The sequence below is a fragment of the Capra hircus genome, chromosome 4 (genome assembly GCF_001704415.2).
Source record: "Capra hircus breed San Clemente chromosome 4, ASM170441v1, whole genome shotgun sequence".
NCBI classification, from domain to species: domain Eukaryota; kingdom Metazoa; phylum Chordata; class Mammalia; order Artiodactyla; family Bovidae; genus Capra; species Capra hircus.
This window is the reverse complement of record NC_030811.1, coordinates 6692520-6764608: the sequence shown is the minus strand read 5'-3', so window position 1 is coordinate 6764608 and position 72089 is coordinate 6692520. Positions and strand designations below refer to the sequence as shown.

The 72089-nt window shown below is 42.8% G+C and overlaps 2 protein-coding genes and 1 pseudogene across 7 annotated transcripts in view; 2 read left to right on the top strand and 1 right to left on the bottom strand.

The window, feature by feature from the left end:
* Nucleotides 1–8767, top strand: part of LOC106503901 — a 10246-nt gene extending 1479 nt beyond the window's left edge. The window contains exons 2-3 of the mRNA XM_018046737.1: nucleotides 5758–6672; nucleotides 7299–8767. Coding sequence (XP_017902226.1) covers nucleotides 5798–6672; nucleotides 7299–8217 — 1794 coding nt within the window. The 5' untranslated portion in view covers nucleotides 5758–5797 and the 3' untranslated portion in view covers nucleotides 8218–8767. The remainder of the gene's footprint in view (nucleotides 1–5757; nucleotides 6673–7298) is intronic.
* Nucleotides 40722–42879, bottom strand: LOC108635867 (annotated as a pseudogene).
* On the top strand, nucleotides 45229–51493 carry LOC108635821 (GTPase IMAP family member 4-like). Of its 6 annotated transcripts, XM_018046742.1 has the most exons (6): nucleotides 45244–45299; nucleotides 45454–45714; nucleotides 45873–45953; nucleotides 46530–46625; nucleotides 47919–47972; nucleotides 50569–51493. In XM_018046742.1, exons 5-6 carry the CDS (start codon nucleotides 47933–47935, stop codon nucleotides 51477–51479), a joined length of 951 nt encoding a protein of 316 aa, XP_017902231.1. In that variant the 5' UTR covers nucleotides 45244–45299; nucleotides 45454–45714; nucleotides 45873–45953; nucleotides 46530–46625; nucleotides 47919–47932; the 3' UTR covers nucleotides 51480–51493. The 6 variants fall into 6 exon arrangements, with proteins under 6 accessions (XP_017902235.1, XP_017902230.1, XP_017902234.1 ...); XM_018046746.1 differs by lacking the exons at nucleotides 45454–45714; nucleotides 45873–45953 and adding an exon at nucleotides 50043–50169 and having other exon boundaries at nucleotides 45229–45299; XM_018046744.1 differs by lacking the exon at nucleotides 45873–45953.

Sequence of the window (72089 nt, the reverse complement as noted above, 5' to 3'; positions counted from 1 at the left end):
TCCATCCATGGGATTTTCCAGGCAAGAGTACTGGAGCGGGGTGCCATTGCTTTCTCCGATCAGGTCCCTAATGATAGTCATTTGATAAATGTTTGGTCTTTTGAGGTTTCACACAGTGGTGCAGTTAACAGCCTTCTGCATAATTTTCTTCTCCTTTTTTTTTTGTTTGTCAGTGTATCTTTGGGATAAGTCCTAAAATTGTGATTGATAATCAAAGAGTAAGTGAATATGTACGGTTGCAGGTTCTTGCTAACTTCTTCTCTGGTTCTTTTAGACTGTTTTTCTCTTCCCAGTAGTCATGCAGGAGAGGACCTGTCTTCCCTAAACCTTTTGTTTTTAAATAGTTATCTATCTATTTGCCTGCACTGGGTCTTAGTGGCAGCATGCAGGATCTTTGTTGCCTCATGCGGGATCTTTCCTTGGGACATATGGACTCTCTGGTTGTGGTGGGATTAGTTGCTCCATGGCATATGGGATCTTAGTTCCTCAACCAGGAGTAGAACCTGCATCCCCAGTATTGCAAGGTGGATTCTTAACTACTGGGCCACCAAGGAGTCCCTCCCCTATACTGTTTACCAATAGATTATGCCAACAAACTTGAATTTTGCCAAACCTGTACATGAGAAATAACATCATTGTATCACTTTAATTAATTAATTTTATGGTTTTTTATGTTTTGATATATTTTTCTATGAGCGAATGTTAATATCTTTATATATTCAAAGGATATTTACATTTTTTCATGAACTTGTTCATTCATATCTCTTATAACATTTTCTATTGAGTTATTGGTCTTTTGTTTATCTACTTTTAGATATTGTTTGTTTTCTAAAATATTTTTATTGAAGTATAGTCAATTTATTATAATTGCAGCAAAGAGATTTAGTTTTATATATATGTATACATTTCTGATTCTTTTCCATTATAATTACTACAAGATTTTGAATATAGTTCCTTTTTCAGTTCAGACCAGTCACTCAGTCGTGTCTGACTCTTTGTGACCTCATGAACTGCAGCACACACGCCAGGCCTCCTTGTCCATCACCAACTCCCAGAATTCACTCAAACTCATGTCCATCGAGTTGGTGATGCCATCCAGCCATCTCATCCTCTGTCGTCCCCTTCTCCTCCTGCCCCCAATCCCTCTCAGCATCAGAGTCCTTTCCAACGAGTCAACTCTTCCCACGAGGTGGCCAAAGTATTAGAGTTTCAGCTTTAGCATCAGTCCTTCCAAAGAACACCCAAGACTGATCTCCTTTAGAATGGACTGGTTGGATAGTTCCTTTTTACTATACAGTAAATCCTTGATGCTTATGTATTTTATATACAGTGGTGAGTGAAAGTCAGTCTGTCGTGTTTGACTGTTTGCGACCCCATGAACCGCGCAGCACACCAGGCTTCCCTGTCCATCACCAACTCTCGGAGTCTACCCAAATCCATGTCCATCGAGTCGGTGATGCCATCCAACCATCTCATCCCCTGTCATCCCCTTCTCCTTACGCCCTCAATCTTTCCCAGCATCAGGGTCTTTTCCAATGAGTCAGCTCTTCGCATCAGGTGGCAAAGTATTGGAGTTTCAGCTTTAACATCAGTCCTTCCAGCGAACACCCAGGATTGATCTCCTTTAGGATGGACTGGTTGGATCTCTTTGCAGTCCAAGGGACTCTCAAGAGTCTTCTCCAACACCACAGTTCAAAAGCATCAATTCTTCGGTGCTCAGCTTTCTTTATTGTCCAACTCTCACATCCATACATGACCACTGGAAAAACCATAGCCTTGACTAGATGGACCTTTGTTGGCAAAGTAATGTCTCTGCTTTTTAATATGCTGTCTAGGTTGGTCATAACTTTCCTTCCAAGGAGTAAGTGTCTTTTAATTTCATGCCTGCAATCACCATCTGCAGTGATTTTGGAGCCCAGAAAGATAAATTCAGTCATTCTTTCCACTGTTTCCCCATCTATTTGCCATGAAGTGATGGGACCAGATGCCATGATCTTAGTTTTCTGAATGTTGAGCTTTAAGCCAACTTTTTCACTCTCCTCTTTCACTTTCATCAAGAGGCTTAGTTCTTCATTTTCTGCCATAATGGTGGTGTCATCTGCATATCTGAGGTTCTTGATATTTCTCCCAGCAATCTTGATGCCAGCTTGTGCTTCTTCCAGCCCAGCGTTTCTCATGATGTACTCTGCATAGAAGTTAAATAAGCAAGTTAAATATACAGTCTTGACGTACTCCTTCTCCTATTTGGAACCAGTCTGTTGTTCCATGTCCAGTTCTAACTGTTGCTTCTTGACCAGCATACAGAATTCTCAGGAGACAGGTAAGGTGATCTGGGATTCCTATCTCTTGAAGAATTTTCCATGGTTTGTTGTGATCCACACCGTCAAAGGCTTTGGCATAGTCAATAAAGCAGAAATAGATGTTTTTCTGAAACTCTCTTGCTTTTTCAACGATCCAGCAGATGTTGGCAATTTTATCTCTGGTTCCTCTGCCTTTTCTAAAACCAGCTTGAACATCTGGAAGTTCACGGTTCACGTATTGCTGAAGCCTGGCTTTGAGAATTTTATGCATTACTTTACTAGCATGTGAGATGAGTGCAATTGTGCGGTAGTTTGAGCATTCTTTGGCATTGCCTTTCTTTGGAATTGGAATGAAAACTGACCTTTTCCAGTCCTATGGCCACTGCTGAGTTTTCCAAATTTGCTGGCGTATTGAGTGCAGCACTTTCACAGCATCATCTTTCAGGATTTGAAATAGCTCAACTGGAATTCCATCACCTCCACTAGCTTTGTTCATAGTGATGCTCCCTAAGGCCTACTTGACTTCACATTCCAGGATGTCTGGCTCTAGGTGAGTGATCACACCATCGTGATTATCTGAGTCATGAAGAACTTTTTTGTGCAGTTCTTCTGTAGTCCATGGAATTCTCCAGGCCAGAATACGAGTGGGTAGCCTTTCCCTTCTCCAGGGGATTTTCCTAACCCAGGGATCGAACCCAGGTCTCGCACATTGCAGGTGGATTCTTTATCTGCTGAGCCACAAGGAATATATAGTGGTATGTATCCATAAATCCGATACTCCTAATTTATCCCTTTCCCAGTATTCTTGTCTGGAGGATCCCATGGATGGAGGAGCCTGGTAGGCTTCAGTCCATGGGGTCGCTGAGAGTCGGACATGACTGAGCGACTTCACTTCACTTTTCACTTTCATGCATTGGAGAAGGACATGGAAACCCGCTCCAGTGTTCTTGCCTGGAGGCTCCCAGGGATGGGGGAGCCTGGTGGGCTGCTGTCTATGGGGTCGCACAGAGTCAGACACGACTGAAGCGACTTAGCAGCAGCAGAAGCAGCAGCTGACTTTCCTATTTGGTAATCATAAGTGTGTTTTCTGTGTCAGTGAGTCTGTTCCTGTTTTGTAAATAAGGTCATTTTTTTTTTTTTTTAGATGCCACATATAAATTGTACCATATAATATTTTTTTTTCTATCTGACTTACTTCACTCAGTGTGAAAACTTCTCATTTCATCCATGTTGCTGCAAATGACATTATTTCCTTCTCTTTTACTGCTGAGTAATATCCCATTGTATATGCAAATCACAGTTCTTTACACATTCATCTGTAGATGGACAATTAGGTTGTTTCCACGTCTGGGCTATGGTAAATAGTGCTACTATGAACATAGGGCTGCATGTATCTTTTCAAATTAGAGTTTTATCTGGCTAATATGCCCAGGAGTTGGATTGCTGGATCATATGGCAACTCTATTTCTAGTTTCTTGAGGATCTTCCATTCTGTTCTTCATAGAGGCTATACCAATTTATGTTTCCACCAACAGTGGAGGAGGGTTCCCTTTTCTCCACACTCTCTCCAGCATTATTTGTAGACTTTGTGATGGTGGCAATTCTGACTGCTGTGAGGTGACACATCAAGGTATTTTTGATTGCATTTCTTGAGTAGTTAGTGATGCTGAGCATCTTTTCATGTGCTTATTGACCATTTATAGAGATATTATTTGTATAAAAGGGAAATGGCCCTTCTTTTATATAAGCAGGAAAAATTTTTCCCCTGGTTTGACATTTGTGTTTTAATTTGTATATCCCCACAATATCTGTTTGATTTTTATGTAATCAAATTTAGGAGTCTCTTTCCTTACTCTGGTCTTCCCTGTGGCTCAGGCTGTAAAGAATCCACCCCCAATGCAGGAAACCCGGGTTCAATCCCTGGGTTTGGAGGATAACCTGGAGAAGGGAAAGGCTACCCACTCCAGTATTCTGGCCTGGAGAATACCATGGATGGTATGGTCCGTGGGATCGCAAAGAGTGACTAAGTGATTTTCACACAACCTTACTCTATTCCAAATCTTATAAATATTTTACCTATACCTAGGTTACAAAGATTTACTCATGTTTCTTCTATTCTTTATATGGATTAACTTTTTCTACATTTATATTTCTAATCTGTTTGGAAGTTGACTGGCAAGAAGAAATGGACGCAGTTTTATTTTTTCTATATGGTTATCTCAATGTTCCTTATTAGTCCATCTTTCTTTGCATTGATGTGAGATGCTACCTTACTGAATATAAATGTAGCATAATGTAAATGATTTGAATATAAATGAATATTGTGGATCAACTTGGCCTATATTTGAATTTTCTGTTTTTGTTTCACTGTTCTGTCTACCCATGCACCAATATTATACTGCTTTAATTATAGAAACTTATATTCTACTATCTGGCAAAGCTAGTCTTATCGCATTCTTTTTTTTTTTTTTTTTGCTTGATTGCCCAGGCTAATTTTTTTTCCTTCATCCAAATAAATTTTATAATCAACTGCTTTAGTTGCTGAGTTTCCCAGGTGGCTCAATGGCAAAGAATTCACCTGCCAATGCAGGAGGCTCAGGTTTGATCCTTGGGTCTGTAAGATCCTCTGGAGAAGGAAATAGCAAACCACTCTAGTTTTCTTGCCTGTGTAATGCCATGGACAGAGGAGCCAGGCAGGCTACAATAAATGGGGTCACAAAAGAGTTCGATACAACTTAGTGGCTGAACAACAATTTTAGTTGGATGAAAAAAAAAAAGTGATAAAATTTTTTATTTTATATATACATACAATCATGTTAAAGAAGAATCAATTAATTTAAATTTGATGAACTGCTTTAAACATGAATCAGGATTGAATTTGGCCAAATGACTTTTCTGCACCTAGTTACTTTTCTTCTTAATCTCTTGATGGGATATATTGTAACAATCAAAATCCTCTTGTTGAATCACCCTAGTATATCTGACAGTCGTACTTACTCATGTGATACTGCTTTTTGCATGCAATAACTTACTTAGGACTTTTGTATCAATATTTACACATGAGCCATGTCTATAGCTTTATTTATTGTGAAATCTTTGTTAGCTTTGGAATCAACATTACACTTGCTTCAGAGAAAAAACTGAACATTTTCCTTTATTGCTATGTGATCAGGAATAGTTTGAGTAACACTGAGATTATCAGGTCTTTAAAGGTTTCAGTGAGTTCCCTATGAAACCATCAGGACCTGACATTTTTGTGGAGATACTCTAACTAGTTGGTTATTTCTTCAATAACAATTGAACTGTTTAAATTTTCTGTCTCTAACCGGGGTCAACATGCATAAGCGAATATTAGAACTTTCAGTGAGGAAAAGAAGAAAAAAAAAGAAAGAGAGAGAGAGAGAGAATTGGAAATGGTTCCTACTTGCCTAAATTGATCCTTTCCCCCTCTCCCTAGTGGTGTGGGTGCCTGCGCGCCAGAATCTCGTGATATAAACATGGCTGCCACACCAAACAACACTCTGAGGATCGTGCTGGTCGGGAAGACCGGAAGTGGGAAAAGTGCGACTGCAAACACCATCCTCGGGGACAAAGTATTCGCCTCTAGGATTGCTGCGCAAGCTGTTACCAAAACTTGTCAGAAAGCATCCCGGAAATGGAAGGGGAGAGATCTTCTCGTTGTTGACACCCCAGGGCTCTTTGACACCAAGGAGACTCTGCAAACCACCTGCAGGGAAATCAGCCGATGTGTCCTCACCTCCTGTCCCGGGCCTCACGCCATCGTCTTGGTCATGAGGCTGGGCCGCCACACACAGGAAGAGCAGCAAACCGTGGCGTTGGTCAAGAATCTGTTTGGGAAAGCAGCCATGAAGTATATGATCATCTTATTCACTCGCAGAGATGAACTGGGCGACCAGAGCCTGAGCGACTTTTTGAAGGATGCAGATGTAAACCTACGAAGCCTCCTAGAGGAGTGTGGGGACCGCCGCTGTGCCATCAGTAACAGCAGAAACACAGACCAGGCTGAGAAGGAAGCTCAGGTGCAGGAGCTGGTGGAGCTGATAGACAATATGGTGCAGAACAACCAAGGGGCTTACTTTTCTGACCCCATTTACAAGAACATAGACCAAAAGCTGAGACAGCAGGAGGAACACTTGAAGAAAGTCTATGCTGATGAATTACAAAACAAAATTAAACTAGTAGAAAAGGAATATGCACATAACCCAGAAGAAAAGGAGAAACAAATAAAGTTGCTAATGCAGAAGCATGAGGAACGAATGAAAAACATAAGGGAAGAAGCTGAGATGAATATATTTCAAGTTGCATTCAACATGATTAAAAATCTTCTTTCAGGAATATGGCACATGTTCTGGTAGTATAAACTTTATTTTTACTCCTCATTTTACTATAACTTGTTAATACTGTAGTTTATAGTTTCCAAAGATGGTTAAAACCATATTTTCTGACTTCTTACATTCTGACTTCCTCTTATGATCTCTCTTTCTTGCACTATGGGTCTATGTCCCCTACCTTGAAATTGGAGGGACTTTGTGACTGCTTTTTGCATGCAATAATTTACTTAGGACTTTTGTATCAATATTTACACATGAGCCATGTCTATAGCTTTATTTATTGTGAAATCTTTGTTAGCTTTGGAATCAACATTACACTTGCTTCAGAGAAAAAACTGAACATTTTCCTTTATTGCTATGTGATCAGGAATAGTTTGAGTAACACGGAGATTATCAGGTCTTTAAAGGTTTCAGTGAGTTCCCTATGAAACCATCAGGACCTGACATTTTTGTGGAGATACTCTAACTAGTTGGTTATTTCTTCCATAACAATTGAACTGTTTAAATTTTTTGTCTCTAACCGGGGTCAACATGCATAAGCGAATATTAGAACTTTCAGTGAGGAAAAGAAGAAAAAAAAAGAGAGAGAGAGAGAATTGGAAATGGTTCCTACTTACCTAAATTGATCCTTTCCCCCTCTTCCTAGTGGTGTGGGTGCCTGCGCGCCAGAATCTCGTGATATAAACATGGCTGCCACACCAAACAACACTCTGAGGATCCTGCTGGTCGGGAAGACCGGAAGTGGGAAAAGTGCGACTGCAAACACCATCCTCGGGGACAAAGTATTCGACTCTAGGATTGCTGCGCAAGCTGTTACCAAAACTTGTCAGAAAGCATCCCGGAAATGGAAGGGGAGAGATCTTCTCGTTGTTGACACCCCAGGGCTCTTTGACACCAAGGAGACTCTGAACACCACCTGCAGGGAAATCAGCCGATGTGTCCTCGCCTCCTGTCCCGGGCCTCACGCCATCGTCTTGGTCATGAGGCTGGGCCGCTACACACAGGAAGAGCAGCAAACTGTGGCGTTGGTCAAGAATCTGTTTGGGAAAGCAGCCATGAAGTATATGATCATCTTATTCACTTGCAGAGATGAACTGGGAGACCAGAGCCTGAGCGACTTTTTGAAGGATGCAGATGTAAACCTACGAAGCCTCCTCCAGGAGTGTGGAGACCGCCACTATGCCATCAGTAACAGCAGATACACAGAGCAGGCTGAGAAGGAAGCTCAGGTGCAGGAGCTGGTGGAGCTGATAGACAATATGGTGCAGAACAACCAAGGGGCTTACTTTTCTGACCCCATTTACAAGAACATAGACCAAAAGCTGAGACAGCAGGAGGAACACTTGAAGAAAATCTATGCTGATGAATTACAAAACAAAATTAAACTAGTAGAAAAGGAATATGCCCATAACCCAGAAGAAAAGGAGAAACAAATAAAGTTGCTAATGCAGAAGCATGAGGAACGAATGAAAAACATAAGGGAAGAAGCTGAGATGAATATATTTCAAGTTGCATTCAACATGATTAAAAATCTTCTTTCAAGAATATGGCACATGTTCTGGTAGCATAAACTTTATTTTTACTCCTCATTTTACTATAACTTGTTAATACTGTAGTTTATAGTTTCCAAAGATGGTTAAAACCATATTCTCTGACTTCTTACATTCTGACTTCCTCTTATGATCTCTCTTTCTTGCACTATGGGTCTATGTCCCCTACCTTGAAATTGGAGGGACTTTGTGACTGCTTTGAGAAACAGTGAGTGGTTGAAGCAGCACCATGTGACTTCTAAGATTAGATAGGGAAAATGCCTCCTCCTCTTCCACATTAGTTACCCTTGGAATTTGCCCACCCTTCCTTCCCTTGAGAAAGCCTGAGTAGAAGATCAAGTCGCTCTTATGAAGAGAACCTGAAGTCACTGGTCCACTCCCCTGGCTGATAGTTCATCTGCCATCCAGAATCAGCTTGCTGGCCTTGCAAGTGAGGCAACACAGAGTGAATTCTGCAGCTGCCAACTGATGAAACTGCAAAGAGCAAAGATGAGTCATCCCCATGGGGTCCTGCCCAAATTACAGATTCATGAGAAAAATAAATGATTGCTGTTGTTTTAAACCACTACGTTTTGGGATGATTTGTTATGCAGTGAGGGCTGGGAGGGATTGGAGGCAAGAGGAGAAGGGGACGACGACGGAGGATGAGATGGCTGGATGGCATCACTGACTCAATGGACGTGAGTCTGAGTGAACTCCGGGAGCTGGTGATGGACAGGGAAGCCTGGCGTGCTGTGACTCATGGGGTCGCAAAGAGTCGGACATGACTGAGTGACTGAACTGAACTGAACTGAACTGAACTGACTGAGGGCTGCATGCAAGCAGGCTGTTGTTTCAATCCTGTCCGACTCTTTGCGACCCTATGGACTGTAGCCCACCAGGCTCCTCTGTCCATGGGATTCTCCAGGCAAGAATATTGGAGTGGGTTTCCATGCCACCCTCCAGGGGATCTTCCTGAACCAGGGGTCAACCCACATCACTTACTTCTCATATATTGGTAAGGGGATTCTTTACCACTAGCATCATCTGGGAAATCCATGCAGTGAGAATTAACTAGAATTACATATCTTCCCAGCTCATTCCCCAACACTCCTAGCTCCTACCTGTCCTTCCACACAATGCCAACAAATTTAAGAGTTTATGAAATTGACATAACCAGATAATGATCCACTTTGTAGAGTTCAAAGATTCAATTTGGGAAAATTCAAATAAGAAACTTTGCCTATGTTAAGTGTAGGCCCCACTGATGTAATAACTGGTGTGTTATTTCAATCCACATCCGGAGAACTTTGTTTGTGAAGCATGGGCTTCTCTGGCACCATTATTCTGTGGTTCATGGAGATGTGGAGGTTGGCAAATTCTCTTGTTTTTTTCTCTCCCCTTTTTGCTATTAAAGGTGTCTCTTTTTTTGCTATCAATGCCATTTAAGTATAGTACAGATTAACATGACTGTTATTCTATACAAAACTATTTTGTATGTCATTTTATTTAAATTAATTATGATAACAACCTTATAGAAAAGATGACAGTGAGTCTCAGGACTATAAGTAATTTGACTAGAGCCATCTGAATTCTTGCCTAGTGATCAATAGAGCTGAATTTTAATTCATATCTGCTTGCTTTTAAAGTTAAAGCTCTTTCAAAGGAACTAGTTTGATCTTTTTAGACATCTTAATTTTTTTAATTGGAAGAAATTGCTTTCCAGTATTATGTTGGTTCCTGCCATATATCAACATGAATCAGTGATAGGTATACATATGTCCCCTCCCTCTTGAACCCTCCTTCCACCCCTGTTGGTTGTCACAGGGCACAACCTAGGGATTAGAGATCTCTGCATCAAACAGCACATTTGCTAATGGAATGTTAATTGACAGGAGCTCTCCCAAAGGGCTCCATATAAACACTAAGCCAAAGCCCCACCCAAAGACCCAAAACCTCAGTCCTAGGCACTTCATGCCAAACCATTTGCAAAACAGAAACACAACCCTGATCATTAGCAGAAGGACTGCCCAAAGCCATATCAAGCCCATAGACACCCAAGAAGACACTGCTAGACACAGCACTACCCTTCAGAGAGACAAAAATCCAGTTCTATCCAGAGGCACAAGTCCTCCCAGCTAGGAAACTTTCACAAGACACGGGTCCAACCCCACCAGTGGACTCTATCCCTCTTTTAACATAGTGCCCTAATGTCAAATGCACCTAACTGTAATATAAAAACCTTTTCTCTATCAAATAGTTTTCTTTTGCCCCTGCACATTCAAACTTCACCCCCGTCTCCCCCTCAATCTAACTTGTTGCCTGGGAGACTGATCTGCATGAACTACATCAGTGGGTCTCTTGCTGTCGGTCCTCTGCTTGGTTTCTGCCAAAGGAAATCCAAGCAGGAGATCTCTTGAAGATAGAAAAGCAAGATCAGTATACCTGTTCTCCTGCCTCTCTCCCTGCAGGGTCATCTCTGAGTAGTTGCTACCCCTAAGTTGAAGGTCACAGCTCCTCTCTTTGAGATCTCTCCATCTGAATCTCCTTCTGGATTCCACCTTTTGTTTACCACTTAGGGTACTGATACAATTTCCTCACTGTTACTGGACCTCTCCCTTTTCATTTCCAAACCTTGTATCTGTAGCTCATAGGAAGCCTCTTCACTAGACTCAGCTTCAATATATCACTATAGACCATATTTTTTCTGCTAGAATCCTGATGGATACATCTTATGATGCCTTCTTCTTTTTCTTTTGAAAGCATTCCCTGATTTTTATTGTTTTTTGTTGTTGGTTTGTTTTTGTTGTTTTTTTTTTTTTTTTCAGTCCCCTCATTGCAGGAAAGTCTCACGTGACTGTTGAAATCCTTGGCAAAATTTTACCCACATAGACACTGAGCACATTAAACCTTCTCTCTTGCTAAAATAATTACAAAACTTCAGTGATACAGAGATGAGTTTATACTAAAATAAATATGGCAGGTAACTCAAACTCAAATATCTGGAATTTTTACAGCTGTCCTTTGTTTTGTCTGTGAAAGTGACAGAGTATTTACTGCATCCGTGAAACTTAAGGACAGAGGGACTGGAGATTAAATCTCAAGAAAATAACATCTCAAATACCTGCTCATTCTAAGGTTCATCACAAATACTTTGAATGGAGTAAGACAAAGTGGAAGAAAAGTGTGTTGTGAGAAACATTCATAGTATATATGAAATAACACTGCAGGCCCCAACTGCTATTTGCTATAACAGAATCTTATGTTTCTAGTTAGTTCCCTGTGAGTGATTCATCAGTGCAACATTATCTCTAGAGAGTAAACAATCGTGCACTGCCCAGACATATTTCCTTTATGAACCATTTGGATATTTTCTCTCAGGATTTGCAGAAGTATTATGAAGTAAGTCAGCTTGTGTGTTTCTAGGCTTGTGTTAGGACCTAATGAAGATGCAACTTAGAGAAGTTGATTTCTTATTTTTGAAGGTAAAACATACTCAGAAGAAAAATGAGTAATTCAAGTGAATCATATAGGTATCATCTTTTCCTTGATGTGTGAATTCTTGACCATTAGAGTATCTTCACTTTCATTATATCCCAGTTTTCTCTGAAGGTGGTTCTGAATCCTGAGGTCTCAGGAAGTTCCTGCACTCACTGTGTGTACTATTCCTATGGTTGAAATATGCATAGCCATGATCCATAGTTGGGGAAAGTAGGATTGATAGGAGAAGACTTGAGGAAGAATTCCGGGCTTGAGGTCTACTCTGAAGGATGTATACAATGTGTGCATGTGGATGATGGGATGATAAGCCCCTTACTTTGCAGAAAGAGGAAAGTTAGGGTCTGCAGGTGAGACCATCAGGGTAGACTCAGAAGTGACAGCCTTCAATTAGGTTCGTGACAAGCTGAGTATCCCAAAGGTTATGTGAGAGGCCTAGGGTGAATGTGGCAGGATATTAACAATAAATATTGATTTCGACTGACTCAGTACTGACAACATCCCCACATTCCAGTCTTATGTACTAAAAAACTTGTGTAGAACTTGAAAGGAAGCAGGTGGTGACCAGTTCTGTGAGGTGTAGTTGTTCAAATAATTCAGTAGGTATTTGAAGAGTTTAAGAGGAAAGTGAAAGTGGCTCAGTTGTGTCCAACTCTTTGCGACCTCATGGACTGTAGTCCATGGAATTCTCCAGGCCACAATACTGGAGTGGGTGGCCTTTCCCTTCTCTAGGGGATCTTCCTGACCCAGGAATCGAACAGGGGTCTCCTTGCATAGCAGGCGGATTCTTTACCAATTGAGCTATGAAGAAAGGGCTTTGTAAAAGAGGACAGTTTGATTAGAAGGACAACAACCTTCAGGATTGGCAAATTTGGGGGGTTTATGCCTAGAGTAGAGGCTCCCCTAGTCAAGAGCGTAATCTCTCTGTAACCATGGCATTTCATAAGGGAGGCTCCACGGGGAATCCTCTTGTGATCTACCCAACAGGACAAGAGTTCTCTCATACCTCACACTAATAAGGTGGCTCCCTGGGTCTTGGTGGTGCCTGAGGACATGAGTGCTGCATGGTAAGAGATTCCTGGGGGGACAAGACCAGTGTCTTCTGGAGTGAAACTTTAGAGCCAAATGCTCTTGGGGGAAATATAAAAGATGTTGTCATGTGCCAGAGGATAATAACTGAGGAGCCTTATTTGAAGCAACCATAGCTTTCACTGACTGTGGGACCCAAGTGTGTTCTTCCCACTAATCAGCTATAGGCCACACAGGAGGGAGCCAGCCAAAGTCGGCTTAAAGGGGACTTGACTGGAAGTCTACCATGGATCCCAACTCTGCCAGGAACTGGAGTTGAAAGGACCATCTGGAGGGCAGACAGCAGTCAGCAGTTGGACATGTAATGGTAGATTTCCAGGGGAGGCTATCTGCAGAGTCATTAATGGAGCCCCATGAGAAAAAGAGACACTAAGTGTGTCTCCATTCGGCAAAGACCAGACTGTGCCAGACTTGTCTTCAGTGGTTTCTTCTCTCTTCTCCAACCAAGGAGGAGTCAGAAGCAAGGCCAGCGGCTGGAGGAGGAGAAGGTGAGGGCAGGGGTACAACGATGGAAGCAGCCCTGTACACACTGCTCAACCTTCAGCAGAAGCCAGCACAAGCCATGGGAAGGAGAGGCTTTACCCTTCAATGAAATTCAGCTTGATTATTGGGTTGGATGCTTTAATTACACAAATGGGATGAGCAGTGGTTGGAGAGAGTTTCTGCTTAGGGTAGCAGCTATCCAAGATTTCCTTCATGAGACACAAATGGAGCCAGCATGACGGGTCTGTAGGAGCCAAGAATAAATGTCTTCCTTCTTTGTGGTGTCTTTCTTACTTAATGCAAGCCTTAGATATAGATCACCTTTTTTGCCGTGGAGGAGAGTACTCTACAGAAGAACCCCAAGATCTTCCCTTATTCCTGAAATAGCAGCATTGGATGCTCTGAGTGGTATAGCAGGAGTCCAGAGAAGCACTGTGCTCATTCAGATTATGGGAAGAAGTTTGAGGTGGCCACATCCCTCTCACAGACTTGTATTTATATATAAATCCCACAGTCAGAAGAGTCATAGAGGTGAAGTAGAATGTGCATATGTGAAGTGGTAGAAGTGTCCCTCAGAGCCCTGATCCTTATGTACTCAAGATCAGTCAAAGACCAGCCAGTTAAGCATCTGTGCGGTGGAGTCTCCAGGTCCTTGTGACTGAAGAGAAAGCAGGTGAATGGAGACTCTCACAACAAGTGTAGGGGATAACTCTGGCAAACGCTTTGGCTGGTCTTAGAGATCATGATTTGACCTGATGAGAATGACTTTAGTTTTTGACAGAGTCTCCATCTGGTGAATAAAGTCAATGACCAAGCTTGAATACATGCTTTGGTTGAAAATAAAAAGAAGCTACAAATCACAGACTTGTTTTCTTTCCACTGTGCATTTAAGTTCAAAGATGACTTCACCAGAAGGGTTCCAGAGATGTTGAGTAATGAGTCCTCAAGGTCAAGGAAGCATGTCTGAAATGCAGCAGTCATTTGTAAAATGCTGTGTACAGAACACATGAACAACCAAACGTTTGTCACAATCAATCTGTTGAATGTAGATTCAAAATTACATATTCCTGGAAGATAGCATACATAGAAGCCCCTGATGACTACACTCAGCAAGTCTTGAATGGTGGCCAACAAAGCCTGTCCTTATAAACATTGACATATCTCTAATGAGAAAAGCTGTCCTCAAAATAACCATATCTGTTAGTGCAGACAGAATGAAAACCACAATCACAGAAAACTAATCAAACTGATCACATGGATCCAAGCCTTGTCTAATGCAATGAAACTATGAGCCATGCCGTGTAGGGCCACCCAAGATGAAAGGGTCATGGTGGAGAATTCTGACAAAGTGTGGTCCACTGGAGGGGCTTTCTTGAGAGCTTAGTTGGTAAAGAATCTGCCTGCAATGCAGGAGATCCCTGTTCTATTCCTGGGTCAGGAAGATCCACTGGAGAATACCCACTCCAGTATTCTTGGGCTTCCCTTGTGAATCAGCTAGTTCACTGGAGAAATGAATGGCAAACCATTTCAATATTGCCTTGAGAATCCTATGAACAGTATGAAAAGGCAAAATGATATGACACTGAACGTTAGGTAGAAACCCAATATGCTACTGGAGAAGAGTGGAGAAATACCTCAGAGAAGAATGAAGAAGCTGAACCAAAGCAAAAAGAGCACCCAGGTGATGGAAGTAAAGTCTGATGCTGTGAAGTACAATATGCATAGGAACCTGTAATGTTAGGTTCATGAATCAAGGTAAATTAGAAGTGGTCAAACAGGAGATGGCAAGAGTGAACATCTACATTTTAGGAATTGGTGAACTCATATGGACTGGAATGGGCAGATCTAATTCAGATAGCCTTTGCATCTACTACGTGGGCAACAATGCCTTAGAAGAAATGGACTTGCCCTCATAGTCGACAAAAGAGTCCGAGATGCAGTACACGGGTGCAGTCTCAAAAATGACAATAATCTCTGTTTGTTTCCAAGGCAAACCTTTCAGAATCACAGTAATCCAAGTCTATGCCCAAACCACTAATTCTGAAGAAGCTGAAGTTAAATGGTTCTATGAAGACCTACAAGACCTTCTAGAGCTAACAGCAAAAAAAAAGATGTCCTTTTTGTAGGGGACTGGAATGAAAAAGTAAGAAGTCAAGAGATACCTGGAATAACGGGCAAGTTTGGCCTTAGAATACAAAATGAAGCAGAGCAAAGCCTAGCAGAGTTTTTCCAAGAGAATGCACTGGTCATAGCAACAACCATCTTCCAACAACACAAGAGATGACTCTTCACATGGACAGCACCAGATGGTCAACACCAAAATCAGATTGTTATATTCTTTGCAGCCAAAGATGGAGAAGCTCTATACAATCACCAAAAACAAGACTGGGAGGTGGCTGTGGCTCAGATCATGAACTCCTTATTGCCAAATTCAGATTTAAGTTGAAGAAAGTAGGGAAAACCACTAGACCATTTGAGTAGGAACTAAATCAAATTCCTTATGATTATACAGTGGAAGTGACAAATAGATTCAAGGGATTAGATCTCACAGAGAAAGTGCCTGAAGAACTATGGACGGAGGTTCATAACATTTGTACAGGAGGCTGTGATCAAGACTATCCCAAAGAAAAAGAAAAGCAAAAAGGCAAAATGGTTGTCTGAGGAAGCCTTACAAATAACTAAGAAAATAAGAGAAACTAAAGGCAAAGGAGAAAAGGAAAGATATATCCATCTGAAAGCAGAGTTCCAAAGAATAGCAAGGAGCGATAAGAAAGCCTTTCTAAGCCATCAGTGCAAAGAAAGAGAGGAAGCTAATAGGATAGGCAAGTCTAGAAATCTCCTTAAGAAAACTAGAGATACCAAGGGAATATTTCATACAAAGATGGGCACAATAAAAGACAGGGCTGGTATGGACCTAACAAAAGCAGAAGGTTTTAAGAAGAGGTGGCAATAATACATAGAAGAACTATACAAAAAAAAATCTTCATGACCCAAATAACCACAATGGAGTAATCAATCACCTAAAATCACATCCTGGAATGTGAAGTCAAGTGGGCCTTAGGAAACATCGCTAAGAACAAAGCTAGTGGAGGTGATGAAATTCCAGCTGAGTTATTTTAAATTCTAAAAAATGATTCTGTCAAAGTGCTGCACTCAATATGCCAACAAATTTGGAAAACTCAGCAGTGCCATAGGACCAGAAAAGGTCAGTTTTCATTCAATCCCAAAGAAAGGCAATGCCAAAGATGTTCAAACTACTGCACAATTGCACTCACCTCACATGCTAGCAAAGTAATGCTCAAGATTCTCCAAGCTAGGCTTCAACAGTTCATCAACTGAGAGCTTCTAGATGTTCAAGTTGGATTTAGAGAAGCCAGAGGAACCAGAGATCAAATTGCCAACTTCCATTGGATCATAGAAAATGCAAGAGAATTCCTGAGAAACATCTGCTTCATTGACTACGCTAAAGACTTTGACTGTGTGGATCACAGCAAACCATGGCTAATTCTTCAAGAGATGGGAATACCAGACCACCCTACTTGCCTCCTGAGGAATCTGTTTGCAGATCAAGAACTGGACATGGAACAATGGACTGGTTTCAAATTGGGAAAGGAACATGTCAAGGCTGTATGTTGTCACACTGCTTATTTAACTTCTGTGCAGAATACATCATGCCAAATGCCAGGTTGGATGAATTACAAGCTGGAGTCAAGATTGCAGGGAGAAATATCAATAACCTCAGGTATGCAGAAAACACTACCCGAATGCCAGAAAGAAAAGAACTACGGAGTCTCTTCATGAAAGTGAAAGAGGAGAGTGAGAAAGCTGGGTCAAACCTCAACATTCAAAAAATGAAGCTCATGGCATCCAGTCCCATCACTTCATGGCAAATAGATGTGGAAACAATGGAGACAGTGACAGGCTTTCTTTTCTTGGACTCCAAAGTCAATGCAGATAGTGACAGCAGCCGTGAAATTAAAAGACGCTTGCTCCTTGGAAGAAAAGCTATGACCAACCCAGACAAAATATTGAAAATCAGGGAGACATCACTTGGCCTACAAAAGTCTGTCTAGTCAAAGCTATGGTTTTTCTAGTAGTCCTGTGTGGATGTGAGAGTTGGACCATAAGGAAGGCTGAGCACCAAAGAATGTATGCTTTTGAACTGTGGTGTTGGAAAAGACTCTTGAGAGTCCCTTGGATTGCAAGGAGATCAAACCAGTCAATCCTAAAGGCAATCAATCCTGCATATTCATTGGAAGAATTGATGCTGAAGTTGAAGCTCAAATATTACCACCTGATGAGAAGAACTGGCTGACTAGAAAAGACTGTGATGCTGGGAAAGATTGAGGGCAGGACGAGAAGGGGACAACAGAGGATGAGATGGTTGGAAGGCATCACCGACTTGATGGACATGAGTTTGAGCAAGCTCCAGGAGATAGTGAAGGACAGGGAAGCCTAGCATGCTGCAGTTTGTGGGATCACAAAGAGTCAGAGACGACTGAGTGAGTGAACTGAACTGAGCTGAAAAAGTGGCCTTGGACATGGTCACTTCCTCCCTAGGAAGTATCAGAACCATTATCCAAACAGAATGTAGTGTGTTCCTACTGATGAAACTGTTAATGTGTCCTCTTTATTAAGTCACACGAGGGCACAAGTGAACAACCTGAGGCATCCCACGCCCTACATGGGGGACGTTGTAAATCCAAGATTCAGGTCCTACGATTTTCAGCAGAAAAATTTGTCATTCCGTCGGGAATCACTGTGACTTCACCCTTGTTCTCTCACACGTGATTCTATTGTTACTGTGGCCTCTGCCTGCACTGCAGCCAGGGAGCCACCAGAGCAGCCACCTCCATGCTGGTGAAAGCCCAGGGAGAGGGGAGCCCGTGAGATCGCGAGAGCTGGTCACGGGGTTGAGAGGTAGACCAGCAAACTGCACCCATGCAATCAAGGGCTCCCCAGCCGCTCATTGTCCTAGAAATGTGCCTTCTGCTTGCCTTCCCCACTTCCAGAAGCCCCTCCAAGGATGCAGCCTCGAGTAGAAACTGATACTGTCTGGATGGTATATATGATAGAACCCACTTAAGGCCTCTCTATAAGCGTTTCCGATTCTGACAGACAGGTGTGAAGAACTGATTTTCTTGGGGCTGCCCAAGACAAGCATCTTGAGTCAGTTCCCTGTGTATTAAACCTGCCAGCTTGCAGCCTGGAGTGGTCTGCCTCACCATCAGGTTTCAAGGAACACTGATAGGTCTGGAGAGGCAGGGATCTTTACCTGCTATCATGTGCTAATATAGCCAGTTGCCTAGAACAGCACTTGGCATGAAATAGGCTCTCACTAGACACTGAATGAAAAGCCTATTTCATTAGATATGTTGTTTGTGTTTGTTTAGAATTGTATTGCTGTATTTTGCCTTTACTTCTGCTTTCAATCTATTTCTAGTTTCATGTTTTAGATTCAGATTACTTTTGCAATCCACTTCAAAACACATTTATTTTTGTAACTGAAGTCTGTGCTGTATTTATCATAATTATAATCTGTAATCTATTTGGATGTATTCATAATTTTATTTTCTGCTGACTACGTGACCAACCTGTTTCATAATCTGTGTTTTCTTTCTTCTTTGCATCTTAATTTGGATTATCTGGCTATTTTTTTCACTTTCTAATTTTTTCCTTTACTTGTATGGAAATTTTTAATGTTCCTTCCATTTTTAAAGGTTACATATCTTTTACAGTTATAACAAAATATTGGCTTTATTCCCTATATAACATATATTTTTAATTTGTCAAAGTTTAAAAGGAATTCTATGTTTTCATCTTTCTGTTATACAACAAATACTTCAGAATATTTTAGTTTTTATTCCTACTTGCCACCCCTATATCTACAGTATTGTTGTTGTGTATTTTAATTTTCTTATTTTTTTCCTTTTTAAGCTCTGGTGACTTAGTCTGTAAGTTGAGTCCAACTCTTATGATCCCATGAACTGTAGCCCACCAGGATCCTCTGTCCATAAGGTTTCCCAGGCAAGAATATTGGAATGGATTGTCATTTCCTTCTCCAGGGAATCTACCCGACCCAAGAAATGAAACTTGGACTCCTACATTGTAGGCGGATTCTTTACCAATGGAGCCACCAGGAAAGCCCTAGAAATTATTAATAGTATCTCTTCTTTGTTTCTTTCTTTCTTCTTCTTTTTCATCTGGGATTACTTTTCTCTTGCTCAAGTACACTCTTACAAATCCTAGTTAAGTTTTGCTGGTGGTAAGATGCTCAGTCTGTATTGTCTGAAATGTGTTTCTTTTGCCTTATTTTTGATAGCTATTTTCCCTGGGTGTAGAATTTTAAGTCGACAGTTATTTTCTTTGAGCACACCGAAAGCCTGATCCACTGTTTTGTGGCTTCCTTTGTCATTTGGCAACCCACTCCAGTGTTCTTGCCTGCAGAATCCCAGGACGGCGGAGCCTGGTAGGCTGCAGTCTGTGGGGTCGCACAGAGTCGGACACTACTGAAGCGACTTAGCAGCAGCAGCAGCAGCTTGTCATTACTAAGAAATCAGACCAGTTCCTACTTTCTTTTTTCAAAGGTCATCTGTCTATTCATTCTGGTCCATTTCTTTCCCCACAGTTTCACTACTACACATTACGGTGTGAATTCTTTCCTAATGAATTTCTTTTGTATCAGATTTTGTGAATGTGTTGATTGCTGAATTTGTCAGCTCAGGAAAAAAAGAAAAAATTCTAACCATTATTACTTTAAAGCCTTCCTCTAGCCTATTCTCTCTCTCTCTTTTTCTATAAGCATCTTTTGCTCCTTAAACTTCATTCTGATCTTTTCTTTTTTAAATCTCTCATCCATTTCACTGACTAGAAGTCACTGACCCCTATGTCACTCTTCACTGAGGGAGTGTCCCTTTGGACTTAGAGATACAAGTTCCTCTATTAGATACCCACCCCCTCCCACCTTGAATTCCCCCTGTGCCTTGACTATGATTTTCATGTCAAAGTGGCTTCCAGAAGTAAAGTTTAAATTCTCCAGAGCTGGTAAAGCATCCTCAGAAAGACAGCCTGCTGCTGCACTCCACTTGTCACCCACTTAGTTCTGAGATTACTTATTACTTGCCTACTCATACGTGCTTTTAAGAAAATGTATCTAATACATTTTCAGCGTTTTTAGTTGATTTCAGTGGGAGGATGATTAATCTAGATATCTGAAAGAGAAATTTATTTTCCCTTGGTTAGTTTTTTTCATGGTTTTGTTTGCTGAGTTAATGGCCCCTTTAGGTTATTTTTTCTGTTTATCTTTGTCTCTTGCATCTCTCCATCATATTGCAGTTTGTCCTCAAATGGCAGTTCTCCCTGTTTACCTTTTGGAATTTTGGAATAAATCATTCGAAAAGCTGCAAGTTTCACCTTTGAGCGAGGGTCCTAAGTGCAGGTCTCACCTGAGGTGACTGTGGGACAGGCTGTTATGGAGAAGAAACACAAAATGCCCAAATGTGGAAGATTTTCTCTGGAGATGCTCTAATCAAAGGGCAGAATCCTTCAGTTATGCACTTGGGAAGAGAGACCTTGAAGTGTGAGCCTCTGAACAGGGGGATGTGAAGAGACAGTTAGGCCAGCCATCTCATGGTCACATCCTCAATGAATCTGCAGCCCCATCCCTTCGCAGCTGAAATGTCTGAGGCCAACCTCCCCACGGTGCTTCTGCCTCCTCTGTGGACGCCTCAGCTATAGCCTTTCTGGGCCCATGCTGACTGTGAATGTTTGGCCCCAGTGCTCCTTCCAGAAATTGTTGCATCCTCTTGTATCTCATATGTATGCTCCTAAGTTTGCTGTGACATCCCAGTTTTATTAGGGATTTCAAAAATGAAATGTCTGTGGTCTATAATTGATCTCAATCCATTTTCAGAATGGTTGGCATATGACTAGTTTGCTAAATTGATGCTGAAATCTCTGATCTCCTGTTACATAGAAATAAAGGGCAATAAGAGAGAATGTGCAAACTACTCTTACATATTTATACACAGAATTATTTGTGGTCATCTACAACTTGGAGATAAAGACTTTCTAATACTAATTTCAATTTTTTATTACTTCAAAATAGGCAAAGAGAGAGAAAACTGGCTTCTTAAGTTTTCTATTATGTTCAGGCTTTTAAAACTCCATTGTCAGGAAGGCAGAAGAGCCTGCATCCACTGATTGCACTGGTTCTTTCACTCAGCTCACAACAGAGCTGCGACTGCCCTCAGTCAGGCCTCCTCAGCAAGTCTTATGAACATCACTGCAAGTAGAGGAGGGGAAGGGGACCTTGGTCAGGCCAAAGGTGAAGAAGATGAGGCAGGAAGGAAATGGTTGTGCCTGTGTACATGTGAATTTATAACAGCCACTCTTGTTATTGTGAGAAGATTCTGAGAAATGGGCCAACCGCAAACTTCTTGCAGACTGTGAAAATCATCCTCTGGTCTCTTTATCATAGAATTTCTAGCAAATAGGTACAGATATTTTTACATGCATGAGAAGGTTGTCTGTGGGTTGAAAAAAACAGGAAATGAAAAATAAAAAACCAGCAAATGCTTAAAAGACCAGAAACTATTGAAAGTAAAACTGCAAAGCCTTTGAGTCTTTGAGCTTCAAGAAGTGCAAAAATAGGTCCTAAGTCTGCATTAGAAGAGATCCAAATTAACATCATAAAAGGGCCTGGACACAAGGTAGTTTGACAACTTAGACCAATTTTACCATCAAGCTCTTACATTTGACTATGCTGCTCACATCCAATTGTACCTAAATGACTGCAGTTTTTCAACTTTATTGAATTTCAGTTTGCATGAAATAAAAATTTATGCATTTTCCAGGAGATTCAAACATCAATCAAAAATATTTCTAAGTCTTGGTATTTCCCATTAGCATATATGTGTATACATGTTGCAATGAGTATGCATTTTATTTTATTATTTTTGCCTTTTGATCCCATTCACCCGTTTCTCCCATTTACACTATCAATCCCGACCTCTGGCAACCACCAATATGTTCTCTGCATCTATGAGTTTGGCGTTTGTTTTGTTTAGATTCCACATATCAATTGGTTTGCACAGTATTTGTTTTTCTGTTAGACTTATTTCACTTACCATAATGCCTTCCCGTCTATCCATGTTGTCAAAGGGGTAAGATTTCCTTCTCTGTTATGGCTGAATACTATTCGTGTGTGTATGTGTGTGTATATACCAAAATTCCTTTATCCATTCATCCATCAATGACACGGAAATTGTCTCCATATCTTGACTATTGTAAATAATGCTGCAATGAACGTGGGTGCACAAACATCTTTACTTGTCAGTGTTTTCATCTTCTCTAGATAAATGTGCAGAGCTGAGATTTCTGGATCATATGGAGTTCTATCTTAGATTTTTGAGGAGCTTCCATAGTGTTTTTTGCAGTGGCTGCACTTTTTTGTATTCCTATTGTCAGGTGAGTGTCTGTTCCTCGGTTCTGTCTCGTCACAACAAAGATTTGAAGTGACGGACATTAAAGCCCTCTGCAACAGCTCTCGGGTCTTGGACAGACCTTGTTATAGCTCTCAGGTCTCGAACAGACTGTGTTGTAGCTCTTAGACAAATCAGTGTTACAGATCCGTGTTACACCTCTATTTTATTTAGAAAATAGCAAGAGAATCCATCCTCCAGGCGTGAGGGCATGTCAACGCAAAGATGCAAACGAGTGCACGGGAGAAAGAGAGAGAGAGAGTGAGAGAGAGCCCTTTGGCGTCTCCTTTGTCTCCTCTTTTTATACGTTTTTTCCTCCCTCTGGGCCTGCCCTATGCATATTGCGCTAGCCAGGAGTGCTGTTTGTTCTACCTGAGGTCTTCACTCAGGTCCTCAGACCTTCCTTTGACCTTCCTTTTTTCTACTTTCATGGGCTTTCCCCTTCCTTGTCTTTTAGCCACCGCCATTTTGGACTCCTGTTTCCTATCCTAACTACCTAACATTCCCCCCCTCAAGAAAGGGAAGGCCCAATTCTTTCAGAACAGGGATGCCGAGGTCTTTCTGGCTACTTACCCCTGAATTGGGTTGACGAGGGGCATTGGGCCTCCCCCTCTTGCTAGTTTCAGGCCTCAGACTCCTTAAAGCAGTGTCCACCTAAGGGTGAGTAATATATTCTGTTGGTCAGCTTTAGTTTTATATCTTTGTTGAACTGGCACTGCATGTTGTAGCTTGACCTGGTCAGAAGCAAAACGGTTCAGTTCAGTTCAGTTCAGTCACTCAGTCATGTCCAACTCTTTGCGACCCCATGAATCTCAGCACACCAGGCTTCCCTGTCCATCACCATCTCCCGGAGTTCACTCAGACTCATCCATTGAGTCCGTGATGCCATCCAGCCATCTCATCCTCCTCTCAAGAGTCTTCTCCAACACCACAGTTCAAAAGCATCAATTCTTCAGGGTGAAGTGAAGACAAACTAAAAAGCCTCTTGAGGAAAGTGAAAGAGGAGAGTGAAAAAGTTGGCGTAAAGCTCAACATTCAGAAAACGAAGATCATGGCATCCGGTCCATCACTTCATGGGAAATAGATGGGGAAACAGTGGAAACAGTGTCAGACTTTATTTTTTTGGGCTCCAAAATCACTGCAGATGGTGACTGCAGCCATGAAATTAAAAGACGCTTGGTCCTTGGAAGAAAAGTTATGACCAACCTAGATAGTATATTCAAAAGCAGAGACATTACTTTGCCGACTAAGGTCCGTTTAGTCAAGGCTATGGTTTTTCCTGTGGTAATATATGGATGTGAGAGTTGTACTGTGAAGAAGGCTGAGCACCGAAGAATTGATGCCTTTGAACTGTGGTGTTGGAGAAGACTCTTGAGAGTCCCTTGGACTGCAAGGAGATCCAACCAGTCCATTCTGAAGGAGATCAGCCTTGGGATTTCTTTGGAAGGAATGATGCTAAAGCTGAAACTCCAGTACTTTGGCCACCTCATGAGAATAGTTGACTCATTAGAAAAGACTCTGATGCTGGGAGGGATTGGGGGCAGGAGGAGAAGGGGACGACAGAGGATGAGATGGCTGGATGGCATCACGGACTCAATGGACATGAGTCTGAGTGAACTCCGGGAGATGGTGATGGACAGGGAGGCCTGGCGTGCTGAGATTCATGGGGTCACAAAGAGTCGGACACGACTGAGTGACTGAACTGAACTGAAGGACTAAGACCAACCTGTTCCTTAGAGGCAATATGGGTGCAGAGGAGACCTATTGGTAAAGCCTCTTTCCATCCCAGGGAGGTCTCCTGGGTTATCATTTTTATCACTGATTTGAAAAATTGCTTGGCTCTTTCTACTTTTCCTGAAGACTGAGGCCTCCAGGCACAATGGAGATAATAAGTAATGCCCAATGCTTTAGAGACCCCTAAGGTGACCTTAGAAGTAAATGATGTCCCATTGTCACTTTGTAATGACCTGGGCAGACCAAATCTAGGAATGATTTTATGAGCAGTTTTTTTTTTGTTTGTTTGTTTGCTTGTTTGTTTTTTACCATCTCCTCAGCCTTTTCAGTCTGGGTGGGAAAGCCTCAATCCATCCTGTGAATGTATCTATCATGACTAATAGGTATTTATATCCTTGAGAAACAGGCATCTGGGTGAATTCTATCTGTCAGTTCTCTCCTGGGTAGGTCCCACGTCGTTGGATGGGCTGAGCCAGCTGGGTTCTTTGAGTTCCTTGGGGGTTGTTTAATTGGCAAGTGGGACAAGAGGAGACCACTCGCCTTATAGTTGTTTAGAGGCCTGTTCCTCTGAAAGACCTTTTTAGTAATTTTTGGAGGACCTTTTCTCCTAAATGAGTGGTGGCATGTAAGGAGTTAACCAACTTCCATTGGAGGTTCCCAGGCAGAAAAAGAACTCCCTCCTTTTGAACCACCCCATATGATATTCTTGAAAGTCCTCACTCTTACCTTTAAGAGTCTCACCTTCAGGATATGAAGGAGTTTCTGGCAAATTAGTCGGTGGAACTAGGGTGGCAACCCCTATTAGGTCATTGTTCTGTAATGTTGCTCTCTTAGCTCCTTGATCAGCCGCTTGGTTCCTTCGTGCCGCTTCCGTGCTCCCTTTTTTGTGTCCTTTACAGTGGGAGACTGAAACCTCAGTGGGTAGATGGACTGCCTCCAAGAGTTTAAGAATCTCATCACCATATTTCATTGGGGACCCTCGGGTAGCCAAGTGGCCCCTTTCTTTCCAAATAGCAGCATGTGCATGTAGCACCAGAAAGGCATATTTGGAGTCAGTGTAAATGGCTATTCTTTTTCCTTTTTCCAGCTCTAAAGCTCGAGTCAGGGCTATGAGCTGAGCTAATTGGGCTAAAATACCTGGTGGCAGAGGCTTAGCCTCTATGATCTCAAAATTGGAGACTACTGCATATCTGGCTCTTCTTTTTTCATCTAAGATAAAGCTGTTTCCATCAGTGTACCAGGTTTCCTCAGGATTGGTCAGAGGATCTTCCGACAGTCCCTCTCGGGGTTTTGTCCAGTGGTCCAAGGTTTCTAGACAAGAGTGAAAGGGGAGAGAGCCCTCGGGGGTAGACAGGAGGGTGGTTGGGTTAAGAACCTCACAAGGGGATAAAGTGAGGCCTGGATTTTCCATCAGCATTACTTGATATCTGAGAATTCTTTGATCAGACATCCATAAATGGCCTCTCCCATTTAGGAATTGTTTTACTTGGTGGCTGGTAAAAATAGCTAGTGTGCCCCCAAAGGAGAGTTTTAAAGCATCTTCTATCATGACTGCGATAGTTGCAAGATTTTGAAGGCAGCTGCCAGCCTCAGGTGGTTGGATCGAGCCTCTTGGATAAATAAGCTACAAGTTGGTGCTCAGATCCCAACCTTTGAATTAACACTCCCAAGGCTATTCCCTCTCTTTTGTGGACATAAAGTTGGAATGCTTTTTCTGGGTCTGGCAACCTTAAGGCAGGTGCCTGAATTAAGGCTTGTTTTAGTGTAGCCTCTTCCTTCTTTTGAAGAGTTCCTCACATCAGTGGGATAGAATCATCTCATCCCTTTAAGCTTTCATATGAGGGCTGGGCAATTAGACCATTCTGCAGTACCCAGTTAGCCCCAGGAAAGCTCGCAATTGTTTTCAAGTCATGGGGGAGGGCAACTGGAGGATTCCTTGTACCGATCAGAGGACAGCCTCCTGGACCCATGTGTAATCTGATCTCCCATGTAAGTGGCCTTTGTCTCGACCATCTGTGCCTTAGCACGGGAGACTTATATCCCCTTTCTGCCAAAAAGTTTAGAATCTGAATTGCATGTTGTTGGGCATTTTTCTCATCTGGAGAGCAGATTAGTAGGTCATCTACATACTGTAATATTTTCCCATTAGGACTCAGGTCCAGATCTAGGAAATTCCGGCTAAGGGCCTGTCCAAACAAGTGGGAGCAATCTCTGAACCCCTGAGGTAATACTGTCCAAGTCATCTGTTGGTGTTTTTTTTTTTCTGAGGCCTCCCACTCAAAGGCAAAAAAATATTGGGATTTTTTAGCCAGTGGTATGGTGTCAGACTTTATTTTGGGGGGCTCCAAAATCACTGCAGATAGTGACTGCAGCCATGAAATTAAAAGACGCTTACTCCTTGCAAGGAAAGTTATGACCAACCTTGACAGTATATTCAAAAGCAGAGACATTACTTTGCTGACTAAGGTCCATCTAGTCAAGGATATGTTTTTTCCAGTGGTCATGTATGGATGTGAGAGTTGGACTGTGAAGAAGGCTGAGCACCGAAGAATTGATGCTTTTGAACATAGTGTTGGAGAAGACTCTTGAGAGTCCCTTGGACTGCAAGGAGATCCAACCAGTCCATTCTGAAGGAGATCAACCCTGGGATTTCTTTGGAAGGAATGATGCTAAAGCTGAGGCTCCAGTACTTTGGCCACCTCATGAGAAGAGTTGACTCATTAGAAAAGACTCTGATGCTGGGAGGGATTGGGGGCAGGAGGAGAAGGGGACGACCAAGGATAAGATGGCTGGATGGCATCACTGACTCGATGGTGGTGAGTCTGAGTGAACTCCAGGAGTTGGTGATGGACAGGGAAGCCTGGCGTGCTGAGATTCATGGGGTCGCAAAGAGTCGGACACAACTGAGCGACTGAACTGAACTGAACTGATGCAAAAAAAAAAAAAGCATCTTTGAGATCCAAGACTATAAACCACTTGTCGTTGGGTGGTATTTCTCCCAAGATTACATAGGGATTGGGTACTGTGGGATGCAGGGGACTACAGCTTCATTTATGATCCAGAGATCTTGAACCATTTACCGGGTTCCATCCTTTTTCTTTACTGAGAGGATTGGGGTGTTACATGGTGAATTGGTGGGGACCAATAGCCCACAAGCAAGGAATTTATTTATTAAAGGCTGTAGTCCCTCCCCCGAGCCTCTCTTCTGAGGGGATATTGTTTCCAGTTAGAAAATCGAGTGGGATCTCGGAGGACAATGGTGACCGGTTCAGCTTGGTGGGCTCGTCCAAGAATCCCCTCATCCCACACGTGCGGGTTAATTTTGTCCTCCCATAGTTTTTGGCCCCTCTATTGGATAAGGTGTAATGGGTTCTTCAGTAGTAACCAGGAGCTGTAGGGCTCTAGGGGCTGAAAAGCTTCCCATCACAAGGGTGCACTCCCGTTTAGTGAGTATATCTCTTTCCAATAAGGGAGTAGGACACTCAGGGACTGCCAGAAACTGGCGGGAAACTATTTGTCCATCCCAGCAACAAAGAAGTGCTCAAGTGAATCTTTTTGTAATTGTTTTTCCTGGAGCACCCAAACTAGTACAGATTTGGGAAGAGAAGGCTCCGGAGTAGGAAGTCAGGTAGAGTAGGCAGCCCCTGTGACAACCAAGAAATTCTCAGACCTATCTGCCTCATCCCATGGTGGATTCACGTCAATGTATGGCAAACCAATACAGTATTATAAAGTAAAATAAAGTAAAAAAAAATCACCTGTCCCTCATAAGATTCTAAGTCCAGATTGGTAAACTTTAGGAGGGCCTCTTTTAGCCTTTCCAGAAAGGCAATGGGGTTCTCATTGGGCTCCCGAGTTATTGCTGAGACTGGGCATAGTCCAACAAGTAATAGGCTTCCTTCTATTTCCATGGGTGGACTTTTAAAATTACAACCCCTTAATCTTAATCTTAATCTTCCCCAGCACTGGTCATGCTGGAGACCTCAGAGATGCCCAACTCCAGTCCGGAGGTCCCAGGAGGTCAACCTGCCTTGACCTGCCTAGGGGTCTGGTCCTTGAAAGGTTGTCACGCCTCAACCTGCACGGGGATCTGCCCATCCGGGGTCCCAGGAGGTCGTCATGCCTCGACCTACCCAGGGACCCAATTCTTGGGAGGCATTCACGCCTTGACCTGCCAGGGGATTCCATATCCAGGAGGCTGTCACCCCTCAGCCTGCCTGGGGATCTACACCCTGACCTGGGGATGCCTGGCTCTCAGGTTGCAGCAGTACTGGGTAGGATAAGCCTCAGAAAGACTCACCCCTAAGAAAGTCCACCCACGGGTGTACATGCGATCCCAAACATGAACCCCTCTCCCACCTCCCTCCCCACAACATCCCTCCCGGTCATCCCTGTGCACCAGCCCCAAGCATGCTGTATCCTGCATTGGACATAGACTGGTGATTCGATTCTTACATGATAGTATACATGTTTCAATGCCATTCTCCCAAATCATCCCACCCTCTCCCTCTCCCTCTGAGTCCAAAAGTCCATTATACACATCTGTGTCTTTTTTGCTGCCTTGCATACAGGGTCATCATTGCCATCTTTCTAAATTCCATATATATGTGTTAGTATACTGTATTGGTGTTTTTCTTTCTGGCTTACTTCACTCTGTATAATCGGCTCCAGTTTCATCCATCTCATCAGAACTGATTCAAATGTATTCTTTTTAATGGCTGAGTAATACTCCATTGTGTATATGTACCACAGCTTTCTTATCCATTCATCTGCTGATGGACATCTAGGTTGTTTCCATGTCCTGGCTATTATAAACAGTGCTGCGATGAACATTGGGGTACAGGGAAAGTGATTTTAAAGGACAAATTCCTGTCCCAATGTGCATCAGACATAAAAATTAAGTTACAACAGCTACAGCAGCAGGACCCTGCTTCCTCTTTAGATGAGATGGTCCAGACAGCCACCAATACCTTTTATAACAGAGAACAGGAGAAAGAGGCCAAGGCCCAGGAAAGGGAGAGAAGGAAAGAGGCAAGGCATGCCCAGATGCTGGCTACCCTCCAGGGAAGCCCGATTTCAAACCCTGAGTCCTTAAAGGACAAGGCATGAGGCAAATGCCTAATCTGTAAGCAGGTGGGGCATTGGGACAAAGAGAGTCTAAACTGTGACAAGTCTCCTAAAACGGCTTGCTACAAATGCCATCAACTGGGACATTGGGTGGCACTCTGCCCTGGGACCCAAGAGCCAATGAGAGATGCTGATGTTGCACACGTTGTAGGAAACATGGAAGATGAAGGCCTGAATATCTAGATGGATTGGATATTATACAGTATTTCCCTCCCAAGGGCCAGCTGTTTTCTGGTTGTCCCTCCAGAAGATTGTAGAGGTAACCTTGTGGGCCTGGACGGGGCTCAGGAAAAGAGCATGAAACAGGAGGGAAGGGGGCAGGGCACAACCTTTGAAAGAATCACATAGCACAAGGGCATAACGTACACCGACTGAAATCAGTTGTGTCCAAGATGACAAGTCAAATTCAAGTAAACCTTAATCTCCAATCTGTAAGCCAAAGACACACCCAGAGGTGGCAGGACAGCTCTAAGGCACTATCAAAAGATGGAGGAGTGGGTGATTCCCCAATGGTTGGGATGATCCTCCCCTTCATCAGCATATGAATTCATTTTGGCTAGCAAAACCTAGCCAGGCAGCATTCCATGGCCCAAGCCCTTGTCTTTAGCAATGGCCCACACCCTAAATTGCACTTCTCTCTGAATCCTAACAAATCCACCTCTTACTTATCGCTTTGTCTCTCACTGAATTTTTGCAATGAGACATCAGAGCCTGCGCTTCATTAGGTCCTGAAGCCAGGCATCCTGGGTTTTGGCTGGGCTCAAGTCTCAGGAGAGATATGAAGGAAAGAAGGAAAAAGCAGTGGGGGAAACGTGCCAAGGAATCCCCTTCATAGCCTGCCGGAAAATCTGCTAAATATCTGCTAAAAATCTGCTAAATATCCAAAATTTGACCGGTGCTCACAGTTTTCATTGGCCTGATCCTTGACACAAAGAAGAGTAAGGACAGCTGAACCCCCACCAGCTTGGGTAACAGCTACTGGGGCTCAGCAGATAGTGCCTTTGGGACATATCAAAGACTAGCCTCTCAAGAGTCCCTCAACTGTGCCCACTCTGCCCATCTGTTCATGGGGGGTTCGAGGAAACAAGGAATGAGAGATTGCAAAGGAACTGAGATTTCGTTAGGCATCTGTCCCTACAGCCATAGGAGCGAGGACCTCCTACCCTAACCGGAGGTCTTCTGGAATCTGAGACTGAGCTGCGTGAGCTTTCTGCTGAGTTCATTTTTCGCTGTCCCAGTTTCCAGCACTATGGGCCTCTTGTCAGTTACCTTGAGCTGAGGTTTCTTCTTGTTCTGCTTCTACTGTGGGAGCTTTTGCTGAGTTGGGCTCCTGCTGTAGTTGGCCTCCACCTTGCGGGGTCCATGTGGAGGTTCTTTCAGCCAGGTAAAATCCGAGTCACAGCACCATAGATGTCAGACGAGTGTATGCTCCTCAGTTCTCTCTCATCACAACAATGATTTGAAGTGACAGACATTAAAGTCCTTGGCGTGTCACAGCTCTAAGGTCTCGAACAGACCATGTTGTAGCTCTTAGACAAATCAGTTTTACAGCTCTGTGTTACGCCTCTATTTTATTTAGAAAATAGCAGGAGAATCCATCCTCCAGGTGTGAGGGCATGCCAGCCCAAAGACGTGAACCAGTGCCGAGAGAAAGATACAGAGAGAGAGAGAGAGTGAGAAAGGCTTTTGGCTCCTCCTTTGGCTCCTCTTTTTATGTTTTTTCCTGCCCCTGGGCCTGCCCTATGTAAACTGGGCTAGCCAGGAGTGCTGTTTGTACTACCTGAGGTCCTCACTCAGGTCCTCGGACCTTCCTTTGACCTTGCTTTGTTCTATTTTCATGGGCTTTTCCCTTCCTTGTCTTTTAGCCACTGCCATTTTGGACACCTGTTTCCTATTCTAACTACCTAACACTATCAATAGTGCATGAGGTTCCCTTTTCTCCACATCCTCACAAAACTTGTTGTTTCTTGACTTTTTGATGTAGTCATTGTAAGGTAAAGGAACTAGAGAAGGCAAGGTTCGGAGAAAGAATGAGACCGATACTCTACAGAAACAGATCACCTTTAATAAGGCGAGAAGGGGCAGCAGTCAGACCACGGAACTGCTGCACTAAGTCAAGAAGAGAGCGGTATATATGAAAAACATATGTATGCAGAGATATATTGTTTTGAGGGGATCTGTGTTTCCTCAAGATTAGTTTTGATTAGTTCACTTTCAACCACTGGGGCAAGGAATTCCTGAGACAGGCCAGAGACTGGGATCGGCTGGGAACTGATCGTAACCAAGCTTCATGTTCATTCCTTTCTTCAGGTAGAAAGTTCTTTATTCTGTACAAAATGGTGGGGAGGACCTAGAGGGGAGTTTTAACTCCAGGCTATTTTGAGCCAGGTAGCTTTCCTTCATTCCTGGCCCTAAAGAATATATAGAAAGAGAAAGAGAGATGGGCGTTGTCAATGTTTTGGCTTCTTTGTGCTGGTAAATGAGGGGTGGGGGCTTGTGGTCTGGGAGGAAGGAAGTCTAAGGCCCATAATGTTGATTTTCCATCCTAGCTGCCAGGGTCTTGAGCAGAAGAACAGTGCTGACTTGATGTCGAGAAATGGCTCAAATTCAGTCCTGGAGGAATCCCTGGAAAAGATTAAACAAACAAAGTCCAAATATGAATAGGAGGATAATGAATATGAATGGTCCGAGAAGGGGCAAAACCCAAGGCATCCAGTTCCAGTCTGTCAACCATGACTGCCAGGAGTTGCTTAATTTCTGGCCAATTTGATAGGCTCAATCTATAAGGTTTTTTGCAGCTTCCTGGACAACACCCAACTGGTTGGCATAGAAGCAGCAGGATTCATCCAGAAAAAGGCACACCCCCCCCCTCCTTTTCTACAGTTGGCAGATCTAATCCCCTTCTATTTTGTAACACTAGAGCCGCCAAGGAATCGAGTTGATTTTGAATAGTTATTAGACCTTGGGACAGACCTGGAGACTGTCTGATAGATCGTTAGATAGTGCCTGCAGTTTTGGATGGAGGTGGTTAGGCTGGCCATTCCTGTTCCATTTCCAGCCGCTATTCCTAGTCCCACTAAAAGGGGAATGAAATGAATGGCTCATTTCATTTGCTTGTGAATGAAAGGAATAGGTAGGGGTTGATCACTGGGGGCTATAAAAATGTTAGGACTGGAATATATCAGGGTGCAGGTTCCAGTCCAATCAGTAGGTAAACAGAGGTATGTAGATGCCGCACAAAAGAAAAACAGGCCAGGTGTCTCAACACAACAGCTGAAGTCGATGGCGAAGAGGAGTCGACGGGGAGGGGGTTTGATCTTTCGTTCAAGAATGGTCAGGGCCCCTGCTAAGGTGGCCCCAACGATGGGAGAAGTGGAGGACTATGCTGAAGGAAATCATCCTATAAAGCTTAAAGATTGTCTTATAGGACCAGAAATATATATAGCCTTTCCAGTGGCAAAGAGTAAAGCGAAGGTATGGTTACACATGGGTTTAGGGATTATGCCCAGGGGTTGGTCATATGAACTGTTTTGGGAATTTCTAAATATGCAAAAAGGAGCTGGTTGTAATAGTCTCACTTTCTAGGTGATAGGGCCTCATAGGAGATTTACTGTTGTAGGAGGGAAGGTCAGTGAGTAAAGATTCTAAGACTTTGTCCGAATTCCAGATTTGATCACTTGTGTGAAGATGTTTAAGATATGAGATGAATAAAGGCTCCCCACGATATGAGTATTGTAAGGATATGTTACCAGTGTCCAGTCGAGGATGGATATGGGGAGGGCTGAATCTCCCAGAGGAGTTATGGATAGACATATCCAGCAGTATTTAGCCAATCATGGGTTAGCAGCATTGAGAGTATGGGTTAAATTAAGGATCTGGAGTAGATAGTTGTGGTCAGGGTTTTGAAAGAGTTCTTGGGGCAGAAGAAAGAAAAAAGATAAGAAGATGCTAACCAGCATTTGGGTAAGTGAATATAAGATAGACTAGTATGCACAATTGCACTCACCTCACACCCTAGCAAAGTAACACTCAAAATTCTCCAAGCCAGGCTTCAGCAATACATGAAATTCCAGATGTTCAAGGTGGTTTTACAAAAGGCAGAGGAAGCAGACATCAAATTGCCAACATCCACCGGATCATGGAAAAAGCAAGAGTTCCAGAAAAACAACTATTTCTGCTTTATTGACTATGCCAAAGCCTTTGACTGTGTGGATCACAATAAACTGTGGAAAATTCTGAAAGAGATGGGAATACCAGACCACCTGACTTGCCTCTTGAGAAACCTGTGTGCAGGTCAGGAAGCAACAGTTAGAACTGGACATGGAACAACAGGCTGGTTCCAAATAAGAAAAGGAGTACGTCAAGCTGTATATTGTCACCCTGCTTATTTAACTTCTATGCAGAGTACATCATGAGAAATGCTGGGCTGGAAGAAGCACAAGCTGGAATCAAAATTGCCGGGAGAAATATCAATAACCTCAGATATGCAGGTGACACCACACTTACGGCAGAAAATGAAGAACAAAAGAGCCTCTTGATGAACATGAACGAGGAGAGTGAAAAAGCTTAACTGAGCTGAACTGACTATGGATAAGAATTGGATTTCAGAAGGGTAAAAGTTATAAACGGTTCCCTGCAGCCACAGGGTGAAGATATAATCTTCAACGTGTTCAAATGTGGATCCTTGATGACTCGAGACACAGATATCTGCCAGGAGTTGTTCCAGAAATAATTGTAACCGTGAAATCAACAGGCTCATCCATCACCAGTTGGGGCCAGTGGAAGCCATGAGAACTTTAGAGTTGTAGGGTCTGTGTGAGAAACTTGATAAGTATTAGTCTGGTAAGCATTCTCATCTTTGGGCTGCATAACCTTTTTAAGCTGAGTGATGTGCTCCCAAGGGGTGGTTTCTTTTTTATTTTAAATATAAATTTATTTATTTTAACTGGAGATTAATTACTTTACAATATTGTATTGGTTTTGCCATACATCAACATGAATCCACCACAGGTATTCTTTTAATTTTGCAGCGGTAGGGGCCAGCAGAATACCGTGTAGCGTCCTTGCCATTTAGGGGTTAGATCTGAGTGGGACTGAACTGTCATAGAGAATTTGTCTCTTATTTGGAGGGATGCGTATGGAAGATTGGAGAGTGGTCGAGGTTATCTATATGTTGCCAAAGGGCATCGTGTATCTGGGCAAGTAAGGGAAAAGGAAGGTGTGATGGCAGTTTGGGACTGTCCTGGGAGGGGAGGGTCTTAAAGGTACTATGGGCCACCAATACAGGGCCTCGAATGGACTGATATTTAGAGGGTTTCTTGGTAAGGCCCAGACCTTTAAGAGGTCTAAAGGGAGGAGTTTAATCCAATCTTGATGGAGTTTGATTGTTAATTTGGTCAGAGTTTCATTTAGGATTTGCTTGTCTGGGGAGGCCTTACAAATAGCTGTGAAAAGAAGAAAAGTAAAAAGCAAAGGAGAAAAGGAAAGATATAAGCATCTGAATGCAGAGTTCCAAAGAATAGCAAGAAGAGATAAGAAAGCCTTCTTCAGTGATCAATGCAAAGAAATAGAGGAAAACAACAGAATGGGAAAGACTAGAGATCTCTTCAAGAAAATGAGAGATACCGAGGGAACATTTCATGCAAATATGGGCACAATAAAGGACAGAAATGATATGGACCTAACAGAAGCAGAAGATATGAAGAAGAGGTGGCAAGAATACACAGAAGAACTGTACAAAAAAGATCATGACCCAGATAATCACGATGGTGTGATCACTCATCTAGAGCCAGACATTCTGGAATGTGAAGTCAAGTGGGCCTTAGAAAGCATCACTATGAACAAAGCTAGTGGAGGTGATGGAATTCCAGTTGAGCTGTTTCAAATCCTGAAACATGATGCTGTGAAAATGCTGCACTCAATATGCCACCAAATTTGGAAAATTCAGCACTGGCCACTAGACTGGAAAAGATCAGTTTTCATTCCAATTCCAAAGAAAGGCAATGCCAAAGAATGCTCAAACTACCGCACAATTGCACTCATTTCACATGCTAGTAAAGTAATGCTCAAAATTCTCCAAGCCAGGCTTCAACAATATGTGAACCGTGAACTTCCTGATGTTCAAGCTGATTTTAGAAAAGGCAGAGGAACCAGAGATCAAATTGCCAACATCCACTGGATCATGGAAAAAGCAAGAGAGTTCCAGAAAAACAACTATTTCTGCTTTATTGATTATGCCAAAGCCTTTGACTGTGTGGATCACAATAAACTGTGGACAATTCTTCAAGAGATGGGAATACCAGACCACCTGACCTGCCTCTTGAGTAATCTGTATGCAGGTCAAGAAGCAACAGTGAGAACTGGACATGGAACAACAGACTGGTTCCAAAGAGGAAAAGGAGTATGTCAAGGCTGTATATTGTCACCCTGCTTATTTAACTTATGTGCACAGTACATCATGAGAAACGTTGGACTGGAAAAAACACAAGTTGGAATCAAGATTGCCGGGAGAAATATCAATAACCTCAGATATGCAGATGACACCACCCTTATGGCAGAAAGTGAAGAGGAGCTAAAAAGCCTCTTGATGAAAGTGAAAGAGGAGAGTGAAAAAGTTGGCTTAAAGCTCAACATTCAGAAAACGAAGATCATGGCATCTGGTCCCATCACTTCATGGGAAATAGATGGGGAAACAGTGGAAACAGTGTCAGACTTTATTTTGGGGGGCTCCAAAATCACTGCAGATGGTGACTGAAGCCATGAAATTAAAAGATGCTTACTCCTTGGAAGAAAAGTTATGAGCAACCTAGATAGCATATTCAAAAGCAGAGACATTACTTTGCTGACTAAGGTCCGTCTAGTCAAGGCTATGGTTTTTCCAGTGGTCATGCATGGATGTGAGAGTTGGACTGTGAAGAAGGCTGAGCACCAAAGAATTGATGCTTTTGAAGTGTGGTGTTGGAGAAGACTCTTGAGAGTCCCTTGGACTGCAAGGAGATCCAACCAGTCCATCCTAAAGGAAATCAGTCCTGAATATTCATTGGAAGGACTGATGTTGAAACTGAAACTCCAGTATTTTGGCCACCTGATGCAAAGAGCTGACTCAATTGAAAATACCCTGATGCTGGGAAAGATTGAAGGTGGGAGGAGAGGAGGGAGACAGAGGATGAGATGGTTGGATGGCATCACCGACTCAATGGACATGGGTTTGGGTGAACTCTGGGAGTTGGTGCTGGGCAGGGAGGCCTGGCATGTTGCAGTTCATGGGATGGCAAAGAGTCGGACATGATTGAGTGACTGAACTGAACTGTACTGATGTTCCCTTTATGTCCAATTCCTGGAGATTTTTAAATTATAAATGGATGCTGAATTTTATCAAAAACTTTCTCTACATCTATTGAGATAATTGGATTTTTTTTATTCTTCAATTTGTTAACATGGTATATTACACTGATTGGTTTGCAGAAATCGAAAAATCCTAATATCCCTAGGATAAATTCCACTTGATCCCGGTATATGACACTTTTAATGTATTATTTGATTTGGTTTGCTAATTTTTAAAATTTTACTATTCATAAGACTGAAGAGAAAAAGCAAATATTGGCTACAAACTATGAACAAAAAGCAAATACAAACAGCAGCTAACATTTCTGAATTTCTAGACTTAAGCTCTAAAAGGATGTCAACACTCAGGACCCTATGACATGTAATCATGATGTCAATCACCTCAAAACAGAAATCTAGCTCATGCTTTGTTTTAATAACAAAAAGGCATTTTTCATGATGGGCAGAGCTTTCCACAAAGAAAAGCAACACTTGCAATTTATGGAGCCAACAAAAAAGATATTTTTAAAGTGTCCCACTCCTTAATCAGCTATACTCCAAAACAAAATATAAAAACAATTTTTAAGTCTCCCCCTCTAATAGCTGCTCTACTCACCAGTTTTGCTTTTCCTAAATACTTTAACGTTTTAGAATGTTGTTGTTGTTCAGTCACTAAGTGCTGTCTGACCCTTTGCAACCCTATGGACTGCAGCATGCCAGGCTTCCCTGTCCATCACCAACTCCCGGAGCTTGCTCAAACTCGTGTCCATCGAGTTGGTGATACCCTCAACCATCTCATCCTCTTCCCCTTCTCCTCCTGCTTTCAATCTTTCCCAGCATCAGGGTCTTCTCAGTGAGATAGCTCTTTGCATCAGGTAGCCAAAGTATTGGAACTTCAGCCTCAGTATCAGTCCCTCTCATGACTATTCAGAATTGATTTCCTTTAGGATTGACTTGTTTGATCTCCTTGCAGTCCAAGGAACTCTCAAGAGTCTTCTGTAACACCGCAGTTCGAAAACATCAGTTCTTTGGCACTCAGCCTTCTATATGGTCCAACTCTCACATCCATACATGACTACTGGAAAAACTAGTAGTCATTTTAGAATGTAGGAGTGGGTTAAAAATGATGTTGCATTTTTTCTATTTTTATCTCATTTGTTTAAAATTATGTGCTATTCATTTTCGCATAAACTAGTCTCCTAGTCCTATCTTTGGAAAATCTGTTTATTTTCTTCACCCATGAAAGTCCAGATACAGAACTGTAAGCTTTCAATGTTGGACGTACTTGCTTTTGAAAAGGAAATATTGCTATGCCACAACCTGTGATCAGCTATCATAAATAATCCACCCACAGAATCTGGGTTGTATGAACATGATGCTTCTAAATCCTCTTACATAATAGGTTTAGATGATCCAAAGAGCCTGCAATACAGGAGACTTGAGTTCAATCCCTAGGTTGGGAAAACATCCTAGAGAAGGGCATGGCAACTCACACCAGTGTGTTCTTGCCTGGAGAATTCCCGTCGCAAAAAGTTGGACATGACTAAGTGACTTTCATTTTCACCTTGTTTCACAGAGTTAAAAGCTGTCACTGTCATCAGTATTCTTTGTACATCAACAGGGTGCATGGCAGTAAGCTTTCACTCTATTTTCACTAAAAACATCTACAGACTAAATATTGATGTTCTTTGGGAAGCAGACTATCACTTATGTGCATTCTTTTCCATTGGTTACAATAAATTTTTCTTGCAGAGTAAATAAAGATGACCAGCAGCTTCTCAATATGCAAAAGACTGTCAATTTCCAGTTGACCCCTGCTAAAATATCATGGGAAGGAAAAAACAATTCACTGCTAAATAAATAAATTCTTGAGGGAAGCTGTCAATCATGCTTTTTTGCAATCTATCCTGAACAATTTGCTTCAGGCTCATTTAAAAGGCTACCTATGGGCTTCCCTGGTGGCTCAGCGGTAAAGAATCCTCCTGCCAATGCAAGAGACACAGGTTCCATCCCTAGTCTGGGAGGATCTCACATACTGCAGAGCAACTAAGCCTGTGTGCCACAAGTACTAAGCTTGTGCTCTAGAGCCCATGTGTCACAAATACTGAAGCCCACATGCCCTAGAGCCCATGCTTCCCAGCAAGAGAAACCCACACTCCCTGCAACTGGAGATTAGCCCCAGTCTCTGCAACTAGAGAAAAGCCCAGGTGCAGCAGCAAAGACCAAGTGCAGCCAAAAAAAAAAGTAAAGGCTACACAAAATTACCCAGCCAGCATTTTTCCTTTTGCCTGGCCAACTCGTTACTCACTGCTCATCAGATAGAGCAGTTTAGGACAGATTCCATGGGAAGCACATGGCACTTAATGGGAAGAAGTCCTCAGAAACAGGGACAGGTAGGGATCTCAGAAGAGACAGGGAGGATTCTCATTGTGCTGGCTGATTTTGAGGAGTTCTTTTCTTACCTACTTACCCTAAACAAAAAGCCTGACTAAAAGCATCAAATATATCATCAAGAGTGTTCTGTATAAAGTGGGGCTGGCTGGTAGGATTTTGCAAACCTGCTTAGCCATTAGACTCTTGGTAAGACTTTGTCTGAAAGGAATTTTCAGAGACCTGAGTGCCATCTGGGGGTGGGGAGGAGGGATGGGGTGGGCAGGGAAGACAAAGACTAGGGAAGCCCAAAGTGACCACTGCTACTGCTAAGTCGTTTCAGTCACGTCTGACTCTGTGCAACCCCATAGATGGCAGCCCATCAGGCTCCCCTGTCCCTGGGATTCTCCAGGCAAGAATACTGGAGTGGGTTACAATTTCCTTCACCAATGGATGAAAGTGAAAAGTGAAAGTGAAGTCGCTCAGTTTTATCCGACTGTTAGCGACCCCATAGACTGCAGTCCACCAGGCTCCTCCGTCCGTGGGATTTTCCAGGCAAGAGTGCCATTGCCTTCTCCCACAAGCTTGCCTAATTACTAACCTGCACTCAGGAAGCCTCTTGACCTGCTCTTACAGGAGCAGACACAATATTCTTTCCCTATTTCCTTTCTACTCCCTCTCTAGGGAGCCCTGGGACAGGCTCCAGTACTTCTCATGTAAATGCCATCTCTACCCCTTCACCTCCCGAGGAAGGAAGAGTCCAGATGCTTATCTCCTAAAACAAGATGGTCATTAAATTTGGGAGCTACTCTACAGTTGGAGAAGACTCTTAAGAGTCCCTTGGACTGCAACGAGATCCAACCAGTCCATTCTAAAGGAGATCAGTCCTAGATGTTCTATGGAAGGAATGATGCTAAAGCTAAAACTCCAGTACTTTGGTCATGTGAAGAGTTGACTCATTGGAAAAGACTCTGATGCTGGGAGGGATTTGGGGGCAGGAGGAAAAGGGGATGACAGAGGATGAGATGGCTGGATGGCATCACCGACTTGATGGACGAGAGTTTGAGTGAACTCCGGGAGTTGGTGATAGACAGGGAGGCTGGAATGCTGCAGTTCATGGGGTGGCAAAGAGTCAGACACGACTGAGCCACTGAACTGAACTACAGTTCAATTCAACAGATACTCATTTAATTCCATATGTGCAAGAAAGCTGAAAACCTCGGTAGTTTCTTCTATTTGATTCTGCTTAACTAAAAGCTCTGCTGCATTTATGTACTGACGATGGCCATCAGCTTCAAAGGAACAGTTCTGTCCAGCCAAAAGGCCAAAATCTCCCGGGGAGCAGGGGGGTGTGACAATTTCCAGGTCCACAGTACAAAATGCTGCACACCTGAAATTTTAAACAACTGGCTAGACAGTACTCCTCCCTTCCATCTACTCGCAATCACTGGAAAAGCTCAGACCATTAGGAACATACATATCTTTCAAATTTTGAGAGTCTTCTACAAAAGTCATGCCTCACATGCACTGTAAAAGAGATTTTCCTCTTCATTTCTCCAGCACTCTCCCTGGGCCAGGGAGTCCCTCACAGAGGGATTGCACTTAGCTAGCAGAACCTGGATGCCAATGGCCTCATGAACCCTGAGAACTTCTTTCATCATGTGGATCCCTGCTGGATCTAAAAGCTGTGCTGCACAGCCGTCAATCACAATGGTGTGGAATTCTAAGGAATCATGGGAAAGTCGCACTGAAACTTCATCCTGGATTCCAGTGAGAGCGGCTATTTCCCTTTTGATCTTTTCCTTTGCTACCTTCTTCTGAGCTGCCTATGAAATGATTGGATGGCATCACCGGCTCAACGGACATGAGTTTCAGCAAGCTCTGGGATTTGGTGATGGACAGGGAGGCCTGGTGAGCTGCAGTCCATGAGGTTGCAAAGAGTAGGACGCGACTGAGCGACTGAACTGAACTGAAGTTACTAAGACTGGATTGGGGGACGGGGAAGTTTATAAAGAAGATTTAAAATATTCTCTGTTCATGTAGTAGAGAGCGGATTCAAAGTGGACAACCTTGATGGCTGACTTAGCCTGATAGGTCTTGTAGGCAGACATGGATTCAAAGATTTCAGGCTCTTTTGTTGGGCCAAGCAATGAATTCTTTACTTCTGAGTATGGAGGATGAGCCAAAACATAGAAAAAACAACCCCAATAAGCAGGCCTATTTCAGTACTCAGTTCAGAGGACAGCACAGTACCAAATGAGATAACTGTATCCATTCAGCTAATTCTCCACATTGTCCACGGAATTCTCTAGGCCAGGATACTGGAGTGGGTAGCCGTTCCCTTCTCCAGGGGATCTTCCAACCCAGGGATCGAACAGGAGTCTCCTGCCTCACAGGCGGATCCTTTACCAGCTGAGCTTCCAGGAAAGCCCCACATCTTGGGCAGATTCTTAAATTTACATAGGGCTCTCCAGAGATCTGGCTTTCCAGGTGGCACTAGTGGTAAAGAATGCGCCTGCCAATGCAGGAGACTTAAGAGACATGGGCTGTATCCCTGGGTCAGGAAGATCCCCTGGAGGAGGGCATGGCAACCCACTCCAATATTCTTGCCTGAAGAAGTTTCATGGACAGAGAAGCCTGGTGGGCTACAGTCCATGGGGTCACAAAGAGTCGGACATGACTGAGCTTCTGACACTTTCACTTTCAGTAATGAATGATCCCCGCCATTACTCCAACGGAGTCTGAGTCCAGGGAGATACTTGGCCTGAGATGTATCAGCTGTGAAGGAGGCACAGGTGACAAATCCCCTCAGCAAGGCATCTGAGAGATAGACTGAAACAAAGCCCGCTTGATAGAGCCCATGGCTGCCTGATACACTCCAACCTGAAAGGTTACCGTATTGTCAACTATAATGTCATAGCTACTTGTGTTACATATCTTGCCTGATGTCTGGCTTAATAATGTGCTCCCATCTGAAACCACTCCCAAAGAAGGAGCAACATGGGCAGCGTCATAGCCAGCTCTGTACAGTTCTCAGCCAACTACAGCTGACTGATCATAAGGCACAACACTCCAAAATGCCCGTAGAGATGTGATGGAGGTCCCCAATAGGAAGTAAACGAAGCCAACAAAAGATTTGTGTAGACCATGGATATGTTCCTGGCCAGGAGAGAGAGAATAAGCAGTGGCCTGGGGCACCAACAAGATGCCCACAATCAAGACAGACATCACATCCCCTAAAATGTTTTCCTCCAGATTGCATTTTGGGAGCCACTGCAAAACAGGAAGGAAACCAAAAATGATATTTTGGGGTTTGGTTGGATTGCACTGGAAACTGTAGGTTTTGTGGCAAATTGCCTGAAGTTAGTATCTGGTTTCTCTTAAGGCTCCATGTGGGCCCTAGGATGAGGTCTGCTATGATCATTGGTCTCAAATTGCTGAAAGTTGTTATGTGATTCCTCTTCATGCTCCAGGGGGATCCTACATGGAGACCTGCATTGGTTATTTCCTTTAACAGAGTCCTCAGATGAAAGGTTATCTTGGTTTTTATTTTTCAAAGACATTTCTGGAGATAGATGTTCCAGCCTCCCTGAGCAAGAAATCAGATTGGCGAATTCACACAGGAGCTCTTCATTTCTCAATGCGACTGGTGCAGGACTCTCTTCTCACTTTCTACCTTCAGGCCAAGCTAGTTTGAGTGAATTCCTTCTACTTTGGAATAGCTCTCTGTGATTTCTGGGTCAAGAAACTTTTCCCAACCGCTTGATTCTGGGCCACCCACACACAACCTGCCTTCAAGGAGCATCTTCCACCATGGCGGGACTGAGGGGATAAAGTGCTGTGGCCAGAGGCAGCCTACCTCCAGGCCAGCGTCCCTTTAACCCATCGACCCCTTGCCCACCCATTGCCTGGTCCCTGGAAGAGGAGGGCCCAGCCAGGCAGGGTAGGGGAGTGGCTTGCAGGCACCATCTGAGAGATGCAGAAGGTGACTCTAGAGTGAAAGCCCAGCACGGTGTGTCAATATTTTGTTGAGGACGTTTGCATATATGTTCATCAGTGATATTGGCCTATACTTTTCTTTTTGTGTGTTATCTTTTCTGATTTTGATATCAGAGTGATACTGGCCTCAGGTATGAGTTCAGAAGTATTTCTTCCTCTGCAATTTTTTTAAATCATTTGAGAAAGATAGCTGTTAACATTTTCATAAATGTTTGGTAGAACTCACTTGTGAAGCCATCTGGTCCTGGACTTTGTTTCTTGGTCTGAATAACACATTCAGTTTCATGATTAGTTATTGTGAAAGTGAAAGTCCCTCGGTTGTATCCGAGTCTTTGTGAACCCATGGACTATACAGTCCATGGAATTCTCCAGGCCAGAATACTGTAGTGGGTAGCCATTTCCTTTTCCAGGGGATCTTCTCAACCTGGGTCTCCTGCATTGCAGGTGGATTGTTATCAGTATCGCCACCTGTCAAGTGGGAGACTGGGTTAGATTTCACAATAGGGAGACTATAGAACTGGTTATTGGTGTATTCATATATTTGATTTTTTCCTGGTTCACTGTTGGGAGATTGTACCTTTCCTAGAATTTGTCCACTTCTTCCATGTTGTTCATTTTATTGGCAAGATTGTTTTAGCTATCCAGGGTCATTTGTGTTCCCATACAAATAGTAAAATTTTGTGTTCTAATTCTGTGAGAAATGCCATTGGTTACTTGATAGAAATTGCATTGAGTCTGTAGATAACTTTGGATAGTATAGAACAGTATCATGACAGACATTTTCACAATATTGATTCTTCCAATCCATGAACATATATATATATACAGTTGCCTCTTGCCTCTCTGGGCGGCTCTCCAAGATCAGCAAGTGGGTCTCCCTCAGGCTCCTGTCATATCACTGCTTCTGCACTGAGTCTCAGAGCATGAGAGATTTTGTCCATGCCCTTTGAGAGTGGGCTCTCTGCTTTCCATGCCTTCTCGCTCTCCCATGTGTAAGCCCTGTAGCCTTCAAAGTTGCATGTTTTGGGGCTTCTCAGGTGGCTCAGTTGTAAAGAATCTGCCCACAATGCAGAACATGTGCATTCGATCCCTGGGTCAGGAAGGTCCCCCAGAGCAGGGAATGGTTACCCACTCCAGGATTCTTGCCTAGAGAATCCCATGGACAGAGGAGCCTGGCGGACTACAGTCCATGGGGTCACAAAGAGCCAGACACAACTTAACAATGACATAACGAAGTCAGATATTTTGGTGGCTCACCTTTCTTCTACAGGACCCCCCCTCTCTGGGGAGCCAGAAGTGGGGCCCAATCCCTTGCTCCTTGGGGAAAACCTCTGTTGTTCTGATTATCTTCCCATTTGCAAGTCACCTACCTAGGGATGTGGGTCTTGACCTTACTCCCTCCTATCTGTCTTGTTGTGGTTCCTTCTTTTTACCTTTAGCTGTGGTAAATCTTTTCTACTAGTACTTAGATCATAGTTATTTTCTAGATGCTTATAATTCTGGGGTGCCCATAGGAGGAGTTGCGCTCAGGGTCTTCCTGCCCTGCCATCTTGGCCAGACTCTGAGCGTCAGCACTCTGATTTTGACCCAGTAGTTTTTTCTCAACTTTCACAGCATGACCAATCTTGTTTCCCTCCCTTTTGTACTACTCTCTGCATGGCCTAATATGGTAGTGACTAGGCAGGTGTGGCCATTCAACTGTAACTTTCAATTAAACAATTTGGAATAAAAAGTAAAATTCAGTTCTTCAATTACACTTCTTACATTTCATGAGCTCAATAACCCATGTGGCTCAGGGCAACCTTACGGAACCACACAAAACAGATTCATCTTTGCAAAGAGTTCTAACTCTCCTAGATGATCACAGGGGCAGCAGGTCTTTTGCGAGAGTTTGGATGGCTCCGCCCTCACTTCCTGTCTCCTCCTGCCTCCTCCTTTTAATAGCTTTGCATCACCTCCTGGTTCAGCCTTGTCTTCAAAGTAAGAGAAGGGAGCAGGCCCCAGATTTTCTAGGTAAGGGAAGAGGTGTGTTTGTGGGGGTGAGAGGGAGGGAGGGAATTGTGTGATCTGATGGACGGGGACTCCTCCCCTGGATCTATGTCTTAAACCTCCTTGCAAACTTGCTCTCAGAATATATTTCTCATTGGGTTTCTCTTTGCTGTTTTAGGCTGTAATCTGTTTTGAAGGCTGAGCCCTACAAATTGATGCCTCTTTCCATGGTGATGGCTCAGAGGATTCTTGTGCAAACAAATGATTCCTCTCACCATTCATAGAATTTATAAGAAAACTTGAAGATTTCAGGATTAGCATTGACCAAGCAGACAGAATTTATTCTGTGGGAAGCTGGTGGTGAGAAGAGCTCAAAGAGATATAAGAGGCACAGCTCAGCACTTCCCCTGTTGCAAAATCAGCACACAGAGCAGGACCAGTGAGTCTGTTACCCAGTTAACTCTGCTCAGAGCTGCCCCTTTGGACCCGCCTCCTCAGGGACAGCATCTTCCTGGGCCTCACCTCTAGTTGGGGAAGAGAAGCTTTTAGAAGACAGGAGGAGGGAGACGCCAACCCATATTACTGTCTACCATTCAGGAGGAGCAGGGGACCAACTGATGCCTGTTCCTTAAACAGTAGGAGGAGAATTCAGCCATCCAGTGTCAGTGTGTAGACAAGGTCAGTCCTCTGGTTTAGTATCTGAACTAGGACAGCAGACTTTAAGAAATAACCCAAACCTTGTGTGTTCCTATTTCTGGTATCTTACTCCTTCTCCTAATGTCCACAACCAACATCAGCTTTATGAACAAAGCTTATTCTTTAAAATTCTGTGATTTCACCTCCCAGTTTATAAGAAGCTGTTTCCTACTCTTATTCCTAATCAACTTTCAAAAGAAAGTGTTTCACATTTGTATTTGATGCATTTCTACCAGATGACTCTATCTTTAGCAAATAGCATTTTCAGCCTGTTCTAGTTAAAATCTGCTGTGCTAAGAATTCTTCACATGGCTTTCTCCATTGCCCAACCTTAGAATGTAGTGAGAAAATAAAACATCTAAAATGTAATGCCATTTTTCAAGAGCAATGTGTTTTTAATAAAGAAAAGATAAGTTTTTTCACAGTCAGATGCAAGCAAGATATAAAGCTCAGTCACAGAGGAGGCAAGAAACAGTGGGGTATTTTTAATCAATTAATTTATTAAACAAACATTTTTTGAGATCCATGCTTTGTCCAATACTGTGCTTTTTTCCTCAGGAACAAGGGGGTATGCAAGACACAGACGGTTCACCATCACAAAGCTAGCAGTCTACAAGGAGACAGTAAAAAAAAATCAAACCACTTCCTATCGTGGTATGTATTCTATAGAAACTCTTGGGTGTAGTTAGAACAAAACCTGTCTTGTTGGTTGATAATGTGGGTGGAGAGACCCCTCTGGAGAAATAACAAAACACTGACGCCTCAGCACTGAGCAGAAACCAGTTGGCCATTGGGTGGGGGTGGGAGTGCTCTGGGGAGGGGCAAGTGCTCCTCAAAGATCTAGGAGTTGGGGAGAGCTTAGAGGACTCAGGGGACACTGAGGAGGCCAGTATGATTAAAGCTTTTTGAGAGAGAAATTGATCGTGCAAGGCCTTTGGGATCATTCCAAGGGCTTTCAACTATTTGAAAAATTAAAAAAAAAAAAAAAAAGCAATCCATTAGAAAATCTAAATGAGAAAAAAAGCCAAATATCAAAAAGGCATCTGACTATGTATAGAGAGAGTAACATGGAAATATAATTACCATATATAAAATAAGCAGCCAATGGGAATTTGCTGTATGACTCAGGGACCTGAAAACGGGGCTCAGTAACAACCTAGAGGGGCAGGATGTGGAGGGAGGTGGGAGGGATGTTCAAGTGGGAGCGAACATGGTAAACCTATGACTGATTCATGTTGATGTTTGGTAGAAACCAATCCAATGCTGTAAAGCAATTATCCTTTGATTATAAATTTTAAAAAGGCATCTGACTATTGAGTAGAGGAGGGATTGAAGATACAGTATCATCTGGGAGCCTACTACATTGCAATCAAATGATAGGACTGGATTCACATGGAGATGGAGAGAAATGGATAATTTTTCATTTGGGGAATTAAAATCTATAGGATTTGGTGATGGACTGTGAGCAAGTGAGGAAAGAAGTGTTTTAGAGATGACCCTGAGGTTCTTCACGAGCCATTTTGTGATGCCACTTACTGAAATTCGAACCAGGCTGGGGATGGAAGTCAGGGTTTCATTTTGTCCAAATAGGTTTGAGATGCCCACAAAATTGTCAACTGGAGAATTTGACTGGGATAGAAAAGGTTGTAACACTGGGATGGGTCCAGGCTGCAGACTACCTATAAATGGCACTCAGAGCAATAATTGAATAGAGGAGGGAAGGGCACCCAGAACCAGTGCCAAGGAAGCAGCTGAAGCACTAACATCCGTGTAAAGAAGTTTGGCAGTCTGAAAATGAGACTGAGAGCAGAATTAAGTATTGAGAAATAGAGGAGAGATCAACTAGCAAGTTATGAAGAAAGAGAAGATGTTGTTTACAGGAGGTCGATGTTTCCCGTTTGTTCTGCATTTCCCTGACATAACATAGTTCTGTCTCTTTATTCCCAGGAATCCAAACCACAATGGCAGCCCAGTACCTCAGCGACCCCAGGACCAGCCACGGTGAGACGCTGCTTGGGAAGGGCAGCCAGGCTTGGTGGGGAGGGCTGGGACTCTCCTGCCCTGTCACCCAGCCAACCTGTACAAGAGCAAAACATCTTCAACCACATTTCTCAGTTTCCCTTCATTTGCTCTGCTCTCTCATTCTCTCCACCCTGCTGCATCTTCCTTGTGATGTAGCTTAACAGCGAGCGAGGAGAGTTCCAATACCCTGACTGCTCCCGGGCTTGATGAGGTTTCTTACTTGCTACTTCCTGCCATGTGGGCACACGAATCAGGGGTTGTGGCCTCCCAGGTGGTTTCTCTGCCCCTCTCTTCAGCCTGAGAGGACTGGGAAGAAGGAACATGGGGGTGATCAATGCCTCATTCAGGCCCCTAATTTCCCTGCTCCCAGTGGCCTCACTCTAAGCAACAAACTCAACAGACTAATCACTCCCTTTCTCATATAACCCTCCCTCTACCCCTTTGTCCTAGGAATAGATTCTATCATTTGAGCTTTTGCTGGTTTAGCAAATCACTCTGCAATTTAGGAACCTAAAACAGCAACAATTTACTTGACTCTTAATTTTGAGGGTCACTCATTTGGGCTGTGCTTGGGTCTGCACCAACCTGGCTAATTTCAGCCAGACTTGACTCATGTGTGGGTGCTCGGCTGGTGGTTCAGGATGCAACACAAAATAATCTTGGGTGGCCTCACAGACGTATCTGGTGGTCAGCAAGCTCTGGGTTGGCCAGGCAGACAGGGTGACAGGGCCTTGTGCCCCTCATCAAGTAGGGTAGTCCAGGGCAGGTGTAGGGTTCCAAAAATCAGAAAGAGAAGGCAAGCGCAATGTGTCAGTGCTTTTGGATTCTCTGCTTAACCATGTTTCCATGATCCTATGATCCAAAGCAAGTCACAAGGCCCAGTCAGACTGAAGGGTTGGAGAAACAGACTCAGCATCCTGATGAGAGGAGCTGAGAATCCACCTTCCCAAGAGGCATGAGTGCAGAGATGGACTCCTTCGTGGCTATGGCTGCCATCTTCAGAGGTTGCCATCCATTCATTATCAGCACTGGCCAATGGTTATGGTGTTGGCACTGGCCTTGGTGCATTTTCACTGTCAGGCCATGAATTTCCTACACCCTCTCTCTAAGGCCAACCAATGCCCTGGGATCTCCTTAGGTTGGAGCTTCTACTGTGAAGCTAACTATTAAGAATACTCTGAATTCTTATGTACATTTTTTCTTAGATAAATCTTAGCCATCCCATATCCAGTGTTTGCAGCATTGGGAAATTTACTTCTTTTATCCCAGGATTCTGGTTCTGAAATGGGGAAAACTCTGCCTTAGGGATTCAGGGAGCAGCAAACACTTCATCAGAAAGTGTGTGGGAGATGGAGATTAACTACAGATTTTTGTGGACATCACAGGAGGGGTTTTTGCAAGTTCCTGGTCCTATTTGACTGATATTTTTTCAAGGTTAGCCCACCTCACAGAATAGACTGAAAGGAACAAAGAAGAAGTGGAGACACCTGTTAGGAGACTGCTGAGGCAGGGGTGGTGATGGAATCTGGACTGGAATGATGATCTTCAAACCAGAGACAGGCGAACAGATTTGGAGCCAAGAGAACATGCTGATGGGTTGGGTCTGGAAAGTGGGGAAAGAGGGGAGTCAAGGGCGACTCCTAGCTTTCCAGTCTGAGGACCTGGGTGAATGGTGATGGCTCTGAAAATAAACTGGAGTTGGTAACAGTGTCTATAATGTTGTACATGCGATAATGTAGGCATTGTCTCAAAGCAGAAATGGGTAAATATAACATAGAATTCCTCATGCAGGAATCAGACCCTTAAGTTCAAGGGCCCGACAGCAAAGTTTGCTTTCTCGGAAAAACAAGCTTTCACATGTGATTGTCAGTTGCCTTCCCTCTGGTCCTGGGTCTATGCCTGACAAATCCAGAGGACTTTGACATTGCAGAGATATGCAGAGACTTGCTGAATACCAGCACAGAAAGAGCTGGTAGATGATTTGGTGTTTAAATTCAGGTTTCAATTACTGTGCTCTACTGCTCTGATATTAACTTTCAACTTTCCTAGGAAGTCGAATATGCACAGTCAATTTTGTGATACCTCCTATCTTATGAAGAACAGCTACTGGCAGCAACTCAGAGTCCTCTTCTTAATCACATTGTTTCCTCCTCTATGAGCTGTTTGCTTCCACAAGGTCAGAGTAAGAGCTGAAAGGGATCCTGAAAAATATCTGTTGTTATTCCTGTTCAGTTGCTAAGTCATGCCCATGGAGTGCAGCTTGCCAGGATCCTCTGTCCTCCACTGTCTCCTGGAGTTTGCTCAAATTCATGTCCATTGATTTGGTGATGCTGTCTAGCCATTTTATCCTCTGCCACCCCCTTCTCCTTTTGCCTTCAACCTTTCCCAGCATCAGAATCTTTTCCAGTGAGTCTGCTCTTTGCATCAAGTGGCCAAAGTATTGGAGCTTCAGCTTCAGCATCAGTCCTTTCAATGAATATTCAGGGTTGAATATTTATTCAGTGGGCAGGAGCCTTGCAGGGGAGACATTTGAAGTTCATTCAAACACTGGATCTTCTGTTTCCTTATGTTCCAGGGCTTGCAAACTCTGGAGATTCCCAGCTGAGACTTGTCTTAGTGGGTAAGACTGGGGCAGGAAAAAGCGCAACAGGAAACAGCATCCTCAGAAAGAAAGTGTTTCTGTCTAGCTTTTCTGCTGTATCCATCACCAAGCACTGTGAGAAAGGAAGCAGCACCTGGAAGGGGAGAGAAGTTGTCGTCATCGACACACCTGGCCTTTTTGACACGGAGGCCCCAGATGCTGAGACTCTCAAGGAGATTAGCCGCTGCATGGTGCTGACCTCCCCGGGGCCTCACTCTCTGCTCCTGGTCATCCCACTGGGCCATTACACACCGGAAGACCAGAAAGCCACAGAGAAGATCCTGACGATGTTTGGAGAGAGAGCTAGGGAACACATGATTCTCTTATTCACCCGGAAAGATGACTTAGAAGGCATGGATTTCCGTGATTACTTAAAGCAAGCTCCTACAGCCATCCAAGAGCTCATTCACAAGTTCAGAAATCGCTACTGTGTTTTCAACAACAAGGCCACAGGAGCTGAGCAGGAGGACCAGAGGGAGCAGCTGCTGGCCCTGGTCCAGGATGTGGTGAACAAGTGCAAGGGGAGATACTACACAAATAGCCAGTATCAGAAGACCGAGGAGGAGATTCAGAAACAAATCCAAGTGTTACAAGAATATTACAGAGCAGAGCTTGAGAGAGCGAAAGCTCAGATAAAACAGGAGTTCGAAGAGGAAATCAGAAAGCTGAAGGATGAACTAGAACAGCAAAAGCGGAAGGTGGAAATGGAAAGGCAATTGGCAGAAAGGGAAGCTTACTGGATTTCAAGGCAGCAAACAGCCAGAGATGATATTTTGAGTCAGAATAAGATACTTGAAATCATCCTTAATGTGTTACGAGGTTTTTCCTCTCTGTTTAAGGATTAAACTTCATGAAAATATGTCTATATTTCCTGCATATTGTCGGGTGGTCCTGCCCCATGTAACTCAGAGAATTCTCCTTTTTCTCTGAGACTCTCAGGGCTAAGGAGAGTAAGTTCACTATTGATAACTGGTATATGTTTGATTGATTTAACAGGGAAGGGATAAATTCTCAACTTGTGAAACTCTGAAGCAGAAAGTATTGATGCTCCCTATTTATGAATTCTTTCTCAGAGACACCAAGACAGAATGCAGGAGACCAAAGAAGATGCCCCGAGCTTTCTCTTTTTATCCCTAGATGAGATTTCTCCTCTAGATTCTTTCTAGATTGGTGGGTGATCTTCCCCTACAGCTTTTCTCACTTATTTTGTCTTTAGACGGCGCTGATCATCTTACCCTTTTAGTTTATTAGAAAGATCGATTCTTTCCTTTAGTTAAGCTTACAGAAGGAGGTACTGATAGAAATCCTTCTAGATGAGTGAAAATTTGTTCACTTATAATTTTACTGAAGGCCTCAAAGTGTTCCTTATCAACTGACCATTATGAACAAAGAGTTCTCTGGCAAATAGATTTTTCAGAACTCAACTACTTGAAATGCCAAAAGTCCCAAAAGATATTCAACAGATAAGAGAATAATGCTTGGTGTATTCAGATGTATCTGTAGGAAATCTTTGACCAACAACAACCAGTTTGCTGAATAACCAATTCTCTCCTTTTCCTGTGAAACTAACAGCTGCCCCATGCAGATGAATTGTTTGCTTATTGTTATTTTAATAAAACTTTTCTGTTCTCTCATATTTGTGCAAATTGAATTCCCCCCCTCCACCGCCCCTTGGAGAGCACTACTACTCCTTCTAAGAACACAGGGATGAATTTCAGTTTTTTTGTGAAAGTCCAAGATGATTTTGGTGTAGACTTGGTCCACCCTCCAGACATCTCCCATCCCCTTTTTCCCCCGGAAGGTTTGAGCCACATTCTCAACCCCTCTGTCAGTCAAAGTCTACATTCTCCTTGGATTCATCATTATGTACTGGTAGAAATTATGTGTAACCAAGGTTTCTGAGACCTTTGTGGCTTTCCTGCTGCAAAAATTCTTTTAAATCTGTGGATAAAATAGAGACATTCCTGTCCCTTTTCTCCTCTTCCAATGGGTCCTCTTCACCTAGTAATTGTAGGCTTTCCCCAAGCACATTCCCATGTCCTTCCAACATGGTCTGGACGTCACATGTGACCTATGCCAACTCTCCTTGCTTGGTCGTCTTAAAATCATCTTCTCCATGCCCTCACCCATTCTGTCCAAAAGAGGACATATGCCTTGCCCTGACTTCCCCCAAACAAACAGAACTATACCTTTAACACAGATGTTATCCATCTATAGCTGCCTCACTTTGCTATACAGTAGAAACTAACATACTATTGGAAAGAAAATATTGCTGTTGTTGTTCCGTCGCTAAAGTGAAGTGAAGTCACTCAGTTGTGTCCGACTATTTGCGACCCCATGGACTATAGCCTACCATGCTCCTTTGTCCATGGGATTTTCCAGGCAAGAGTACTGGAGTGGGTCACCATGTCCTTCCCCAGAGGATCTTCTTGACCCAGGGATTGAACCCAGGTCTCCCCCATAGTAGGCAGACACTTTACCATCTGAGCCACCCGGGAACTTAGCAAAGGCTCAAAGATATGAGAAGCACCTGGCGAAGAAGCACAGGGCTCCAGCAGAGGCGGTCACTCTGAGTGGACAGATTCTGTTTCACTCTGCAGAATGTGGGAGGACTTGGTCTCTATGGTTTTCATCATCAGTGTCTCAATCAAAATTGTTAGGTGTGAATTTAACATGCTATTGTATTACAACTTTATTGTATTACAATAAATACAATATTGCATTAGTAATGTAATATTATAATGTAAATTATAAGGAATTGTTAATTAATAATGTAATATTGTATTTATTATATTAAAACTTGTGTTGTATTGTATTACAACACAAGCAAATATTCAACCAAAGAACCACGCATAGCCCTCAAAGAAAATTAAATTCAGGCTTAAGATGAAAAAAGAAAGCAAGCTAGCTGCAGTGGTAATTTTCAGTATAAATACATTCAGTTATTCTTATTCTTGCATCCCAGGTTAATGCTGTAGATGAGACAAAGAAAATCGTTCTGCTATTTATTTCCCACCCATTACTTTAATCATTTCATCAAAATAATGTGCACATGGGCACATGAATACTTGTTTTGTAATAAGAATGTGCAGTGTAAATGTCCCCGAGGATGGATTGAAATATATTCAATGTAATTATTCGCCATACTTTAGCACTCACTTTCTTTGAGATTGGAATGAAAACTGACCTTTCCCAATCCTGTGGCGATCGCTGAGTTTTCCAGATTTGCTGGCACACTGAGTGCAGCACATTAACAGCATCATCTTTCAGAATTTTAAAGAGTTCGGCCAGAATTCTATCACCTCCACTAGCTTTACTAATTACCAAGGATTTGGCTCCCTTCCCTGATACTTAAGGCACGTGACTTTTTAAAAAGATATACATGATATATATACACATATATAATAAATATATAATAATATCCACAATTTTCCATGCTGGGCTTACAAAAAGCAGAGGAACCAGATATCAAATTGCCAACATCCATTGGATCATAGAGAAAGCAAGGGAGTTCAAGAAAAACATCTAATTCTGCTTCATTGACTATGGTGAAGAATTTGACTGTGTGGACCACAACAAACTGTGATCTTCAAGAGTTGGGAATATCAGACATCCTCACCTGTCTCCTGAGAAATCTGTTTGTGGGTCAAGAAGCAGCAGTTAGAACCTTGCATGGAACAACAGACTGGTTCAAAATTGGGAAACGAGTATGACAAGGCTGTATGCTGTCACCCTGTTTACTTTACTTATATGTGGAGAACATCATGAGAAATGCTGGGCTGGATGAAGCACAAGCTGGAATCAAGATTGCCAAGAAAATATCAATCACTTCAGATACGCAGATGATGCCACCCTTATGCCAGAAATCAAAGAGGAACTAAACAGCCTCTTGATGAGAGTAAAAGAGGAGAGTGAAAAAGCTGGCTTAAAACTCAACATTCAAAATACAAAGATCATGGCATCTGGTCCCATCCACTTCATCTCAAGTAGAAAGGGAAAAAGTAGAAACAGTGACACATTTTCTTTTCTTGGGCTCCAAAATTACTGTGGATGATGACTGCAGCCATGCAATTAGAAGATGCTTGCTCCATGGAAGGAAAGGTATGACAAATCTAGACAGTGTATTAAACAGCAAAGATATCGCTTTGCCAACAAAGGTCTGTATAGAGAAAGCTATGAGTTTTCCAGTAGTCATGTATGGATGTGAGAGTTGGACTGTAAAGAAGGCTGATCACAAAAGAATTGATGCTTTTGAACTGTGGTGTTGGAGAAGACTCTTGAGAGACCCTTGGGCTACACAGAGATCACATCAGTCAAACCTAAAGGAAAACAGCCTGAATATTCTTTGGAAGGACTGAAGCTGAAGCTGAAGGGCCAATACTTTGGCCACCTGTTGCGAAGAACTGACTCATTAGAAAAGAGCCTGATGCTGGGAAAGATTGAAAGCAGGAGGATAAGGGAACAGCAAAGGATGAGATGGTGCATGGCATCACTCACTCAATGGACATGAGTTTGAGCAAGCTCCAGGAGAAGGTGAAGGACAGGGAAGCCTGGCGTGCTGCAGTCCATAGGGTGCAAAGAGTTGGACATGACTGAGCAACTATACACACACACACATACACATATGTGCTTAGTCGCTCATGTCCAGCTCTTTGGGACCCCATGGACTGTAGCCCACCAGGCTCCTCTGTCCATGAGGATTATCCAGGCAAGAATACAGACGTGGGTGGCCATGCCCCTCTCCAATATACACAAGCACACATATATCAATACAGATAGATAGATAGATAATATATGTATATTATTAATGCAGCAGAAGAGTCTCCCACTCTGGTGTCTTTCTTTTTTTTTTTTTTTTTTTTAACCAATTTACTGATGCTGTGTAGTCAGTCATTTCCAAACAATAAAAAAGGCATTCAGCCTGGTCAGTTCAGTTCAGTTGCTCAGTCGTGTCCAACTCTTTGCAATCACATGGACTGCAGCATGTCAGCCTTCCCTGTCCATCACCAACCTCTGAAGTTTGCTCAAACTCATGTCCATTGAGTCAGTGATGCCATCCAACCACCTCATCCTCTGTTATCTTCTTCTCCTCCTGCGTTCAATCTTTCCCTGCAACAGGGTCTTTTCCAATGAGCCAGTTCTTCACATTAGGTGGCCAAAGTATTGGAGTTTCAGCTTCAGCTTCAGGACTTCCAACGAATATTCAGCACTGATTTCCTTTAGGATGGACTGGTTGGATCTTCTTGCAGTCAAAGAGACTCTCAAGAGTCTTCTCCAACACCATAGTTCAAAAACATCAATTCTTCAGCACTCAGCTTTCTTTACAGTCCAACTCTCACATCCATACATGACTACTGGAAAAACCAAAGCTTTCACTAGATGAACCTTTGACGGCAAAGTAATGTCTCTGCTTTCTAATATGCTGTCCAGGTTGGTCATAGCTTTTCTTTCAAGGAGCAAGCATCTCTTAATTTCATGGCTGCAGTCACCATCTGCAGTGATTTTGGAGCCCAAAAATAAAATCATCACTGTTTCCATTGTTTCCCCATCTATTTGCCATGAAGTGATAGGACTGGAAACCATGATCTTAGTTTTCTGAATGTTAAGTTTTAGGCCAACTTTTTCACTCTCCTCTTTCACTTTCAACAAGAGGCTCTTTAGTTCTTCTTCACGTTCTGCCATAAGGGTGGTGTCATCTGCGTATCTGAGGTTATTGATATTTCTCCCAACAATCTTGACTCCAGCTGTGCTTCATCCAGCCCAGCATTTCTCATGATGTGCATTGCATAGAAGTTAACTAAGCAGGGTAACAATATACAGCCTTGAGGTACTCCTTTCCCTATTTGGAACCAGCCTATTGTTCCATGTCCAGTTCTAACTGTTGCTTCCTGGCCTGCATACAGGTTTCTCAAGAGGTGGGTCAGGTGGTCTGGTATTCCCATTTTTTGAAGTATTTCCCACAGTTTGTTGTGATCCACACAATCAAAGGCTTTGGTGTAGTCAATAGGGTAGAAGTAGATGTTTTTCTGGAACCCTCTTGCTTTTTTGATGATCCGATGGATGTTGGCAATTTGATTTCTGCTTCCTCTGCCTTTTCTAAAACCAGCTTGAACATCTGTAAGTTCACAGTTCACATACCATTGAAGCCTCGCTTGGAGGATTTTGAACATTACTTTACTAGCGTGTGAGATGAGTACAATTGTGCAGTAGTTTCAACATTCTTTGGCATTACCTCTCTTTGGGATTGGGATGAAAATTGACCTTTTCCAGTCTTGTGGCCAATGCTGAGTTTTCAAAATTTGCTGGCATATTGAGTGCAGCACTTTCAAAGCATCATCTTTTAGGATTTGAAATAGCTCAACTGGAATCCCATCACTTCCAAAGCAAAAATACCCAGTTGTGTATGTGACTGGTGATGCAAGTAAAGTCCAATGCTGTAAAGAGCAATGTTGCATAGGAACATAGAATGTTAGATCCAGAATCAAGGCAAATTAGAAGTGTTCAAACAGGAGATCACAACAGTGAACATTGACATTTTAGGAATCAGAAAATTAAAATGGACTGGAATGGGGGAATTTAACTCAGATGACCATTATATCTACTACTATGGACAAGAATTCCTTATAAGAAATGCAGTAGCCATCATAGGATAAAAAAGTGAGTCTGAAATTCAGTGCTTGGATGCCATCTCAAAAATAACAGAATGATCTCTGTTTGTTTCCTTAGCAAACCCTTCAGTATCACAGTAACCCAAGTCTATGCCCTGACCAGAAACACTGAAGAAGCTGAAGTTGAGTGGTTCTATGAAGGCCTACAAGACCTTCTAGAATTAACACCCAAAAAAGATGTCATTTTCATTATAGGGGACTAGAATGCAAAAGCAGGAAGTCAAAAGATACCTGGAGTAACAGGCAAATTTGGCCTTGGAGTACAGAATGAAGCCGGTCAAAGACTAACAGAGTTTTTCCAGGAGTACACACTGGTCATAGTAAACACCCTCTTCCAACAACACAAGAGAAGACTCTACACATGGACATCACCAGATGGTCAATACTGAAATCAGATTGATTATATTCTTTGCAACCAAAGATGGAGAAGCTGAACTGGAGAAGCAAGACACAGAGCTGACTGTGGCTCAGATCATGAACTCCTTATTGCCAAATTCAGGCTTAAATTGAAGAAAGTAGCGGAAACCACTAGACCATTCAGGCAGGTAAATTAGTTCTTTAAGTCCTAGGCTGCCAGTTAATAGAATGAGAACTGTAGAACTGGAAGCTCTTTAGAGAAGATGTTGTCCAACCCCCTCATTTTGCAGCTCAAGTGACAGAGGCTTAAAGCAGTCGTGACTTGCACAAGCACGGTTGGTTCTGCCACTCTTACTGTAACCTCTGGCAAGTCCTTAACCACATCTGGATATCTGCTGCCTCTGTAAAATGAACTGCTGATCATCACAGCTAACAACTTCCAGGTGCTTCCTGTGTGCCCGACACTGTCCTGAGTACTTTAAGTCAGTACTTTTCTAATTCTCCCAACTTTCCAGAAATTATGATTGATTACCTTCTATTACAGAAGGAAATATAAAAACATAGAAATCTTAAATAACTTGCTCGAGATAAGACAATTAGGAAATTTTGCAAAGCTGATCTAGTAACCCAGGAAGAACTGCCTCCCAAATCCTCAAATTCCAATTCTTAGATTTCTTCTAAGAAAACCAGTTCTGCTCTTGAGCATCACGGGGAAGAGTAGCCCATGTGACATATGCTGAGGGCAGTAGTGCCCATTGCTTCCCAGGGTAGAAGACAAACAGATTAATACTATGCACTTTGATTAGTGCAATAGAAGAATGAAGCTTATTTCCTTCTCTCAAGAGTTTTGGAAGTTTGTGCCTGTTCATCTTTTTATTGACATTGATTGGTTGTTTGCACTGGCTGGTAGGTTTTATACTAGACACTGAGAATCTAGAGATAAGGAAAACAAAGTCCCTTTTGAGACTAACTTCATTCATTTAGCATAATGATTTGGGGAGTCATTCAAGCTGTATGTGCCAAGAGCTTGTTCTCCTTTATTGCTGCATAGTGTTCCATCTTACGGATGTATCCCAGCTTCTCACTTCTCCTTCACTTATGATGCAGAAGGTGCCATGGTCCAGGCGCGGGTTGGAAAAGAATTTCCAGATATGAGACAGAATGAAAGGGAAATGAAGTTTATTAGAGTGGGAGACGCTGTTGCAACAGCGGGCCAGCTTGAGGGAGAACTGATGTTAAACAGGGGTCCTTAGTCTGCTTTTATACCCAGAGTGCAAGGGGTGGGATAGGGGTCTTGTGGGTCATTTGCTGACTGGATGAGTCACATATACTGGGTTGGGGGGAAGAGGAAGGCAAATGCCTTCTCCCTATGGGGTAGGAAGGGAGACAGGTTATACTGCTCAGGAGGACCTGGAATCCATTAATAGTTACAACACAGGGGAGGGAAGGATGATAAGGGTCAGGTTTTCTGTTCCTGCATTCCAAGACCCGCCTTGGTTTTATCTGCTCTGTTGTCCTTGGGTCACCACAGAAAGCTCAGCTTCTCTGTACACCAACACTGAGTCAAATCTTGGAGACAGAGTTTTGGGTAGAAAAGGAGTGTTTCATGGCTTTGCCAGGCAAAAGGGGACACAGTGGGCTCATGCCTTCAAAGCCCTCTGTCCCCACTTGGGGAAGACAGTGAGAAGTTTTATTGTCCAAAGAGGGCGTGATCAGCTCTTGGACGGTCTTCTGATGGGTTGGTGGCGAGGTAAGCAAGAGTCAGCATCATCGTCCTTCAGGTCCAACTGGTCTAGGGTCTACAAGCTGTGGGGAACATACCATGGTTAATCATTAACTTCTGCCACCAGGAGTGGTTTCAGTATCTGTAAACAAACACAAAGGCGTTACTGTGTGTATCCTTTGATGGGGAAGCAAGACCTTACCCCAAGGCTCCTCTTGACTATTTCTCTGGTTTCCCAGTTCCTTCCTTCCCTAACTGACAACTGCTTGAATCTGCCCACTGGAGCTCAGGGAAGGTCATGGAGGCTGAGTGAAGGCTGTTTCCTGTGATCAGAGAAAGAGGGGACACAAAGGCCTTGGGCCCAGGAGCCCCACAGGGCCATACACGCCTCCCTGTATTCTTATGCCCCTAATTGATTGCTCTTTGTTTGCTAAAACCTCCATTATACCGTTGAATAGTAGTGCATGGGAACGCTTGCTTTCTTCCTGGAAATCTCTTCATTTGTGCACGTGTGTGTCCACTCAGTTGTGTCAGACTCTTTGAAACCCTATGGACTGCAGCCCACCAGGCTCCTCTGTCTATGGAATTTTCCAGGCAAGCACATTTGGGTGGGTTGTCATTTCCTACTCCAAAGGATCTTCCCGACCAGATATCACACCCACCCTGAGTGTTTCTCAATTAGGCAAGTAAGATAGCAGCTGAACTACAGCAGGGTATTACAGGTATTTGTGTGTGTGGTGTGTAATCATATTAAGCGAGTATCCCCCAATCACTATTTTCTTGGGGGTTTTATCATGAATGGCTATTGAATTTTATTAAAGACTTTTAAGAAATCATCCATGAAAATAATTGAGTGAATGACATTAACAGATTTTCCAATATTCAACCAACCTCTTTGTTTTCTATCTCTCTTGGTCATGAAGTATCACATTCTTAATGGTGGTGTTGGCATCTATTTGCTAATACATAAGGTTTTGTCTTTTGTACTTGTACTTGCTTTTAATTTACCTTACTTTACTTTTTGCAGGTTTTGTTTTTTAAGTGAGAATTTATTTTCTTTCTTGTGAAAGTAAAAGTAGGTCACTCGTATCCAACTCTTTGCAACCCCAGGGACTGTATAGTCCATGGAATTCTCCAGGCCAGAATGCTGAAGTAGATAGCCTTTCCCTTCTCCAGGGCATTTTCCCAACCCATGGATTGAACCCAGGTCTCTCAACATTGCAGGCAGATTCTTTAGCAGCTGAGCCACCAGGGAAGCCCTTTCTTTCTTTTACTTTTATTGAAAAAGTTTTTGGTGCAATGCATTTTACTCTGGTCACTTCTTTCAATGAAGCCTACAGCTTCTGATATTTAGTGTTTTCATTATTATGATCTTTAAGAAATTCTAAAGAGTCAGTTTGTATTTTTGTTTTCAACCAGAGTTGTCTAATACAATGCACCATTTTAGTTTCCAGATGGAAGCACATTTTCCTAGAAGTAATTTCTGCTTTTGTCATTATGATCAGAAAATGAAGAAGAATAAAGAGCCTCTTGATGAAAAGTGAAAGAAAAGTGTGGAAAAAGTTGGCTTAAAACTTAACCTTCAAAAAACTAAGATCATGGCAACCAGTCCCATCACTTCATGGCAAATAGGTGGGCAAACAGTGACAGATATTATTTTGGGGGGCTTCAAAATCACTGCAGATGGTGACTGCAGCCATGAAATTAAGAGATGCTTGCTCCTTGGAAGAAAAGTTATGACCAACCTAGACAGCATATTAAAAAGCAGAGACATTACTTTGCCAACAAAGGTCTATCTAGTCAAAGCTCTTGTTTTTCCAGTAGTCATGTATCGATGTGAGATTAGGACTATAAAGAAAGCTGAGTGCAGAAGAATTGACGCTTTTGTATTTGGTGTTGGAGAAGACTCTTGGGAGTCTCTTGGATTACAAGAAGATCAAACCAGTCCATCCTAAAGGAAATCAGTCCTGAATATTCATTGGAAGGCCTGAAACTCCAATATTTTGGCCACGTGATGCAAAGAATTGACTCGTTTGAAAAGACTCTGATGCTGGGAAAGATTGAAGGCAAAAGGAGAAGGGGACCACAGATAATGAGATGGTTGGATAGCATCATTGACTCGATGGACATGAGTTTGAGCAAACTTCAGGAGTTGGTGATGGACAGGGAAGCCTGGCGTGCTGCAGTCCATGGGATTGCAAAGAGCTGGACATGACTGAGCAACTGAACTGAACTGAACTTTTCTTAAGCTTCATATTGTTGATATAGGATTTGTGATAAAAGATAATGATATGGGAAAATGTTGTTTAGGTTTAATTCTTCTTGAGGTAATAGTTGCCTTTAAAACCTAAAGTTTTGAACAAGTGTATGGAAACGAGTCCTCTGAGACTATAAGTCAGTCACTCCCTGCGGAACAATTTCGAATCCACTGGAAATGGCCTCTGTGGCAAAATTAAACATATACTATGTTTAGGGAATAGAGAGAAAAAGTATATGTTTCCATTGTCTCAAATTTCATAATCTTTCCTAGGTCTTATCCATTATTTCCAGAGAAAACACAGAATTCAACGTTTGCTCTCATGTAAAAACCAGTCCAATCTGATGTATTAATGAGCCCCTTTAGGGACTCCCCTCGTGGTCCAGTTGATAAGACTTTGCCTTCCAATGCAGGTGGTGGGGGTTTGATCCCTGGCCAGGGAGCTAAAGATCCCACATGACTTGCAGCCAAAAAACCAAAACACAAAAGAAAAGCAATACTGTAACAAATTCAGTAAAGACTTAGGGAAGGAAAAAAAAAAAAAGAAATGGCCCCTTTAGATACAGTCCAGTCTCCATGTAGGTGACTCAGTTTCTGCAACCATTGTATTTATTTCCTCCCATGGACTTTCAACGCCTTATGTGACACTGGTTTGTGGAGAAAGATGGAGTTCTCCAGGCTCCCCTGGTGGTGCCAGTGGTAAAGAATCTGCCTGTCAATGCAGGAGATACAGATTCGATCCCCGGGTTGGGAAGATTCCCTGGAGAAGGAAATGGAAACCCACTTCAGTATTCTTACCTGGGAAATTCCATGGACGGAGGGCTACAGTCCATAGAATCACAAAGAGTCAGACACAACTGAACACGCACTCATGCACGTGCATATGGGGTCTCCAGCCTCAGCCTCTGTCTCCCCTACTTGCTGGGTGATGTCTCATGTCTATCAAGCCTCTGAAGGCCTGCTATCCCCAACAAGAAAGTCCACAAGCTGGTGTAAAGGCACCAAGTGAGTTGATTTCCCACTCCAGGCAGTGCCCTTTCAGGGGCTCCTCAACTGACCTGACCACAGCTCCAGATGGTCTACGTTCTCTGTGGCTGGTCAGGCAGTGGCTCTCATTCAGCCCTGGAATATCAGCTAGAGGATGATATTTCATGTGGTTGCAGGAAATACAACTTTATTAAAGTAGCTTAACAAAGGGTTCAATTTTGATACAAGGAGTTTACAGCTGGTACTCCAGGGCTGATGTAACTATCCAAAGAACTTGATTTTTTTTCTTCCACCCGTTATGGTATCTTTTGTCCTCAGAGTGGCAAGATGGCTGCTTCAGCTTCAGCCTCAGGTCAGAACTGCAGGCAGAAAGAACAGACACAAGAAGGAAGACAGGATGGCACTTCTACTGCAAAAGCAAAGCCAACCCACAGGGCTTCTTCTACCACCTCCTGGTCATATGCTTACCCCAGCTATGAGAAACACAGTACAACTCAGTATTTCACATGGGTCCATTGCTGTGATAAGCAAAACTGTAGTTTTGTTAGTAATGAGGGGGGGACAAATGCTAGTGAGCTGATGTCCAGCAGCACCTGCCATATGAGCTGGGGTGAACTTGCCACACACTTCTCACTCTAGAGAGACCTCATTCTCAATGGTATGATGGATTCTTTTGACGATTCCCAACCAAACTTTCCTACAGTCCTAAACTCTTCCTCATTCTATACATGAACCAAGGAAGGGTCAAGAAAATAGAACCTCAGTGCCTGAATCTGGTTCCAAAAAATACAGTCTTGTAACATAGTAAATATCCTACAGATAAACTTTGAAATAAACTACAAAGAACAAATACTAGAAAGTACTGGGGAGCCACCAAAGCAGATAGAAAAGGAAAGTATTTCCATCCTTGAAACAAGAACATAAGGTGACATCCATGTTTGAAAGTTTTTTCCAGAGGGCACTCCCCAGACCACAATGCAAGAAGTGACCAGAACTTCACTATCTAATATACCTCTTGTTTCCTGAACCTGGAGAGAAAAGCTTAGGACCACATCTGATTGCTTTATTCCTCTGCCTTCCTGCTTCCTTTCCCCTAGAAGAGGAGAGACTGTTCTCAACTCTAATTACCTGGACTTCTATTGTGTAAGATGTTATTGTCTGGTGACTAAACCTTTTTTGGAAAATTGGAGAAGTGATAGGATATGGACAATCCATTTGTTGACAAGGCTGTCATCTTTTGAAAAAATCTATTAATATTTTTTAAAATAGTGGAAACTGATTATTCAGATTTTTCCATATTTTGTGAAGCATTAGCATGCATCATTGAAACAGCAAGAGAGTTCCAGAAAAATATCTATTTCTGCTTTATTGACTATCCCAAAGGCTTTGACTATGTGGATCACAATAAACTGTGGACAATTCTGAAAGAGATGGGAATACCAGACCACCTGGCCTGCCTCTTGAGAAACTTCTATGCAGGTCAGGAAGCAACAGTTAGAACTGGACATGGAACAACAGACTGGTTCCAAATAGGAAAAGGAGTACGTCAAGGCTGTATATTGTCACCCTGCTTATTTAACTTCTATGCAGAGAGCATCATGAAAGATGCTGGGCTGGAGGAAGCACAAGCTGGAATCAAGATTGCCGGGAGAAATATCAATAACCTCAGATACGCAGATGACACCACCCTTATGGCAGAAAGTGAAGAAGAACTAAAGAGCCTCTTGTTGAAAGTGAAAGAGGAGAGTGAAAAAGTTGGCTTAAAGCTCAACATTCAGAAAATGAAGATCATGGCATCCGGTCCCATCACTTCATGGCAAATAGATGGGGAAACAGTGGTAACTGTGGCTGACATTATTTTTCTAGGCTCCAAAATCACTGCAGATGGTGATTGCAACAATGAAATTAAAAGATGCTTACTCCTAGGAAGGAAAGTCATGACCAACCTAGACAGCATATAAGAAAGCAGAGACATTACTTTGCCAACAAAGGTCTGTCTAGTCAAGGCTATGGTTTTTCCAGTGGTCATGTATGGATGTGAGAGTTTGACTATAAAGAAAGCTGAGCGCTGAAGAATTGACGGTTTTGAACTGTGGTGTTGGAGAAGACTCTTGAGAGTCCCTTGAACTGCAAGGAGATCCAACCAGTCTTTCCTAAAGGTGATCAGTCCTGGGTGTTCATTGGAAGGGCTAATGTTGAAGCTGAAGCGCCAACACTTTGGCCACCTGATGCAGAGAGCTGACTCATTTGAAAGACCCTAATGCTGAGAAAGATTGAGGGCAGGAGGAGAAGGGGATGACAGAGGATGAGATGGTTGGATGGCATCACCAATTCAATGGACATGGGTTTGGGTGGACTCCAGGAGTTGGTAATGGACAGGGAGGCCTGGCGTGCTGCGGTTCATGGGTCGCAGAGAGTCAGGCACGACTAAGCCGCTGAACTGAACTAAACTGAGCATGCATCAGAGTCACCTGGAAGACATGTTAACATACAAAGTTACTGAATGAGTAGACCTGAGAATCTGCATGCCTAACAGTTCCCTGGCATTGCCAGTGTGGCTGGTTCTCGACAGTGATTTGAGAGTGATTGCACTGGAGCAAATACCCTGTGTCTGACAAAGAAAGGGATAGTGGCTTCAAATTTTTTGAAGGCATTTCCTCTGCTCCAAGTATTACCAGCTAGATCAAGGGTGCCAAAGACCCTTCTCCCCTCCAGGATTCTGAACGAAAAGTATACATACAAAGAACTGAATCTAATAAAGCAAAACACTATATCATTACCCATATCCTAGGACTCCCTAGTAAAGATGAAGTGGAGATAAAACAGGGACCAGAAACCACAGTTAGAGTCCTCCTTCTCCTGGAAATGGAAGAGAGCCCAATTCAGTCCTGTTCAGTCACTCAGTCGTGTCCAACTCTTTGCAACCCCATGGACTGCAGCACAGCAGGCATCCCAGTCCATCACCAACACCCAGAACTTGCTCAAAATCATGTCCATTGAGTCAGTGATGCCATGGAACCATCTCATCCTCTGCCATCCCCTTCTCTTCCTGCCTTCAATCTTTCCCAGCATCAGGGTCTTTTCCAATGAGTCAGTTCTTCCCATCAGGTGGCCAAAGTATTGGAGTGTCTGCTTCAGCATCAGTCCTTCTGAGGAATATTCAGTACTGATCTTTAAGATGAACTGGTGGATCTCCTTGCAGTCAAAGTGACTCTCAAGAGTCTTCTCCAACACCACAGTTCAAAAGCATCAGTTCTACGGCATTCAACTTTCTTTAGAGTCTGGCTCTCACATCTATACATAACTACTGGAAAAGTCATAGCTTTGACTAGATGGACCTTTGTCAGCAAAGTAATGTCTCTGCTTTTTTAATATGCTGTCTGGATGCCATCACCGACTCAATGGGCGTGAGTTTGAGTGAACTCCGGGAGTTGGTGATGGACAGGGAGGCCTGGCATGCTGTGATCCATGGGGTCACAAAGAGTCGGACATGACTGAGTGAGTGAACTGAAATGAACTGAACTAGGTTGGTTATAGCTTTTCTTCCAAGGAGCAAGCATCTCTTAATTTCATGGCTGCAGTCACCGTCTGCAGTGATTTTGGAGCCCAAAAAATAAAGTCTGTCACCATTCTCATTGTTTCACCATCTATTTGCCATGAAGTGATGGGACTGGATGCCATGATTTCATTTTTGAACGTTGAATTTTAAACCAGTTTTTTCACTCTCCTCTTTCACTTTCATCAAGAGGCTCTTTAGTTCCTCTTCACTTTCTTGCTGTAAGGGTGGTATCATCTGCATATCTGAGGTTATTGATATTTCTCCCAGCAATCTTGAAGCAACAGTTAGAACTGGACATGGAACAACAGACTGGTTCCAAATTGGGAAAGGAATACGTCAAGGCTGTATATTGTCACCCTGCTTATTTAAATTATATGCAGGGTACATCATGTGAAATGCTGGGCGACTCAGTTCAGTTCAGTCGCTCAGTCATGTCCGACTCTTTGTGACCCCATGAATCACAGCACGCCAGGCCTCCTTGTCCATCACCAACTCCCTGAGTTCACTCAGACTCACGTCCATCGAGTAAGTGATGCCATCCAGCCATCTCATCCTCTGTCATCCCCTTCTCCTCCTGCCCCCAACCCCTCCCAGCATCAGAGTATTTTCCAATGAGTCAGCTCTTCGCATGAGGTGGCCAAAGTACTGGAGTTTCAGCTCCAAACAAATCCCATGGCTGATCTCCTTCAGAATGGACTGGCTGGATCTCCTTGCAGTCCAAGGGACTCTCAAGAGTCTTCTCCAACCCCACAGTTCAAAATCATCAGTTCTTCGGCGCTCAGCTTTCTTCACAGTCCAACTCTCACATCTATACATGACCACTGGAAAAACCATAGCCTTGACTAGATGGAACTTTGTTGGCAAAGTAATGTCTCTGCTTTTCAATATGCTATCTAGGTTGGTCATAACTTTTCTTCCAAGGAGTAAGCATCTTTTAACTTCATGGCTGCAGTCACCATCTGCAGTGGCGACTAAGCACAGCTAAATGAAGAGCTTGTGACACAATCAGGCAAGAACTGAGCAAGTCAAATATCACATAGAGAAGAAAATAAAGACATACTCAAAGTGTTATGTCGATTGTGTCTAAAGTAACACTTCTCATGTAGCTCTAAAGAAATAGACTTGCAATTTTTAAAACTTTAAGTCCACTAATCTTTGATTATTTTAAAGGTCTTTTCTTCTCTGGGCAATTATTTGGTAGAAGGTCTTTCATGTTTTGTATACATTAGCATTTTTAGTTTTTTCTGTAACCATTTGCAAGAAAACTTTCCATAACCAAAGTAATAATATTTTTCATCATCTCTCCATAGAAATTTTTTTTTCACACAATAATCCAAGTTGTTTTATAGCTGGTCCAAGTTGCAAGTCCTGAGTCTGTTAAAAGCCGTCCAAAGTGTTTTTTGTTGGCCATTCAATTCTGGCTTCCGTTACTAGTTTTGTCAAGTCTGTTTTTGATGGCTAAAAGAAACCCTTTTATCAAACCCTGTATGTATTGACTGAAAAGATCTCTAACAACTTTTTTTTGTTTCTTTTTTCTTGGTTCACTGCACTGCAGCACACTGCAATTACCATTCATGGTGAATGTTGTAAAACATCTTCCCGGCTCTTTTTCTCTCTCCTGTTCCAGTTTAGTACCTGCTTTGTCATCTCATTCATTCTGCACCAATATCATGCCTTCATTTTGAAGCTTAAATTTTATCCATGCTTACTTTTAACTAAAACTTAATTGGAATCTATTATAAGTAAAATAATCATCAAGATTTAAATTTAATAACCAACTAAATGTAGATCTGTATCACTGTAACCCATGTTGTCTACACAAAGTGTTCATAAAAGTACCACAACACTCATTAGGAAGATTGTTGAAAGGGAAACAGTCTTCAGACATCGACTAAATCAGTGATGATGTGTTTATTATGTTCTGACACTAGAAATGGTAAATGTGCCCAAGGTATACAAGAATAATACGTGATAAAACAGTTAGAGTGAAGTGTATTTCTACCCAAACAACAGAACTGTGTTGAACAGTAAAATATTTACTGTGTTTCAGTGTTTAAATTTAAATTAAAACAAATTATCATGAAATAAAAGTTCAGTTTCCCAGGTATAGCTATATTCCAAATTCCCAATAACCACATATGGCTAGTGTCTACCATACTGGATACTGCAATTTCTAGAAAATACTCAAATATTTGGAAATTAAATACATTCTCCTTAATATCCATGAGAGATAAAAGATATCACAAAGAATTTGCAAAATATCATAAACTGAGTGATAGTGAAAAGAAAACACACAAAACATAATGAGATGCAGGTAAACATGTGTAGAGGGAAGTTTTATAACTTTCTACCTTTGTGTTAGAAAATAATAACTTTTAATAGGTTAAAGGATATTGTCCATAGCATGTTGTAGAGACTCGGGATATTATTATGCTCTTCTGATGGATCCTGGGTTTGCTCCAGCAGGCACTTAAATTACTGGTCGATGCCTTTGAACTTAACCTGGGAAGGCTTAATGTCATTAGCAAGGAACTATTCCAGTTTTGCTCTTTCAGGGAAAGTCCATTAGTCCTGAGGTGATCTTTACTCCCACTAGTATTTCAGTGGACTACTTGGTGGACTAGAATCAAAATTCTGTCTTTGCTGCTGAGGGCAACTGCTGAAATCTCTGACCAGCTTATTCATCCTTCCAAAACGTCTCCCCTGGACCTTTTAGAGACCGCAATTCATGGGTCATCCAAAGACTTGAAGGGAGTTTTTATACAGAATTGCTCATGCTCCCACCCGTGCCCTCTGTGGGCATCTCCGTCAATATCTACCCTTTCTGGCTGCCCCCAAACTCCATCCTCTTACGCTCAGGTCCCTGTGAATTTCTGCTTGAGTGACATCCCTGGATCAGCAGGATGGGGACGTGCTCTCGGGGGGAACCACATACATGCGACAGCCACATGGCCCCTGAGTGAAGTGTCAAGTTCCCCATAGCCTATCCCTGTACTTGGTCACTATCAGTGTCTTCCAACAGTTGTTTAAAAACTCTCATTATTTTGAATTTTCCACAGAGTGTATGAAAGTATTACAGGAGAATTCAGAGCTGGAAAACTTCCCTGAGATTTTTCGCCATTGCTTTGACCCACCGAGGAGGAAGCAGCCCATGGACTCACTGGTCACTTCGGACTCTCCAGATCTTTCATGCTTCACTCCAGTGTAGGGATTTTTATTTGAGAATAATGAATTCCAAAGGTCACTATTTTCACAGTTTTGGCCAAGACAACCCCCTCTCCTCCCCCTACCCATGACCTCATCCTCAGCACCTCTTTCTTTCTGGTACACAGACCATGGGATTTCCAGAATAAACGGACCATGCCTTCTCTGTTCTCTGATGCTCAGGGAGTGATGGTGTGAAGCAACAGCTCCCCTTCCTTCTGAAATGTCATGGAAGGGATTTTCCTTGATTTTTAGTAACAAGGGAGAGAAAACCCCATATTCTGTAAAATTTTAAGAAATTCCTTTAGAATTTTTTTTTAATTTTAATTTTTACTTTATTTTACTTTACAATACTGTATTGATTTTGCCATACATTAACATGAATCCACCACAGGTGTACATGCGTTCCCAAATATGAACCCGCCTCCCATCTCCCTCCCCATAACATCTCTCTGGGTCATCCTCATGCACCAGCCCCAAGCATCCTGTATCCTGCATTGGATATAGACAGGCAATTTGTTTCTTTCATGATAGTATACATGTTTCAATGCTATTCTCCCAAATCTTCCCATCCTCTCCCTCTCCCTCAGAGTCCAAAAGTCCGCTCTACACATCTGTGTCTCTTTTGCTGTCTCGAATACAGGGTCATCATTACCATCTTTCTAAATTGCATATATATGTGTTAGTATACTGTATTGGTGTTATTCTTTCTGGCTTACTTCACTCTGTATAATCAGCTCCAGTTCCATCCATCTCATTAGAACTGATTCAAATGAATTATTTTTAATGGCTGAGTAATACTCCATTGCGTATATGTACCACAGCTTTCTTATCCATTCATCTGCCTTTAGAATTTTTAATGAATGATGTGTTTTAAGTGACTTGCCATTTGTCATTTAGTGACTTGGCGTTTTATGAGTGACAGTGCCTGACATTTGGTTAATACTTATATTTTCTAGGATGAGATCAATTAGGCCAACAGGGTTAAAAGAAAAGTACCTAATTTAAAGATATTTATCTTCTTAAAGGAAATGCGAATGACTTTAGCTGTCAGTTTAGTGGCTATGAAGTAATGGGTCTATTCATTTAGAAACAAAATGACTTTATTTCACTTATCCTTGAAGAATTTACAGATTCTCCCAGTCTTTTTTTAATGTTTCAGATTTTTAATGTGACTTTAAATTTGTTCTTTTCACATTATGTAAATTTAAGGTGTGCTGAGTGCTACTTTGGTAGACTGGTGTATCATAGTACAGTTGCCATTTTAACAATCTTCAGCATATCACATACTTATACTATAATATTATTGTCTACATTTAATATACTGTACTTTAGACCTCTATGGCTTTTTAGTGCTTGCGACAAGTCTGTGCCTGGAACACCATCAGTCTTATCCCCTGTGCCCCCACTTCTTGGTAACCACCATTCTCTTCCTTTTTTAAACAGGTTTGACTTTTTAGATTCCATGTATTACACAGTACTTGTCCTTCTCTGACTTATCTTCCTTCCAATTCTTCCAAATTCAATACATGAACATAAGACAACTCCAACTGGAATACCAACAGTGTACTTTTTAGAAAATTCAACAAGTAATTTTAATTTTCACACAGAAGAAATGCCTGAAAATAACAAAAGAAATGCAAAAATGGTGGCTGGGGAAGAAATCGGAGGTGGAGGGGGAGAGTTCACATTATAATCAAAGCCAAGGAATCAAGTCAATATTTTATTCATATAGGAGTTGAGAAGATGGAAGACAAGAAGAGAGGCAAAATTTCTCACAGAAATCATGGGGAATATGAAAATTCACCATATGATAACTGCTGTTTCAGTTCAACAGGAGATGATCGCCTAATTAGTAAATGGTCTGGTGCAAACGCTGTCTTAAGCATACTCTAATGTGTCTCTGTTCTGACTCCAGACCCTTTTAGCTAAAGACCAGCTCCAGCTTTCTCAGGGGTCCTCTGGGTGAGGACGAGATGACACCCCGAGGTGCAGGACTCTCCGAGGCCCGTAGGCTGCTCCTGAGGACGTTCACATGGTCTCCTGCTTCTTTCTTTGCAACTTCCCTTTCTTCTTTCCTTCCTCCTTCCATTCTACACCCCCAAACACCTGGCTGGGGAACCTGCTTACATGCCCAGACACCCCTCGCTTTCTCCCCTCTCTTAAGGGAGAAGGGAAGGGGTTGCAGCCCAGACAGATGCTGGGCTAGAAGTCTCCTCTGCTCTTCATGCAGGAGGATGGGCATCAGAAGGGTGGTATCAGGTGTGTGACCTCCCTTGTCCAAGCCTCCCTGGGAAGAGCTCCTCTGCTATCCAAGGCCACTTGGATGCCTGGGGGGCGCGTGTCCTGCAGCCAGGTCTATGCCCCATTTCCTGAGCAGACCTGGCCCCTGGATAGGCCTGCCCTGCTCCGCTCCTTCCCATGGGGCCCCTTTGCTGCAGGTGATGGCCTCTTTCAAGAGCGAATCAAGAGCAGTTCCTTGTGGCCCTCCCCCGTTTCTAGTTGCCCTCTCCTCCCCAGCCCAGAGCCTGGCCTGCCCCACTGGCACAGAGCTTTAAAAGCCATCGTGCCTGCCCTCTTAACAGTCAAGGACACAGCCCAAGAGATGCAGAGATGCCCGGTCCACGTTCCACGCTGACCTGCTGCATCAAGTTTTAAGCCGAGACGCCAGTGGCCCGGATGCTGCTGGGTTCCACAGCA

What these genes read in the sequence shown, in the direction of transcription:
- LOC108635821 (XM_018046741.1), top strand. Translation starts at nt 47,933, where the DNA reads ATGGCAGCCCAGTACCTCAGCGACCCCAGGACCAGCCACG. An exon ending in CGACCCCAGGACCAGCCACG is followed by an intron (nt 47,973 to 50,568) that starts GTGAGACGCTGC and finishes CTTATGTTCCAG; the next exon opens with GGCTTGCAAACTCTGGAGAT.